The sequence below is a fragment of the Carica papaya genome, chromosome 2 (genome assembly GCF_054855325.1).
Source record: "Carica papaya isolate Zhongbai chromosome 2, ASM5485532v1, whole genome shotgun sequence".
NCBI classification, from domain to species: Eukaryota; Viridiplantae; Streptophyta; class Magnoliopsida; order Brassicales; family Caricaceae; genus Carica; species Carica papaya.
This window is the reverse complement of record NC_142310.1, coordinates 14,250,559-14,322,647: the sequence shown is the minus strand read 5'-3', so window position 1 is coordinate 14,322,647 and position 72,089 is coordinate 14,250,559. Positions and strand designations below refer to the sequence as shown.

The following is a 72,089-nucleotide window of genomic DNA, read 5'->3' as shown; positions in this document are numbered from 1 at the left end:
CTATCTACGGCTTTGCGAATCCGCTCTCGGTAAAGGGAATGCTCATCATTCATAGGGAGCAGTTCGTCAATATTTTCATATTTAGAGACAGATATAAAAAAAATCCCCTTAGAGATAACAACCCAATAGATTTTTAATTCTTTAACCCTTTTTTTGCTTTAAATCAATCATCAATTTGCATATATGGAACTCGTGGGTTCCTTTCACTTACTTCAGCACCAGGCCCATCTTAATATGATTCAGATGAGTACTTAACAGATCAACAAGATGCAATATAATAGTACATCAGTAATATTTGATGTTACATGCTTTTACAATTAATTAATTTATCTAAAAGAGCACTTAGAGGTGTAAGCAGAAATACAAGATCGCTTACCAACACCTGGCGAGTAACCAGGCTTCTAGAAGTGGGATGGAAGGGTACTTTACATCTAGGACTCCCTTTGTGACTTTTATGGGCTTCTTCTTTGCATTCTCTCTCTAGAACTTCACTTTATCTCTCTAGAATTTTACGTTCTCTCTCTAAAAAATAGACATACCAAGAAGGAAACATGGAAGTGGATGAAAAGTGAGGGGAAGGGGCCGTATTTATAGAGTTCGAGAGCCGTTGGAAGCGTGCAATGTGGCACAAATTTAGTCGCCCAAGTGGCAGAAAGGGAGAGGCTGTCAATGGTAGGACCCACGTGGCAAGGAGCATAGGTGCTTACATGAACACTTACGAACACAGTGCTACCGTGCAAGCTCTAATGGGCACACATATGCGCAGTGTCACGCAGGAGCTTATGAGGGTGTAAGAGGGAACAGTGCGCGCGCAGGCACGTTGGCTCGCGGTTGTGAGTTGTTTTCCTACACGTTTGAGGATTTTTCCCCCATCTTTCTTGAAAATACTTCAAAAAATACGACATACATATATCTAAAAAATTTTAAAACACAGGTTAGTTTAAAAAGGAGGCATTATAAGAACATACATAAAAATATTAATAAAAACTTAAATAGTCTTAAGGCCTAAATAGAGTTTTTCAACACCACGTTTAAGTGTAGGGGCCCCGGGATGTGTCACTCTCCCTTGGACTAGCGGTATATCTCTATTTGTAGCTAGGGAACACTCCTTGATCACGTGTTGAGTGTTATCATATTTATAACTGGTATGGTTGAGCTTGTAGCACAACCAGGTACCATGGTTTCTACCACAATGCATGCCTATCAATCTAGGATTTTGGCCATTACCTAGGGGAGGGGCAATAGGGTTCACCCAGAGCCTCTTATTAAAGTGACCTTGATCTGGTTGTCTCCTCTTCATCAAGGATCTTTGAGCCACTGGCCTATCTGAGTCTGGCTATTCGAAGTTCTTTAGCCATCTATGCACTCTCTTGTACCGTAAGGTAAATAGTCTGAACATGGCCACCCAGTCATAAATATCAACTCTTAGACCCCTTAAGAATTTTTGGGCCTTTTTTCCTTCATTGGAGATAGACTCTAGTGCAAAAGAAGATAACTTGATGAACTTGGCTCAGAGACATATTGCCCTAGTGGAGATCTAGAAATTATGCCTCTTTCTTCTCTCTGATGAACTTTGGGTGGAAATTCTGGTGGAAGGCCTCAACAAATTACTCCTAAGTAATAGGAGTATATAGAGTCTCCTTTTTCAACCTCCACGAGTGCTTTGTTTTACCAGTGAACATGAAGGCAACTAAGGATACCTTTTGCTTAGAAATGAGGTCAAAAACAATGAAAATATACTCGATCTACATAATCCAATCTTTTGCAATCATCAGATCATGTCCTCTAGCAAAAGTAAGAGGGCTAAACCTCTTGAACTAAGAGATATTGTTTGTTGCAGCATGGGTACGGTTCACTTGGTCTTCATCCGGACGGGAATGATCCTCATTATGAGCATGGTGTGCCTATTGACCCACAACTACAGTCAATCCCCTGATGGCTCAAAATAACTCAGTAAACTCGACCTGAGATAGGGCATCAGAAGCCTTAGCCTTGTCTACTGGAGGTCTCCTTGTGGCCGTAATTGCCTACAAGTAGGGAAAATAACTACTTATCGAGCAAATAAATTATTTGAAAATTAGGATTTTTAACTTAATTAGAATAATTTTCTTCTAATTATTCTATTTGAAACCTTAAGCCTCAATGTAAGGGATATTCCTAGAAAACTACGTTTTGATACCACTTATGACATCCCGATATCCATGGGGCAATAACGCCAAACAAAACTAACCAAAGCACATTTAAATAAATAAAACACGAAAGCTATTACATCCCTTATAAAATACATCATAGTACAACTGAGGCACTAACATTGACTGTACATTTTAAACTAAAGCCTAGTTGATCTAAAAAATTATAAACAACCTCTTAAAAGTCCTATCTCTATAATGCTTATACTGGCCTTGAAAGAAATCAAACCTGATCCTGGATGCTTGTGAGATTTCAAGTGCTAATTAAGGCAAATGGATATTAGATACAGAAACAGAATAATGAGTGCATGATAAACTTGTATGCAATGAAATAAATTAAAACAAATCTCGTACAAACACATATATATATATATATATGATTCCAATTACATACATATAACTGAGGCCTGAAGTAGCTATAAAATACAAGGCCTGAAGTGGCTATAAAATACAAAAAATCAAAACACAAAAGTATTCTATTTCTTTCACTATGCTATTGCATTCATCAGAGTGCGGAAACAATCATGCACTCTAATTTTGTCGATCCACGGGATCCTCATAGACTTCAAAGGGTAAGTCAGCCTACGGTTCTTCATTTTTTTCCTCATCTTAGGGGGACATGAAAAGAGTGAGTTCCATATTCTCAGTAAGAAAAATAGTATTAAATTAACATCGTAAGGTTTTAAAGGTGAATTATTCTAATTTAAAAGCTTACTGATTGGTAACCTCATAGACCTATCTTACATTTTGAAAATAATTTATTTATTAAAAAAACAGTGTGTTAATATAAAAAATCAAACATACATCATGCTAGATAGTAAACACAATAAAATAAATCATGAAATGCTTAGATTTTCGTGTCATGCTTTGTGAAGTCGTTATAACTTTCATCTCTAAAGGCAGATACAGATTTCCAACTACCCAAGTGGAATGAGCAGATCAGATACAGATACGACAATTTGCTCAGGCATATTTTTGACTGGCCAAACCATGGTATGATCTACGACCACGGTCGTACCAACCACAGTGGCCCTAACAGATATCTACAGTCATGATAGTACTTAGCCAAAGGTGACCTTTAATAGATATTTGCGTTACCACTCTTATCAGAGGGTATACTGTCATCCATTAGGAGCAGTCTTTTTACGTCTTTCCACCCAGATGGGAGAGGGAAAAATAAATACCCCAAAAGGGGCTAGGGAAACAGATACTCCTCAGAGATAAAAAACATAATGAGACACTTGATGCATTATGTATGTCAATACATATACATACATCGAACCATTCATGCTTCATTCCACTTTTTTTTTATTCTTTTTATTTTTTTTATTTTTTTCTGGTAACAATATCGATTTCATATTATTTCTTTTATTACATTCAAATCATCAAGTGTCTATAAATCAAATAACGTGCTTGAAAACAAGAACAATTTGACTTAACTAAACTATAACATAAAAGCACACAAAATAGACAAATTCACAATCATCATGTTTAATAATTTTAGTTTATCTAAAAATACCCCTTAAGATGTCAAAAAAAATACTAAATTCCTTATAAAACCTTGATGTTTTCTCCTTCATCGTTCCTCTTTTCTTTCCCTCCTTCTCTCATTAGAGCACTTTCTCTCTTTTTTTCTCTCTCTAAGTCTTGAAAAATAAAAGAATGGTGGGGAAGAATGGGGTGGGAGGACCTATTTATAGAAATTTAGAACCATCGAATTTGTGTTAAGTGGCAAAATCTGATGAAGAGAGACAAGAAAAAGATGCTCAGCACAAAAAATAAGGGAGGAGGGCCTCCTCCATCGGTGATGGTGATGTGCTGCCCGAGGTACGGTGATGCATCGCCCAATGTGGCAGTGGCCTCGTCGACATGCTGCAGGCTAGCCTGCTGGTGCACAGGCCTCCTACTGTGCGCATAGGGCCTAGGCATGCTGGACACCACGCGCGCAGGCCTACAGCACGCAAGCCCAAGGCGCACAAGGCCTATCCGCGCAGGTTTGTTGCACGGACAGTGCGCACACAATGTGTGGCGACCTTCCACACGCAAGGTGACGCGCAGACGGCCCACCTGCGCACGACACGACTGCGCAAGACTTGGCCCTGGGCTGTGCATGCTGTGTGCATGTCCCGCACCTTATGTGCGCGGTATCCTGCACAGGCGGCTTTGCTTCCCCGTGAGATTTCTTCCTGTTTTGTCATTTTTTTCTAAATTTTCCAAAATTTCTAAATTAAATTAAATAAAATTAAATGCAAATTTGATATAATTAAATAATAATAATTAAAATTAAACAAAATTAAATAAAAATAAAATAATTAAAAATTAATCAGATTCATGAATTAAGATAAATAATATGTGGAGTAAATTAAATGAGTTTAATGGGACTCAAAGCTCGAATAAATAGGATTTTCCAAATTAATTAAGCACAACATTGAGCGGGGTGTTACAATGCTGCTTTGATTCAAAATCTGAGAGGGGAGAATAGATTGGTGCGAGTTCCACAAAATCAGTAAGAACAAGAGTATTACAAAAGTACAAACATCATTTTAAGGTCCATAGTGCAATAATTGAGAAACATAGTTAAACTAATTAAAACAATTAATTCAAGAGACTACTGAAAACTTCATAACAATTTTTCAAACTCAATTTCTTTTGGACAAAATTTCTTTAAATCCTCCATTCTTAACCTACTGTTTGATTTTTTAATTCATTAACTGATATATATTTTCATTTTGTTTACTTTTGCTTTCATTTTTCCCTTTAACACTATTTGAATGTACATTTTTACTTTACACTTGACTGACTTTTTTATTATTTTTCATATTAGGTTTCATTGATTATTGACCTTTGTAGGAAACCACTTATGTCTTATATTCGGGAGGGCAGATGTAGATATATATCCCCAACAATCACTATGAATGGAAATAAATACAAAATTGCCACAGCAATAGTACACCAAAGTGCCAACTAGTTGATACTGTGACATTCAAAATGCTAGTTAAGGAATAGGGGTGCTAGATACAGAAACATATTATGAGTGCATAGTAGATACTTATATGCAACAAAGCAATTTATTAGAAATTCGTTACAAAAAATACGAGTTCCCAATTACATATGTATCTAAGGACAAAAGTGGCAATAAAATATAAAATATCAAAATACAAAAAAGGCCACGTCTATCATTATGTAAAAGGAGTCATTAGAGTGCGGGATAAATTATGCACTCAAAAAAGTTTATGGACCCTTGGGATCTACAAACACTTTACGAGGTAGGCCAAAGATCGGTTCCTCACTATCTTTCTCATATGGAGGGGGCATGAAAAGGGGTGAGTTCCATATACTTAGTAAGAAAAATAATATTTAAATAACATCATAAGATTTTAAAGATAAATTTAAAGATGTCATCAAAGCTTACCATCAGGAGTCATGTCAGGGTCCTTCATCAAATTATGAAAAAAATTTATTTTATTAGTAAAAACATCAAATCCATCATGTCATAGTCATGTCAATCAAATCAATCATGTTGATAGTAGAGAAAATCAAACAAATCATGATATGCACTATTTTTCGTTTTGTTCTTTGTGAAGTTGTTTTGACTTCTATCTATTGAGGGCAATACAGATTTCCAACTACCCATGTGGAATGACCAATTTATTTCATTTATAACATCAATTTATGGCTTTCCAAACCGACAATATATTTATGGCTTGCCACACCATGACATGATATACGACAACGACCGTGTCAACCATAGTGGTCTTGCATGTTAACTATGGACACAACTGTACTTCGCCAATAGTGACCCCTATAATCATATCATGTCACCACTCTTGTCAAAGGGTATGCCGTCATTCATAGGGAGCAGTCCTCTCATGTCTTTTCATACTAGAAGGGGGAGAAATAGAAACTCTTTAGAAATAAAAAGCCTAACGAAATACTTTTTGAATTATGTATGTCAATACCAATACATATTTCTCATGTCTATATATATCATTTCATGCTTAATCATTTTTTCATCGTCAATAGCATCACATATTAACATTTATTTCGAGCGTCAAATTATATAGTTTCAACATACAAATTAACAAGTTCATATATGATTATAAAGCATGCATTATCATGTAAATGACTTTGTTTAGGCATAAAATTCAACCATTGTAAATCATAAATGTAAACATCATTAAATTTTTTGTTTTTGTTCTCGACATTTCCTACACCTTTTCTTCTTCTTCTCCCTCTCTCTTTCTATAAATGACTCCCTCTCTCTCTAAGCTCTTGGAGGATGGAAGAATGAAATGGAAGTAATGAGGAATGGTGAAGGGAGGGTCTCTATTTATAAAAAATGGGGACTGTCAGATTTGCACCAAGTGGCAAAATCTTGTGAGGAGAGATAAGGTCAATGGGAAATGAAGTGATGTGAAGACTGATGGATGTGACCGATGGATGGATGATGTGATGTGACAGTAGCGCAAAAAAAAGAGGCACACCACCCAAATGAGGGTGGCATGTCACCCACACCGGCGGCAGATCAGCACCCAACAGGCGACGCACGGTGCCCAAGGGGGCAGCGGGCACTGCCCGAGGTAGTCGTTTGCTGCGCTAGTCGGTCGCACGCTGCAAGCCTAGCTTGCATACGCACTGACCTAGCCTACCGCGTGCATGACCTACAGCATGCAGACCCATGTGTACAGGCCCATGTGTGCAGGCCTACAGTGCAGATGGTGAGCGCATAGGGCATATGGAGTCGTGCTCGTCTATGCACGTGCAATGGGACAGACACATAGACTGCGCCTCGCGCCTCACGCGGATGGGATGTGCACACAATGCGCACCTCCTATGCTGGCCACGCGCGCCCACGCGTGCACGAGCTATGCCTACGCGGGTGGGATCTTTCCCGCGGGCACTCCCGCTGGATTTTTCTACCCTTTCTCCGTTTTTCCTTAAAATTATTTTAAATAACAACAAAATATAATTTTTTACGACGAAATAAAATAATAAATTTTAAGAATTATTTAATTAAATAAAGATACAAAATTTAAAATACAAAATATGATATTTATCTGAAAATTAAAATCATGAAATATTTAAGGAGTTTAAGCAGCGTTAGAGCCCGAATAAATAGGAGTTTGCATCACAAATTAAGCACAAAGGTTCTTGGGGTATTACAAATATAGATGCCCTTACCTTACTTTGGTCAGATTACTGATAATAATAGAAAACCATTCATAAGGTAGAGTTCACTAATGGACTATGACACAAGCCCTCTGTGATAAAAGGCTAAATGAATTTCTGATAGATAGCTTTGTTGTAGAAGTCTTTTACTCTTAATTTATTTTTTTCTCTTTTTTTTTGTTTTCTTTCCTTTTTCTTCTAATTTTTTAATTTTTTTTTCCTTTACAATTTCCTTTCTTCTTTTATTCCTTAGTTCCTCTAATTTATTCTCAAATCCCCTAAGGTTATTTACTACCTCTTTAAAGTTTTGTTAGTCTTAATTTTTCAATTTGCTTTCTTTCCTTCTTTCTTAAAATACTAACTTTTCCCAATTCCTTTTTTTAATTTATTTATTAAGCACCTCAAATTCATTTTTTAATAATTTTTTTCTTCTTATTTTCCCATTTCCTTTAACAATTGTTCTTTATTTTAAATCCCACAGAACCATCACTCATGGCTGCCGCAAGTAGTAGCAACCTAAAAAAGGGGGCTTTCTTATCCCTTTAAAGCATATGGATAACTCCCGTGCGCGCATGGACAACATTGCTAGTGTCAGCCTTATGCTCTCTCGGTGAAAGGGTGCCTAATAGAGCCAACAAAACACATGTAGGCATGCTACACCATCATTAGTGTGCCAGAAAATCTATCCCAGAGCTTGTGGGCACTCAGGCAACATCCAAAATTTTTTTATAATTCTTTTCTTTTTATTTTCCCATTTCCTTTCCCATGAAACCATCACTCATGGTTGCCACAACTAGTAACGACCTAAAAAAGGGGCTTTCCCGTTCCTTTGAAGCATCTAAATCACTCCCGCACGCGCACGCACATGCACAATATCACTGGTGCCAGCCTTATGCTCTCTTGGCGAATGGGGGCTTGATAGAGCCAAGGAAATACGTGTGGGTGTTTTACACTATCAACAATGTGCCAGGGGACCTATCCCAGATTTTGAAGACACCTAGACAATATCCCATGTGAGCACACACCCAACATAGTTGTTTCTTATACACTTCTCTTGGCCTTTGGCTCTTGGTAATGTAGGCTAAAGGCAATCAGCCTCTGACCTGCCCGTTCCTTCCGTCCCTGTTCATCACCTTTCCCATTTGTTCACATAGGACCATCATTTAAATCATCATTCATAGTAAAATCATTAAACTAACAGAATCTATAATCATCACCCATCGAAATTATGTAGAAAACACACACACAAACATCGTAGTTTATTAAATTCAAAAATTCAAAAAAAAAATATGGACAGAACTATTAACTTATTCATCCAATATAATTTCCTCAAGATCAAGCTTATAGTTTCTTTTTTATGGAACATAAAGGAATTGATAAGAACAATGTCTCCAATTTAAATCACATTTCCTTATGTTTAATAATTTAACTAAAATTAAGATAATACAAATAATATTTCACATGGCTAATAAGTTCTTCTTGTACATACATTAAAATTCAGAAGTTAATTTTAATACACTTTGTGACCATAATTTTAATACAATTTGTGACCACAGAATTAATCAAATTAATCTTTATAATTATTTTGTATAAATTAAATAAGATATTCAAGAAGTATTATAAAATCACCTTCCAAATAATCATAGACTCTTTATTTAAGTTCAAAATTTTCATTTAAAAATCACGTTCGATATATTCATAGACTCTTTATTTAAGTTCAATGATTTCATTTAAAAATCATGTCCTAGATACTCATAGATTCTTCATTTAAGTTAAGGATTTTTTAAGTCATAGTATAAAATAAAGGCTAGGCAATAACTACCCATTAACAACAAAAAACTAATTCTTTTTCATTATTGTTTATCTTTAGGTACAAACACAAAATCTATATATTTGTGTTAATATTTTTAAATGACTAATATCGAGTCATGAGGTTCAAAAGAGGCAACCTTTGAGAAAAGTTATGCTGGAAAAATCTTACGGGACCTAAGACCATATTGTACTTATTTAACTTGCTAAGGCTTTACTCATTGTTATATGATCGTATATAAGATACTTTATCAATTCATTTTATCTGGATTTTAATTTTATTTGTGTTTAATGTGTAAATATATGTGGAATTAGTGATGTATATTTTGCCAATAATATTTGTATTATCCCCCTAGTTTGAAGACACTAAGATTGTGAACCTTTTCACTCAGCTTTTCAATAGTCTGGCTAGCCTTAAGATTTCCTCAATATATATGGAACCAATTAGCATTGAAATGAAGGTACCGAGTTCTATAGCCTAGTTCGCTTTTTTCTCATCATATATAACATATAGATATACACTAAGCAAATATTCCATTAACAATGCCTTATTGATATGATTGATTTTTCCAGTTTAAACAATTTTCAGAAAAAAATGAGAACGTCTTTAAAGTTTTCTTCGCATGACTATCTCTAAGATCAACTTACAGAAATCAAGATGGAAGAAATTTTATATTAAAGTCCTAGTCTTTTAAATCTTTTAACCTTCATCATTTCCTTCCATTTGGTATGTTGATTGTGTTTTAACTGTATCAATTTTGGGTAAATAAATTTTTCTTATAATTTAAAATTCTGAGGTCTTTTTAAACATGATATGTCTCATTCTCTATGGTTTTGGTTATTGTTTTATACAATTTGGTTATTTTATGAAGTTCAAATATCATATTTTAAATATTATTTTAATATAAATTCTATCCCTAAAATTATTTAATTAATTTCATTGTATTTAGATGGGATAGAATGAATATTTTATTATCTTAGAATTAGGTAGAATTTTATCTAGGATATTATTTTATTATTTTATGCAAGAGTTTGTACTCATCTAGATTGTCCCGAGAAATACTATAAATAGGCCTTTACCCATAGATTGTAAACACACCAATTACAATCAATTTGAGAGAGATTATTGAAATTTTAGGCTTTTCTTCTATTAGCATTTTTGCTAACTTAGCTTCTTCAAGTTCTTCAAGGAGCAAGAGTCTACATAAGTCTTGTTGAGCTAAAAAGTGAGAATTGAAATATCGGTAAGTTCGTGGCATTTTTCCTTTCCTTTTTTATTTTCTCTAATCTTTGTTTTTACAATTCTTTTAGGATTGTAGATTCAATTAGTGGGAGGAGTTTATCTAAGCTGTTAAGTTTTGGTATTGCATAATATTGAGTGGGTTATAGAAGTTTATTCGATCCTCCCCATACCCTCCCGTGTTTGTGGTTGTGTGTAGGAAACTATATGTATAGGTTGTGTATATCTATAGTATATATACTTGTGTGTACCACAATGTATATGAAAACATATGTAAGCATATCAGTAGGTATATTTCGAAAATACTACATATGCATTTACATGCATGTTTGTAACTATAAAGTGTACACCATGTTTGCATATATATGGTACTTATAGATATGGTAATGTGTGTATATATATATATATATGCTACTACATGATATGTATACATGTATAACAATATGAGTATGGAGATGTATAAAAAATATGTATGTAGAAAATTTAAGCATGTGTATGTTCTGTGTACATATTTATGTGTTTGGATAAATATATGTGTTTTAGATTTTGCAGCTGTGGAAGTACGTATATATATTTTTTAAATGGTGCATGTATGCATGTGTGCTTTAATGTGCAAGTCTATAATAATTATAAATAAATAAATATGCATATAGAGTGAATTAGTGAGTATATGAACAATGTGTTTGTATATATTGCACATGTATGCATGTAGGTGATTATATATATAGGATTGTATAACGTGTATAATTGTGATGCCTTAATGAAACTATGGATGTCTAAATGGAATAATGTGTTTGTATATTCATAGGTAAACTTATGAATATATTAATATGTGTATAAATATATATAGTGTATTCTTTGGATGCGAGATAAGTATGCGAGTGAATGGGTGCAGCATGTGGTGGTCCTACAGGCACCAAGGGTGCTGGATTCATAGATTTCTAACGTGTGTGACGTCAACAACACCATGTGAGGATAGTGGTGTGGGTGTTTAGAGGTAGCTGGTCAGATTGGGATGTATGACTTAGTCGCAAGTTGGTATGCGTGACAGTGGAGAAAACCAGAGGCCGTAACTTGCATCTCCTTCTATTACCACAAAAGATATGAATACCGGCTCCACTTCCATACGGTGAGCTAAGAGGGTTTCTTTGGAAAACCCTAATATCCATTAATGTAAACTTTAGTTTCTTAGATTTGATTTTAAGTCACAGGACCTTAATAATAATTATTTGTAGATTCGTTAGGTGACATCGATTGCGAATTGCGATTGGGGGTAAATTGTAACACCCTGTCCATCATTGTGCTTAATTAAGTACTCATTTAGATTATACTGTATTATTTATTGTAATTTATAAATTTGGTTGATTTTTAATTATTTTTCTTTTATTTAATTTTAATTTTTATTATTTAATTTGCAATTAATTTTATTTAATGTAATTTTAGAAAATTGAGAAAATTTGGAAAAATGGCAAAACAGGAAGAAATCCCGTGGGGAAGCAGAGCCGCCCGTGCGGATGTCGTGCACTGTGCGCGCAAGCACAACAAACGCAGGAAGCGTGCATAGCGTGCACGCACAGCAAATGCAGGACGTGCGCACAGTGCGCACACCCCATCCGCACATCCAGCACAGAAATTGGTCCTGCACGTGTCACATCGCATGCGGACAGGCGTCGCACACTGTACACGCATTGTCCGTGCAGCAGCCCTGTGTGGAGATATCGTGCGCGCCTCAAGCTTGCCCGCATTAAGCCTGCATGCGCGGCGCCCAGCGCGCCAGTCGGGGCACTACCGCCTCGGGCAGTGCATTGCCGTCGCCGGTGGAGGAGGACCTTCTCCTTTGTTTTTTGTGTTGAACATCTTTTTCTCCTCTCTCTTCACCGAATTTTGTCACTTGACGCTAATATGATGGTTCTAAAATTCTATAAATAGGTCTTCCCATCCCATTCTTCCCCACACTTCCATTCTTCTATTTTTCTAGACTTAGAGAGAGAAAAGGAGAGAGAGAGTAATCTAGTGAGAGACGGAGGAAAAGAAAAAAAAATTGTGAAGGAGAAAGCATCAAGGTTTCAGTAAGGAATTTAGTATTTCTTTCGACGTCTTAAGGGATATTTTCAGATAGAATAAAATTATTAAACATGATGATTGTGATTTTTCCTTCTTGTATGCCTTTGAATTTATAGTTCAGATAAGTTGAATTGTTCTTGTTTTCAAGCATGCTATGTGAATTATAAACACTTGATGATTTGCATGTAATAAAATGTAATATGAAGTCGGTATTATTGCCTGGTAAAAATAAAGAGTAAAAAGAAAAAAAAAAGAAAAAAGTGGAATGAAGCATGAATGGCCTGAAATATATATCTGTATTGAATGCATATTGCATCAAGTGGATGACGATGTATCCTCTGACAAGAGTGGTAATGCGAATATCTGTTAGGGATCACCCTTGGCTAAGTATTCTCGTAACTGTAGATATCTGATATGGTCACTATGGTTGGTACGGTCGTGGTCATAGATCGTACCATGGTTGGCCAGCCGAAAATGGGCCTGAGAAAATTGTCATTTCTGCATCTAATCTAGTCATTCTACTTGGGTAGTTAGAAATCTGTATCTGCCTTCAGAGATGAAAGTTATAACAACTTCATGAAGCATGACACGAAAATCTGAGCATTTCATGATTTATTTGATTTTCTCTATTATCTGGCATGATGTATGTTTGATTTGTTCATATTAATGTATTATTTTCTTAATAAATAAATTGTTTTCATAATGTAAGATTGATCTACGAGGCGGCCAAATGGTAAACTTTTAAGTTAAATTAATTAACCTTTAAAACCTTATGATGTTAATTTAATATTATTTTTCTTACTGAGCATATGAAACTCACTCTTTTCATGCCCCCTAGATGAGGAAGAAAATGAGGAACTGTAAGCTGACCTACTCTAGAAGTCTATGAGGATCTCGTGGATCCACAAAATTTGAGTGCATGATTGTTTCCGCAGTATGATGAGTCCAATAACATAGTAAAAGAAGTGTCATTCTTTTTTGTTTTGTGTTTGTATTTTATAGCCACTTTAGGCCTCAATTATATATATGGAATTGGAACTCATATAAATATTTATAAGGGATTTGTATTAATTATTCCTCTGCATAAAATTTTATCATGCACTCGTTATTTTGAATCTGTATCTGACACCCATTTGCCTTAATTAGCATATAGGATGTCACATAAATTCTCGGATTTAATACAATACCGCACTACGGTTGAGGTAAGAATTGTAGTACTTCCTTGATCACTTTTAGCAAGTTTCCTATATGCATCTAGAAGATGTTTTTTGAACAAAAAAAATAAAAATTGATATGATTTTGAATGAACTTAGGTGTGTGCAGGTTCATGATGTTTTAGTTAAATCAAAGGATGTTTTCTTGATTGATTTTATTATTGATATTATTTCTTCTTACCTAATTTATGTTATATATATGAATTGCGTTGGTTGTCTTATTAAATTGAAATAATTAAATAACTAAAGAATTGAAATGGGAATAGAATGTGTGAATTAAAAAGGGAATACGGTAAATGGATGGTTTGGTGTGCTCAGAGGGATAGGTAAGGTTTTGGAAAGAACATGAGAGGGGGAAATGGGGACAAAATAGTAGAGTTAGCTTGAATTAGGTCTAGGATAGCTTAGGGGTTGTGTCTAAAAAGAAACCGAGTCAAGTGTCTAATAAAACCTAACTCACCAAGTGGTCTTGTAAATCTGCTCCATCTAATTTCCTTAGAGGGGTGTTGGTATTATTATTGGTAGGAACCACTAAGCTATTGGTGCTGGTTATTTGATTCTATGTTAAAATTGTGGTATAGTTTTCCTTGGGAATCTGCACTGATTATTATTCATGTTCTGGGGCCCATGGGCATGAATGATGGTGACCGAAGTGACCTTATGGGATGGCGAATGGAGAGAAAGTGTGATTGCATGATTTTACGGTTAATATATTGTTATTGTTATTGATTATGCACCCATCCATAGCTACTTGGTGTCTATATTGCCCTCATTAGAAGTAGATAATAGTGGATGCACTCATAGGATTGAAAATTAAACCTAAATAAGGATATAAATCATCACTAAAAGACTTAAAAAGAATATGAGTTAGAGTCAGTCCTGAGTGTATGTGTTGGGAGATTGCATGTGATTGATTGAATTTGCAATTTATTATGGTATAATGAAATGTTAAAAGATAAGACATAGTTATTGGGAAACGAAAATAGGTAATGGTATTGAAAATTGTATGGCATTGAGTGATTGTGTTGTTAAATTGTTTTCGTAATGGATTGAATTGCATTATAACTATTTTTCACTGAATGCATTAAAAGGGACTTTTAAAAAGTTAATTGTGGCAAGTTAGTACTGCTATTCTTATTGAGTTGATTAGAACTCACCCCAATTCAGGCTTTCTTTTTAGGTTCGGGAACCTGAATAGGGTTAGTAGCCAGTATGAGGAGAGTTCCTTAGCTTTTGGGTAGAATTGAGGTGGTAGATATTAATGTAAGTTTTTGCTTTAAATTTTTATAGTTTAAATTGTCTTATGTAATATGACTTCACTCGTGATTTCATTTGAAGGGATGTAGTCCATTGCATTTGATAATAATTTCTTGGTTGCTTTGTTGTGATATCAATGGTTGTCGCCTTAATCCTTGGTACTAGGGTCGGGATGTCACACTGGATCACTCTCGAATGCACACGCATAACTCTGTTGGTGCCAGCCTTATGCTCTCTCAGTGCACGGGCACTTGATAGAGCCAATGAAACATGTGCAGATGTGCTGCGCCATCAACAGCATGCTAGGTCATCTATCCTAGCACTTGTGGGTTCCAAGACAACATTTCACGTGCGTACACACCCAACATAGTCGTGTCTACCACACTTCTCTCAGTGCTTTGGCACCTGGTAGTGTAGGTAAGAGAGAGTCAGCCTTTGCCCAGTGTGTTCCTTATTTTTCCTATTTCTTCACACAGGACCATCATTTAAATCATCATCTATAGTAAAACATTAAACTAACATAATCTACAATCATCACCAATCGAAATTATGCAGAAACCGACACACACACACACAAACATTACAGTTTAATCAAATTCCAAAATTGAAAAAAAGATATGGATAGAACTAATAATATGACATCTCCAATGCTAATTAAGGCATAAGGGTGCTAGATACAGAAATAGATTACGAATGCATGATAAAATTATATACAGTAGAGCAAATTATTACAAATCCTTTACTAAAATATATGAGTTTATATGAGTTCTAATTACACATATATATAACTGAGGCCATAAGTGGCAATAAAATACAAAATATCAAAATACAAAAAGGGTCACTTCTTTCACTATGTGAATGGACTCATCAAAGTGTGGGACAAGTCATGCACTTAAGGTCTATGAATTCATAGGATCCTCGTAAACTTCAAGGGGTAGGTCAACGATTGGTTCCTCAACTGGGAGGGACATGGAAAGGAGTGAGTTCCATATATTCAGTAAGGAAAACATATTTAAATAATATCATAAGATTTTTAAAGTGAATAATTATGTTATCAACACTTACCATCGGGTCACGTCAGGATCTTTTCTTACTTTATGAAAATAATTTATTTATTAAAGAAAAACATCAGATCCATCATATCATAGTCATATCAATCAAATCAAATCATGCTTGATAATAGAGAAAATAATATAAATCATGAAATGCTCATATTTTCATGTCACGCTTCGCAAAGTTGTTCTGACTTCCATCTAATGAGGGAAGATATGGATTTCCGACTACCCATATAGAATGACGAGATCAGATATATAATGACAATTTGCTCACGACACATTTTCAGCTTGCCAAACAATGGTACGATGTATAATTATGGTCGTACCAATGACAGTGATCCAATAAGATATTTTATAGCCACGATAATACTTAGCCAAAGGTGACCCCTAACAGATATTTATGTCACCATTCTCATTAGAAGGTATGCCGTCATCCACAGGGAGCAGTCCTCTCATGTCTTTTCAGATCAGATGGGGGAGGAAAAATAGAAACTCCTCAGAGATAAACGCCTAACGAGACACTTGATGCATTATGCATGTCAATACAAATGCATGTTTTTCATACAATTTCAAACTCATTCCCTTTTTTTATATTTCACAAAATTATCACCAAAATCATGTTATTTAATTCACATGCAAATCATCAAGAACAATTCACTTCAATGGATTTAAACATAAATCTTGCCAATCATAAATCTCAAACTTCAAAATTTTGATTTCTAAAAATGTTCCTTAAGATGTTTAAGAAAATACTAAATTCCTTACCAAAACCTTGAAATTTTCCTACACTTTTCTTCTTCTTCTCCTCTCCTTCTCTCTCTAGATCATCCCCTCTCTCTAAACTCTTGGACGATGGAAGAATAAAATGGAAGTGATGAGGAAAATGGAATAAAGGGGTCCCTATTTATAGAAAATGGGGACCATTAGATTTATGCCAAGTGGTAAAATCTGGTGAAGAGAGAGAAAGTTGAGTGATTTGAAACTACATGACGACAGTATAAAAAATGGAGGAGGAATCCTACAACTGGTGTTAGCTCTCCACCCAAAGTGATTGTGGCACACCGTCCAAGGGGTGGTGGTACACTGCTTGAGGAAGCAGTGCGCCTCCCTAAACCTGTCGTGCGCTACAGGCCTAACTTGAAGGCGCCAGCCTATCCTGCTGCGCGCTGCAGGCCTAGCCTGGAGGTGCAAACCTATCTTGCTGTGCGGAGGGCTTATCTGCGCAGGCCTACTTCGTGGACGGTGCGCGTACAAGGTGCATGGCACCTGACCTTGTCCACGCGTGATGTGACACGTGCAGACAGGTCAGTCTGCGTGTGATGTGACACACACAAACTTGTTATCTGTGCCCAATGTGATGCACGAGGACTTGTCTGAGTGTGATGGGACACGCACGCAGACCAGCCTCGCGCCCCGCATGGATGGGACGCGTACATAGGGCGTACATCTTGCGTTGGCTGCGCGCGCACACAACGTGCCACGTGGGCGGGCCTTTCCCGCGGGAATTTTTCCCGCGTGATTTCGCCCCTTTTTCATGTTTTTTTTCTCCTAATTTTTTTTTGAAGAATATAATAAAAATAAAATAAAATAAAATAATAATAATAATAAATAAAAATAAAATAAAATAACGGAATCACAATAAAATTAAATTTACGAATTTAAATAAAGAAATACGAGATAAAACTACAAGACATTGTAAATGAGTTCAAGTGGCTTTAAGGACCGAATGAATAAGGTTTTCAGATACAAATTTAACGCGATGGTGAGCGGGGTGTTATAAATAAATTATTCATTCAATACAATTTCCTCAAGATCAAGTTTGTAGTTTGTTTTTTATGGAGTATAAATGAATTGAAGAGAATAATGTTTGCAATTTAGATCGCATTTCCTTATGTTTAATACTTTAACTAAAATTAAGGTAATACAAATAATATCTCAAACGGCTAATAAGTTCTTCTTGTACATACATTAAAATTCAAAAGTTAATTTCAATACAATTGACGCCCATAGAATTAATCAAATTAATCTTTATAATTATTTTGTATAATCTTTATAATTATTTTGCATAAATTTGGTAAGATATCCAATAAGTGTTATAAAATAACGTTCCAAATAATAATAGATTCTCTATTTAAACTCAAAGATTTCATTTAAAAATCACATCCTAGATACTCATAAATTCTTCATTTAATTTAAGGATTTTTTAAATCATAGTATAAAATAAAGCCTAGGCAATAAATGCTCATTAACAACAATGAACTAATTCTTTTTCATTCTTCTTTTTCTTCAGGTACAAATAAAAAATTTAGATATTTGTGTTAATATTTCTAAACGCTTAATCTCAAGTCATGAGGTTCAAAAGAGGAAACCTTAGAGAAGATCTATGTTGGAAAAAGCTTGCAGGACCCAAGACCATGTTGCACTTGTTTGACTTGGTAAGGCTTTACTCATTATAATGTGATAGTATATAAGATATGTTCTCAATTCATTTTCTCTGTATTTTAGTTCTATTTGTGTTTAATGTAAAAATATTTGTGGAAATAGTGATGCATATTTTGTTAGTAACATTTGTATTATCTCCCTAGTTTAAAGACACTAAGATTGTGAACTCTTTCACTCAGCTTTTCAATAGTCTGGTTAGCCTTAAGACTTTCTCAATATATATGGGACCAATCAACATTAAAATGAAGGTATTGAGTTCTATAGCCTAATTCGCTTTCTTCTCATCATATATAACATATAGATATACACCAAGAAAATATTCTATTACCAATGCATTATTAATATGATTGGTTTTTCTAGTTTAAAGAATTTGCAGAAAAGAATGACAACAAACAAAAGTCTTTAAAATCTTCTTTGCATGTCTGTCTCCAAGATCAACTTACAAAAATCAAGATGGAGGAAATTTTATACTAAAGGCCTAGTCTGTTAAATCTTTTAACCTTCATCATTTCCTTCCATCTGGTATGTTGTTTGTGTTTTAACTGTATCAATGTCAAATCAATAAATTTTTCTTGCAATTTAAACTTATAAGTTTTTTTGAAACATGATATGTCTCATTCTCTATGGTTTTTGTTATTGTTTTATACAATTTGGTTATTTTATGAAGTTCAAAGTTCGCATTGTTCATTATTATATAAAAGATGTAATATAAACTGATGAATATGTATAATAAAAGTAAAATGATGTGATTGATATTACTAACAAAAAAGTTAACAAAAAAGGTGACAAAATTCTCAAAAAAATGAGAAGATTATTTATTCTCTTTTCAATTAAAAAATTATTAATTTGCTAACATATGGCAAGCAGTATATATCTAAGAATGTGAACTTTTATTACCATATTTTATTATGATTACCATTTCTTGACTAATTATCATAAACCTAAAAGTTACTTCTAAACTCGTCAAGAAGCACACTTCATTACATTAATAACGTGCATCTAAAAGTTTTATTTTGAAACGTTACTTATGTCTTCTTCAAAAAGGTATAAGAAAGCAATTTGGACATGTATATTATATGTATATATATATGTACTAATTAAGAAGTCCCCTACAACAACTTGAGGAATCATCTTTTTTAAAGTATCCTCCCTGTAGTGCATCTTACTTGAAATAGTCGATTTAACTATATATATAATAGTTAATTAGGTCCATTAAATTATCTAACAAGACAAAAATAAATATGTGATTCTTTAGGATCTTTTAAGTATCATGGATATAATACATAGATAATTGACAATATATAATATATGAAATACAAAAATGTGAAAATATATAAAGTACAAATTAAATATAATTTATAAATATATTTAATGTGATAGAACGAATGAAGGAACAAACTAAAATTTGCTTGAAATGTTTTCTAAAAGAATTAGAAAATAATAAAACTATTTAAACGTTATAATGATAAAATTCAAAATTACCTAGAAAATAAACCAATATACATAATTTCAATATTGTTTCAAAAATTAGCCACTCAACATATAAAAATTGAGCCTTTAGCAAAAACAATATAACTAATGGGCCTATTCATTATACACTCAGGCAGGTTGATTCCAACTTTTGAAAAATAAATATTGGACAAAGCAAAGTTAACCGACTGGGCCTAACCTTGGGCTTTTTTAGCATTCAGTTAAAAATTAATTTTATTGTTAATTAAAAAATATTTTTGTTTTTTAACATTTACTTAGAATTTTATTATTTAATTAAAAAAAGGTAAAAAAAAAGATGGGAATAAATACATAGTAAATAGAGATTAACTTCTATATCTTAATTTTGAAGCTTTATACATTCATATTTGTAAATTTGGTTTTACAGTTGTATACAACTATTTATATATGGATAGGGAATAGTAATACTAGATAAAATGTATGGTGTAGATTAACTATATTTAAAATATTTTTTTAAAATAAATCATATGCAAATAAGCTTATAATCGTATTAAAGAAAATCAAACAAAAGATCATATATGTGATAACCTAACTCTCCCCTAAGTTTGCCTCGAGTATATGATATGTATGATTGTATACGTGCATGTGATTAGAATTATAATTTAAGTTCACATACCAAGTTTTAAGCCAAACAGAATGAAAACGATGAGATTCAGAGAGCCGAAATCCCTTAAGAAGAATTTTTCTCTTAATAGAAGAAACCGAGTTTTCTAAAGCCAAGAATGCTTCTCAAGACTAGAAAAATATCATAAAAAGCAAAAAAAAATACTTTGGGAGTATAATAAAATAGTTGGGTGAAGAATTGAGAGAGAAATCCCTCATGTGAGGGAGGAAATTATCTAAGAAACTCTAATTGACCCTTTTGGGTTCATTTATATACCGAAACCAAACAACACAACATTTGAGGCTCAAATGTGATTGGGGAATAGCCAAGACATTAAGGAAGAAGTGTGTAGGAAAAGAAAAATGTCCATAGAAGAAACTTTGGGAGAAATGAGGCCAAACCCAAGAGGCATGCATATAGAAGATAGTTTTGACCGTTTAGGATTTATTAGGCCATAGGTGAGTCAAATGGACCTGAATGAAGCCCACAAAAAACCCATGTGATTGAGGCCTTCTTCAGGAACACATGAAGCATACGCTTTCCCAAAAATATTAAGAATTGAGCAAGTTATGGAGTTTTGAAATGAAGGCATGTACATGAACGACAATTTTGGGCCTTATAGGTGTAAGTGGGCCTAAGGCGGTCGAAAATAACTTGAATAAGGCCCAAATCTGGTATAGAAGCTTATAAAAGGAGGATAAGGATGTATGTGGTGTTTGAATAAGGATGGAATACTCTAAAATTACTTAAGGATGAAGGAAGAGGGAAAAAGAGAGAAAAATGGATAAGCTTGAGGGATTGAGGTGGCAACCTCACCATTTGCCACCTAAACCCCACTTGGCCGACCCATTGGGCTTTCCACCCCTATGAATAGAGGTGGAGAGATGGGAAATGCATTCTGGAGTAAAGGAGAGCAAAGTTAGAAAGAGAAAGAAGAGAGAGAGAGAATAGAAGAAAAAGAGAGAAAAAAGAAGCCTACTTAAGAGAAGTGGGGGAATTTGAAGGAATTTGGGAGTTTTTCCTTGAGGAAACTCTGCCTAAATTGTGAGAAGAAGGGAGAGGAAGGAAGAAACCAAAAGAAAAGAGATAAAAAGAGGAAGAAAGCTCATAACCAGCACAAGGGAACCTGCGAGCTTAGGGTAAGTTCTCTCCATCAATTGTATTATATTTCTATTGAACTTTAAAAGTTAGTTTCTACATGTTGTGAGGGATATTTTTTAGGATAGAAATAGCTTAAAACAATACCGGAACTCTGCCAAATTTTTGGGAGAAAAAGGCTCTAAATTAAGCTGGAACTCTGTCGGAGTTAAGGTAACCCCGTTTAAACCTCTTTTTCATATATATTGTATTTATATATATATATACATCAATTTTTTTTCCCATTTGTTATCTATGGTATTAATCTTAACTTCTACAATAATTTTAAATAAACACTTTATTTAATATTTATTAATAATTAATATTCATATTCTATTTGTAATTGATATTTTATAGTGAAAATAATATTTTATTTATAATTAATATTTTATCTGTAATTGATAAAAGATCTGCATTCTGCACTGATGTGTGTTTCCCATCCCCTAATAATGTTTTCTTTTTCTTTCTGTATTTTTCTTTTTTTCCAAGTCTATATGTATTTTCATATAAAATTATATAAGTTAATTAATTCACTTAATATGGTGAAAATAATAATGATTTAAAAAATATTGAAATGGTTTAAAGTGTTTACTAAAAGTTTTTTTTTGTGCTTTAATTATTTTAGAAAACATCGAAATGATCTAGAAAATAACAATTCGTTGAAGGGAATTTAAGCAAAGATGCTCTAGTTTGTTGTTAACAAAATGGTTTGGGCTTCCTCCTCTCGAAAGGGACCTAAATTCGTCATTTTTAGTTGAGTGATTATCATCAATTAAATTTATTGTTATTTTTTTTCTAAATTTGGACAATACTAAAATAGTTTAAGAATTAACTTAATACTTTTTTAAAAAAACGACAAATTAGTAATTATACCCAAATAGCTCAGTTATGAAGGTGAGATTTTAACATTATTAAGATAAGATGGGCTTAGCTTTTAACATTATTTCTCTTTTGCATGTAGATTTCAATTTTGTTTAGGTTTGTGGTATGGATGACAATAAGTAGGATATAGGAAAATTTTTGGAAAACCCAAACCTAACTAAAATTCTATAAATAACAAAACTTATATAAGATCTAATGTAGATTTAATAAATTTGTATTACTTTAACCTATCACTCCAAAATAAAAACTCTAAAAATTTAAAATTATCGTCCATCATATTAAAATTCAAATCAGACACTAAAACATATAATAATCGAAGTAAGAGATTTAAAGTTTAAAATTGTACAAAGTATGAAGGCGTGAGGTACCTACCAAATGGCGTAGACTAAATGAGTAAATTTATTTTGCTTACATATTTATAAATCTCTTTTCTATAGTGTACAAAGTATGAAGGCGTGAGGTACCTACCAAATGGCGTAGACTAAATGAGTAAATTGTACAAAGTATGAAGGCGAGTGGTACCTACCAAATGGCGTAGACTAAATGAGTAAATTTATTTTGCTTACATATTTATCAATCTCTTTTCTATAGTGTAGGTTTGTGATAGTGATCATTTACATTTAATTTTTCATTTATACAAATTTCAAATCAAAGGAGGGAAATGAGGTTTAAGTACATCGAAATAAATATTAAGAAGGAACGTAATTTATAACATATTATCTCATTGTCCTCGAAAACATCTTCCTTTCAACGGTCTCTATTGTAGCTTGTAAAAAGATGATTCTATGAGGTTCAAAAATGATTTATTCGTAACCCACAAACATTTTATTTTTATCATTCTTTTTGAATAGTTTCCTTTGATCAATCTCTCAATCAAGTAAACATGTTACTTCCTTTTTCAAGCTCCACACAATCATCATCATCATGCTATCTAATTAAAAAAATGAACTTGATAAAAATAAGGCCAACACATAAATCCGTATCTCTAAGTTCTTATTTCCATATGGGTTTATTACAAGCACATGAAGATTACACAAACTCATGTGGAAATACTAATGCAAATTTTGTCCATAAGATTTAGAGAATCTATGATTATAAAATAGTGGATATAATAAATTTATCTTTAAGTTTAATTAATTAATAACTCAATGCATAAGAAACATTGACTCCTTGTATGATTTATCTAACTAGGATCTTCAGGAGCACTCAAATTATTGTACATCTTCCCTCTTTGTACCTTCTTTTTGGCTAAAATAAGCAATTTCACTATTTCCACATAATTGTTCCTAAACGCCTTTTGTCCTCTCTTTTACTTCTAATATTTCTAAATGCTCTTTCTTATTTGAATATAAATCATCTTCATTGGTATTCATTTGCTTGAGAAAGGCAAACCAACAAGAAAGGACCTCTCATTATAGAAATTACTCTCCTTAGAAGTTTATATATATACTTGCCTTTTATATATGACCTACATAAGCTTCGTGAGATAGTAAAAAGAATGTTACGCCATTTTAATTACCAAACAAGAATATTTTCAGCCCTAAATTCTTCCAAATTACATTTAATATTTAGTAAATAAATGTTTATAACATGAATGTATTTGTTCTAAGCCGATCAAACGACCCATATCACAAATCGAGCAAACAGTCTAGATCAAACAGAGATATGATCCAATGACAATGATTTCACAAATGTGAAAAGACTAAAATACCTTTAATGAAACCCTAGATCTTATGGCTACGATCCGAGGAATCCAGATTCGACGGCTAAAATTGCATCTTGGACATGAAAAGACGATTTTGCTTCTAAGTTGATCCGACGGTCCAAATCTGTAACACCCCACCCATTGTTGAACTTAATTATTTTGAAAAACCCTACTTATTCGGGCCTTTGGCCACATTAAACTCACTTAATTTACTACGCATATTATTTATCGTAATTCCTAAATCTAGTTGATTTTTAATTATTTTATTTTTATTTTATTTTATTTTATTTTAATTATTATTATTTAATTTTATTTAAAAAATTTGGAAAAATTTAGAAAAACGGCGAAATAGAAGAAATCTTGTGGGGAAGCAGAATTGCCTGCTCGGGATACTGCAGATTGTGCGGGCACGCACGGGTGGATAGCAGGCATGGGACATGCACAGGGCATGGGGCATGGGGCCAGGTCCTGCGCGTGTCTTGTCATGCGCAAGCGGGCCATCCATACATCATCTCATGTGCGGACAGGCACCACACACAATGCGCGCGCCGTCCACACAGCAGGCTTGCGCAGATTGGCCTTGTGTGCCTGGGGCCTACGCGCGCAGCACCTAGTGCGCTTAGGCCCTGCGTACGCAGCAGGAGTCCTGTGCGACAGCAGGCTAGCTTGCAGTGCACCGGCCGGGCCACTGCTGCCTTGGGCAGTGCGCCACCACCACCGGCAGAGGAAGCCCTCCTCCCTCGTTTTTGTGCCAAGCATCTTTTTCTCCTCTCTTCATCAGATTTTTATCACTTGGTGCGAATCCGGTGGTTCTAAATTTCTATAAATAGGTCCTCCCACCCCATTCTTCCCCACACTTCCATTCTTTTATTTTTCAAGACTTAGAGAGAGAGAAAGAGAGAGAAAGTGATCTAGTGGGAGAAGGAGCGAAAGAAAAGAGGAACAGTGAATGAAAAACATCAAGGTTTTTGTAAGGAATTTAGTATTTCTTTTGACATCTTAAGGGATATTTTAAAATAAACTAAAATTATTAAACATGATGATTGTGAATTTGTCTATTTTGTGTGCTTTTGTGTTATAGTTCAGTTAAGTCGAATTGTTCTTGTTTTTAAGCATACTATGTGATTTATAGACACTTGATGATTTGTATGTACTAAAAAATAATATGAAGTTGGTATTGTTACCTTGAAAAATAAAAGAAACAAAAAAAAAAGAAAGTGGAATAAAGCATGAATGGTCTGAAGTATATATATGTAATGACATGCATAATGCTTCAAGTGTCTCATTAAAATTTTTATCTCTGAGAGGTATCTGTTCCCCTAACCCCTTTCGAGGTATCTGTTTCTCCCTCCCCCATCTAGTCTGGAGAGACATAAGAGGGTCGCTCCCAGTGGATGACGACGTACCCTCTGACAAGAGTGGTAATGCGAATATCTGTTAGGGGTCACCCTTGACTAAGTACTGTCGTGACTGTAGATATCTTATAGGACCACTATGGTTGGTATGGCCATGGTCGTAGATTGTACCATGATTTGGTCAACCAAAAATGTGCCTGAGCAAATTACCGTATCTGTATCTGATTTGGTCATTCTACTTGAGTAGTTAGAAATCTGTATCTACCTTCAGAGATGAAAGTTGTAACTAATTCGCGAAGTATGACATGAAAATCTAAGCATTTCATGATTTATTTGATTTTCTCTATATCTGGCATGATGTATGTTTGATTGTTTATATTAACGTACTATTTTCTTTATAAACAAACTATTTTCATAATTTAAGATAGGTCTATGAGATGACCAATCGGTATGCTTTTAAATTAGAATAATTCATCTTTAAAACCTTACTATATTAATTTAATAATGTTTTCTTTACTGAGCATATGGAACTCACTCATTCCATGCCCCTCCCCTCCCAGATGAGGAAGAAAATGAGGAACCGCAGGCTGACCTACCATTGGAAGTCTATGAGGATGCCGTGGATCCACAAAATTTAAATGCATGCTTATTTCCGTACTATGATGAGTCCAATAACATAGTGAAATAAGTGGCATTCCTTTGTGTTTTATTTTTTTTTGTATTTTATGCCACTTCAGGCCTTAGTTATATGTATGTAATTGGAACTCATATATATATTTGTAAGAGATTTGTATTAATTTGTTCCGCTGCATACAATTTTATCATGCACTCATTATTCTGTATCTGTATCTTACACCCATTTGCCTTAATTAGCATTTGGAATGTCACAGATGGTATCATTGCAGAATAATTGTGGATCAAATCCCTTACACTGAGGCCTTAAGTAGAAAAACCCTTTAGAGTACCTAGGAAAAATGAGTCATCTTTTAAAAACTAGACCATCAACTCTTGTCCTCCTTTCTTTTGTAGGAATGACACGAGGAAGACCATCTGTAGAGCATACTAAGTGACCTAAGTTCCGGATCACCCGATCGGGGCTGAATTTATCGAACTCTTTCGAGCTATCCAAGGATTAACTGTAGCAATAGGAAAAAATCAAACCAACCATTTTCCACCTCCTGCCCCCGAATACCAAACCACCAAGAGGTCCTTTTCCCATAACATAGCGGAGTTTAGAAAACTTAACCCCCTATATTTTGAAGGTGGCCTTGATCCCTTAGTAGCCGAAGTCTGTATCTTACAGATAGAGAAACTCTTCTCTATCCTAGACCTGATCGAGGAACAAAAAGTTCCCCTTGCAGCTTTCATGTTAAAGGGTGAAGCAGAACATTGGTGGCGACTTAAAAAAAAAGTCCTACCTACCCCTACCACCTGAGAAGTTTTCATGGATGTATTATTTGAAAACTTATTCCCTGCCTATGTTCAGGAAAAGAAAGAGGAGGAATTTCAAGACCTCCTCCAAGGAGGTCTGACGGTTGCCCAGTATGCAGCCTATTTTGTTTAACTATCTAGATTTTCCCCTTTAATTGTCACCCTTGAAGGTTGAAAAGTTAGGAAGTTTTTAAAGGGTCTTCGTGCTGACATCTATGACTGGATCGTGATAATGAGACCCATATCATATGCGAAGGTGCTTGAACATGCCAGTTGGTCAAAGATCTCATCTCAGCCAAGCACCAATGCATTTCCCGAGTCCGTACCTAACAACAACCCCAACAACTTAGGAGGAGATTGCCTGACCTAGTAAATAGCCACCCTAATAAACGAACTAGAGTTGCCCTTCCTCCTGCCTTGCCTCCACCTATAGTTCAACCTACCTGACTTAACCACTTTATAAATTATGCATGCCAATACCAATACATATTTCTCATGTCTATACATTATTTCATGCTTAATTATTTTTCAACTGTCATTTGCATTGTATATCAATATTTACCTCAAGCATTTAATCGTTTAAATTTCACATGCGAAGATAATCAATTCATAATGTTCATAAAACTTGTAATTAACAACGTAACTCATTTTACTTAAGCATATAAAATAATCATGCAAATTTTTGTTTAACTTTGTTAATTTTGTCTAGAAATGCTCCTTAAGATGTATAAAAGTAAATCCTAAATTCTTTACCGAAACCTCGATATTTTTCCTATGCCTTTTCCTCTTTTCCTCATCTTATTCTCTCTCTAGATCACTCCCGCTCTCTCTAAAGCTCTTGGAGGATGGAAGAATGGAAATGAAAGTGATGAGGAAATGGTGAAGGGAGGGTACTTATTTATAGAAAATGGGGACTGGCAGATTTATGCCAAATGAAAAAATCTGATGAGGAGAGAGAAAGTCAATGGGGAAGGTGAGATGTGATGATTGACGGATGTGACAGATGGACGGATGATGCGATGTGACAATGGCGTAAAAATAGGAGGCATGCCACCCAAATGATAGTGACACGTCTCTCAAGTAACGGCGGTGGTGAGGCGCCCAACTGACTGCGCACACCATCTGAAGACAACATGCGATGCCCAAGGGGGCGGCACGCACTGCCTGAGGCAATGCCCGCTGCCCTAGCCTGCCATACACGCAAGCCTACAACGTGCAAGGCGCTACGTGTTGGCCTATTGTGCACCAACCGCAACTTGCGCGTTGCGTAAACATGTCGTGTGCACAGTACAGTGCTTGCGCAGGCGGGATCCTTCCCCTGGGCATTCTCGTGGGATCTTCCACCTTTTTTCTCTATTTTTCCCTAAAATCTTTTAAATAATAAATAAAATATAATTTTTCCTACGATAAAATAAAATAATTAATTTTAAGAATTATTCAATCAAATAAAATATAAAGTATGATATTTATCCAAAAATAAAAAATACGAAGTATTAAGGAGTTTTAAACAGCCTTAGTGCCTGAATAAATAGGGGTTCACATTACAAGTTAAGCGGAAGGTTTCGGGAGGGTATGGGGAGGATCGAATCTACTCCTGAAACCCACTCTACGTATGCAATATCGAAACTATAACCACTAGAATAACCCCTCCCTCTAATTGAATCTACAATTCCTAAAAGGAGTGCTAAAACAAAGGCTAGGAAAATAAAACAAGGAAAGGAAAAATGCCACAGACTTATCGATAAATTGGTCCCCGCTCCTTGGCTCAACAAGACTTCTGAAGACTCTTGCTTCCTGAAGAACTTAGAAGAAGCTAATTTTAGCAAAAATACTAAAAGAAGAAAAGCCAAAACTCTCAAGAATACTCTCAAAATTATTATCAAAGATTGTGTTTACATCCTACGGGTAAAGGTCTATTTATAGCCTTGGCAATATAGATGAGTACAAATATCTTGAGATAATTAATAAAATAATAACCTAGGTAAAATTCTACCTTAGTCTAGGATAATTACATAATTAAATAATTATTCCATCCCAATAAATTAATTAAATAATTCTAAGGGATAGATTTACATTAAAATATTTATCCATGTGAAATCTATTTAAAACACGTGGAAATTAATTTTAACACATGAGTATTTTGAAAAGTGGGTCCCAAGCCTTTTAAAAAGATTTTAATAAAATAAGTAAATATTAAATAATTTAAAAAGGAAAAAAGGAGGCCGGTCGGTTTGGGCTACCCAGAAGGTCCGCACTGGCTGATCTATGCGGGTTGTGTGGGAGAATGCCTGCGAGAGTCGTGGGCTAGGCTTGGGCCGTTTGGGTCATCCACAAGCTTGTCCTCCTAGGATGGGTGTGTTTGGCCCTTGGGTTTGTTTAGTGATAGCAACAGAAAATACACTATATTTCTCTAGTAAACAATTGATGCATGTCATTACTTGATTCACAATTCCTCTAGGATCTAGATCAAATCTTCGTAACCCATTTGCCATGGTAATTATCTGTAAGAGGAAAATAGTACGACTTTGTAAAGAGTGGTTAAGGTCAAAATGAATCTCCTTATAAGTAAGTACAATAGAACTTCTATTTTTATAAGAGATATTCCTCAACATTCGGTCCTGGTCATCAATACACTCCCCTGTTTTCTCTCTTTGTTTATCTCACAATGGACCATCTTTAGCTGTTTGCTGGGCATCTTTTACACTTAGTGGGCCATTGAATTTCTCTGCAACCTTCTTTCTCTCTTCTATCCTTCTTGAGTATTCATCAAAGGGCTGTTTAATTTTAACCTGATCTTTATGTGCCTCTTTTGGTGATAAAGGTGTAAGGACATGATTCAGACCATCTCTTCGCAATGAATATCCATTGGTGTAGCCGTAATGTTAAACTTGTCTATCAAACTACCAAGGTCTCACAAGTACTAGATGATTGGCATGCATAGGTATGATATCACAACATACATTGTCGTGATATTTTTTAATGGAGAACGGTACTATGACTTTCTCGGTAAATTGGGTTTCACCACACTCATTCAACCACTATAACCGGTAGGGATTTGGATGTTTGATGCATGTCAACCCTGTTCTTTCCATGAATAGAGTGTTTGCCACATTAGCATAGCTACCACTCTCAATGATCATTATAGATACTTTATCATTAACAAGACATTGCGTGTGGAAAATGTTCTCCCTTTGTTCATATTCCTCGTCCTTGACGTGCAAGTTGAAGGCCCTCTACAGAATAAGGTTACTACTCTAGTTGGGAGTTTCTCTGACGAGCTAAAACTACGAAGCACTTGTAAGAAGACGTTAGTGAAGATAAAAACTCTCCCTTATCTTCGCTCGTGTTTACCTCGCAATCCCTTGATTAACAGTTTCATATGTCGAGTTGAGTGTTTGAAATTAGAATCACTTGAATAAAGTCTGAACGTTAGTCTTTATGACACAGCAAGGAACCCTAAAGGATTATGATTTCTTATTTAGCTCAGAAACAAACACACATGAAAAAAAAAGAGTGTGCCTCTTGTGTGTTAAGCAAGTAGTAAAAATTAGTCGCTTAATTATGTAATGGAACAAGCATAAAATAAAGAACGAAACATAGATCACAAAAAATGACAATTCAGACTGATGTGTTGGGATCCAATCAATCCCAATGGATCCCCACTCCTTGGTTCAACGAGACTTTTGAAGACTCTAGCTTCTCAAAGAACTTAAAGAAGCTAATTTTAGCAAAATGGCCAAAAGAAGAAAAGTTGAAGCTCTCAAGAATACTCTCAAATTTATTATCAAAGGGTGTGTTTACATCCTATGGGTAAAGGCCTATTTATAGCATTTCTTGGGCAATTTAGATGTATTAGATTTAATCGAGTGGGTCACTCATGATGAGACCTAACCCGATTGGATTAGTGGTAACTGCTAGTTAAAATTCAAAATAAAAAAGATTGTGGTTAGTTACCATGTGACATCCCAGGTGCTAATTAAGGAAAATGAGTGTCAGATATAGAGTCAGAATAACAAGTGCATGATAATATTTTTGCAGCAAAATCAAACCTTAACAAATCTCTTACAAATATTTATAATGTTCCAAATATATACATCACTGAGGCCAGAAGTGGAAACAAAATATAAAACATAAGGGGCACTTCTTTCACTATGTTATTGGAATTTATCAGAGTGTGGAAACAGTCATGCACTTAGACTTGTGGATCCACGGGATCCTCATAGACTTCCAAGGGTAGGTCTGCCTACAGTTCCTCATTTTCTTCCTCATTTGGGGGGGAGGGATGGAAAGAGTGAGTTCCATATACTCAGTAAGAAAAATAGTATTAAATTAACATTGTAAAATTTCAAAATTTTATTATTTCATCTTACCGTTTAGCTTTCTTGTTTGCCAAACTCATCATTAGGAAAAACCATTTATTTGAATATCAAAATAACATATTAGCACATAAGATAAAATAAATCATGAAATGCACAGATATTTCGTGTCATGTTTCGCAAAGTCATTAAAAACTTCCATCTCTAAGGGTAGATATAGATTTCCAACTACACAAGTTGAATGACCAGATCAGATACAGATACGGCAATTTGCTCAGGCCCACTTCTGGCTGGCTAAATCATAGTATGATTTATGACCACGGTTGTACTAATCAAAGTGGTCCTAATAGAGAATCTATAGTCATGACATTACTTAGCCACGAGTGACCCTTACAGATAGTGTGATACCACTCTCGTTAGAGGGCATGTCGTCATCCACTAGGAGCAGTCCTCTTACATCTTTTCAGATTAGATAGGAGAGGAAAAAATAAATACCCCGAAGGGTAAGGGGAACAGATATCCCTCAGAGATAAAAAGCCTAACGAGACACTTGATGTAATATGCATGTTAATACAGATATACTTCGGACCATAGAGGCTTCATTCCACTTTTATTTTTTTTTCTTTTTACTTTTATTATTACGAACTACATATTACATTTATTACGTGCAAATTCATCAAGTATCGGCAATTCACATAGAATTCTAAAAAATCAGAACAATTCGTCTCATTTAAACATAAAGGCATGCAACATAGAAAAAATAACAATCATATTAAATTTTTTTACCTACAAATACTCCTTAAGACGTCAAAAGTAATATTAGATTTCTTACCAAAATTTTATTGTTTTCTTCTTCATCGTTTTTCTTTTTTTCTCTTATTCTGTCACTATTTTACTATCTTTCTCTCTTTTTCTCTCTCACTAAACCTTTGAAAAATGGAAAAAATAGACATGTGGAGAAGGAAAAGGGAAGGGCACTTTACAGAATTTCAGAACCGTTGGATTTGCGCCAACTGGTGAAATCTGATGCAGAAAAAGATTATTGGCACAAAAAATGAGGGAGGAAAATTTCCTCCACTAGCAGCGGTGGCACGCTGCCCAAGGTAATGGCGGTGCACTACCCGAGGTGGCAGTGCCTGAATGGCACCCTGCAGGCTAGCTTGTAGGCTCACAAGCTTGTTGCTACGTGCGCAGGGGTTAGCCTACATGCACGCGGGGCCTAGCCGTACTGGGCATCGCACGCGCAGGCCTATTGCGCACAGGCCCCAAGGGTACAAGGTCTTTCCACGCAGGCATATTGCACGGATGGTGCACGAACAGTGTGCGGTGCTAGTCTGTTCGTGTCGTGCACACATAAGCGCTATACACTATGTGCGCATTGTCTGTGCAGGCCTGTAGGCCCTATGTGCCTGAGGCCTACGTGCAGTAGGCCAGCTTATGTGGCGCCTAATGCGCCTAGGCCCTACGTGTGCGTAAGCTACCCCCTGCGCACGCGGCAGGAGACCTGTGCACTTGCAGACTAGCCTGTAGTATGCCGGTTGGAGCACTGCAACCTTAAGCAGTGCGCCGCTGCCACCGCTGGCAGAGGAGGCCCTCCTCCCTCGTTTTTTGTACCGAGCATCTTTTTCTCGTCTCTCGTCACCAGATTTTTCCATTTGATGTGAATCCAACGGTTTTAAAATTCTATAAATTGCCCTTCCTCACCACATTTCCATTCTTTTATTTTTTAAAGGTTTAGAGATTTAGAGAGAAAGAGAGAGAGAGAGAGAGAGAGAGAGAGAAAGAGAGAGAGAGAGAGAGAAAGTTAGTAGTCTTGTGAGAGAAGAAGAGAAAAAAAAGAGAACGATGAGGGAGAAAACATCAAAGTTTTGGTAAATAATCTAGTATTTCTTTCAATGTCTTAGGGAGTATTTTTAGACAAACTAATTTAATATAATTGTTAATTTGCCTGTTTTGTATGCCTCAGTGTTCAAATGAGTCAAATTGTTCTTGTTTTCAAGCACACTATGTAAATTTCAGACACTTGATGAATGTGCATGTAATAAATATAATATGTAATCGGTAAGAGTAAAAAGTATAAAAGAAAAAAAAAAAGAGAAAGTGGAATGAAGCCTGTATGGTTCGAAATGTATCTGTATTAATATACATATTACATTAAGTGTCTCGTTAAGTTTTTTATCTCTGAGGGATCTCTGTTTCCCTTGCCCTTCGGGGTATCTATTTGCTCCTCCCCAATCTAGTCTGGAAGGACATAAGAGGACCACTTCTAGTGGATAACGGTGTACCCTCTGACAAGAGTGGTGTTGCACTATCTATAGGGGTCACCCGTGGCTAAGTAATGTCGTGACTGTAGATATCTATTAGGGCCACTATGACTGGTACGACCATGGTCATAGATCGTACCATGGTTTGGCCAACTAAAAATGGGCTTGAACAAATTGCCATATTTGTATCTGACTGTTCAATCCACTTAGGTAGTTGGAAATCTGTATATGCCCTCAAAGATGGAAGTTGTAACGACTTCGCAAAGTGTGACACAAAAATCTAAGCATTTCACTATTTATTGTTTTGTAATGATTTTCTTCTGCTACATAAATTTTATCATGCACTCGTTATTCTGAATCTATATCTAATACTCATTTACCTTAATTAGCACTTAGGATGTCACAGATGGTTTCAGAGTAGAATTTTACAAAACAAATCACTTGCACTGAGACCTAGGGTAGATAAACTTTTTAGAGTACCTAGGGAAGAAATATGCCTTCTTTTCAAAGATTAAACCTCCAACTCGTGTCTTCTTTTCTTTTATAGGAATGACATGGAAAAGACCATCTGTAGAGCGTATTGAATGACATGAAGCCCCGAATCATCCGACCAGGGTTGAATTTGTAGAACTTTTCTTAGCCATTCAAGGATTAACTGCAACCGTAAGACAAAACCAAGCCAACCCTTGTCCACCCCCTACCCCTGAATTCTAAAACACAGATAAGTCTATCTCCCACAATATAGCTTAGTTTAGGAAACTTAACCCCCCACACTTTAAAGGTGCCCCTGATTCTTTAGTAGCTGAATTTTGGATCCTACAAATAGAGAAGCTCTTCTCTCTCCTAGATTTGACTGAAAAACAAAAAGTACTTCTTGCAGGTTTCACGTTAAACGGTAAAATCGAACACTGGTAGCGACTTAAAAAAGAAATCCTACCTACATCTACTACCTGGGAAGTTTTCATGGACGCTTTTTTTTTATAATTTCTTCCTTACTTATGTTCAGAAAAAGAAAGAGGAGGAACTCTAAGACCTCCACCAAGGAAGCCTATCTGTAGCCTAATATGTAGCCCGTTTTGTTCAACTGTCTAGGTTTGCCCCTTTAATGGTCACCCTCGAAAGCTGAAAAGTTAGGAAGTTTCTCAAAGGCCTTCGTGCTGACATTTATGACCAGCTCGTGATGCTAAGACCTAGCTCGTATATGGAGGTGCTTGAATATACCCAGTTGGTCAAAGATCTTATCCGGCCAAGCACCAATGCTTTGGCCGAGTTCGTGCCCAACAATAACCCCAATAGCTTAGAAAAAGATTACCTGACCTAGTAAGTAACCCTCTAGACAAACGAACCAGAATTTTCCTTTCTCCTACCTTGCCCCCACCTACAGCTCCACTTGCTTAAGCTAACCAAACCTGTCAACATTATGGTCGCTCACATGATGACCTGTCCTATTGGCGTATCAATAATGCCTGCTATCAGTGCGGAAGCACCCAACACCTTATAAAAGACTGCCCTCAGTGACTAAAGGATGTTGCCTGACCCATAGCACAAGGTCGAGTGTACACCTTAGATGAATCTGATGTCCTTCCTACTTTTGTCCTCATCGAGGGTATACTTTCTATTCATAATACATTTGCCAAGGCTTTGATCGAAACTGGTGCAACTCACTCTTTTATTTCCTATGCATTTGCTTGTAAACTAAAATTTAGACCAGAAGCTCTAGGAAAAATGCTAGTGGTGGAAATACCCTCTAAAGGACTACTAGAGGCTCATTAGGTATATGAGGATTGTAGGATAAAAATTTCAGGGATAGAGGTATGTGTAAACCTAATTCTTTTAGATTTTATAGGATTTAATATAATATTAGGAATGAATTGGTTGGAACAGTATAGAGCTATAATAGACTGTGAAGATAAAATTATAACTTTATGATCCCCAAAAAAAGAATAAAAGTTGTTATTATCATTTCTCTAACAAATGAATGAACAGAAATATGGATGCTAATCCTGCTGTGTGTACCATACCAATTGTTTGTAATTTTTCTGATGTCTTTCCCATCGAACTTCTTAGTCTATCTCGCCCACATGAGATAGATTTCCTAATCAAATTATTACCTGGGACCCAGCCGATCTTGAAGCCCACATATCACCTGAGTCACACTAAGCTAACAGAGCTAGAAAATAAGCTTTCTGATCTTATCACCCAAAAATTCATTTGTCTTAGCCATTTTCCTTAGGGCACTCCAATGTTATTTGTAAAGAAAAAGGATTGTACCCTTTGAATCTGTGTGGACTATAGGGAACTCAACTGAGTGACTGTTAAAAGTAAATAACTTTTACCCCAGATTGACAATCTCTTTGATTAACTGTAAGGAGCCACGATCTTCTCTAAGATCGATCTCAAAACTAGGTATTACCAGTTGAGAGTTAAAGAAGAAGATATTCTAAAAACTGTCTTTTGATGTAGATATGGATTGTATGAATTCAGGGTGATGTCGTTCGGATTGACTAATGCCCCAGCAGCTTTTATGGACCTAATAAACCAAGTTTTTTGACACGCACTGGATCGGTACGTCATCGTCTTTATTGATGACATTCTAGTGTATTCCAAAAGCCATGAGAAACACATTGTGTATTTGGCTGAAGTGTTAGAGACTCTTTGCTAAAACCAACTGTATGTGAAACTATACAAGTGTTCCCTTTGGTTGGATAAAGTTTTTTTGGCCATGTAATCTCAAGTGAAGGAGTTTCTGTGGACCTGTCTAAGGTAGAATCAGTGATCAACTGGAGTCTGCCCACTAATGTAGCTGAGGTACGTAGTTTTCTTGGCTTAACAGGCTACTATCGATGATTCATTGACAGATTCGCCAAAATTATTGCCCCTATGAATCGACTCACCAGAAAGGAAGTACCCTTCGTTTGGAATTATGAGTGTAGTGAAAGCTTTATAGAACTAAAGCGCTGTCTCATCTTTGTCCCTATGTTAATCTTCCCTAAAAATTAGGGGAGATTCTAAGTTTACTGCAATGCATCTCATATTGGTTTGGGGTATGTCTTGATACAGCATGGCAGAGTAGTTGCCTTTGGATCCCGACAACTCAAAATTCATAAGCAGAACTACCCTACCCACAACTTGGAGTTGGCAGCCATTATCTTTACCTTAAAGATATGGCGGCATTACTTGTATGGTCAGACTTTTAAAATCTACACTGACCATAAGAGTCTCAAATATATCTTTTTACAATAGGAGTTAAACATGGGATAGCTTCCAAGAAGCTCTAGGGTCTGAGTTGTACTTTAGAACCGCTTATCATCCCTAGACGAATGGTCAGTCAGAGCGTACGATCTAGACATTAGAAGACATGTTGCATGCTTGCATTCTCAACTTTGATGATAACTGGTATGAGTATCTTCCTCTTTGTAATTTGCTTATAATAATAACTACCATTCTAGCATCAGTATGGCCCCGTATGAAGCTTTGTAAAGGAGGCCTTGTTGTTCCCGTACTTGTTGGAGTGAACTCAAAAACCAGTGCCACTTAGGACTAGACTTCATTTAGGAGACCATAGAGAAGGTCGCAATCATCCGCAAGAATTTGGCAACTGCCCAAAGCCACCAAAAGAGCTACGTCAATAATCGTAGGAGACCCTTGAAATTTGCTGTGGGAGATAAAGTTTTCTTAAACGTCTACTCCTACAAAGGCAAGATGCAGTTTGGAAAGAGAAGGAAGTTGAGTCCTCGTTATGTGGGACCCGTGGCATACCACCTCACTCTATCCTGAGAGTTTGCAGGTTTGCATGATGTTTTTCATGTCTCGATGCTCAAGAGGTACCACCCTGATCCTTCTCATGTTATTTCTCGTGATGAGGCTAGCTTGCAGCATGTTGACCGGAGCACTACCACCTCAGGCAGTGCTACTGCTATCTTAGGCGGAGCGCCGCTGTCGCTGGTGGAGGAAGCCCTCTTTCCTCGTTTTTTGTGCCAAGAATCTTTTTCTCCTCTCTTTTCACTGGATTTCACCACTTGGCGTGAATCCATCAATTATGAAATTCTATAAATTACCCTCCTCTTCCCTTCCTCTCCACTTCCCTTCCTCTCCACTTCCATTCCTTTTATTTTTCAAAAGTTTAGAGAGAGAGAGAGTAAATTAGTAATAGAAGAAGAGAAAGGTAGGAAAAAGGTGAAGAAGAAAACATCAAGATTTTGGTAAGAAATCTAGTATTACTTTCAACATCATAAGGAGTATTTTTAGATAAGTAAATTTAATGTGATTGTTATTTTGCCTGTTTTGCATGCCTCTATATTAAAATGAGTCGAATTGTTCTCATTTTCAAGCATGTTATGTGAATTTCAGACACTTGATGAATTTGCATGTAGTAAATATAATATATAATCTATAAAAGTAATAAGCATAAAAGAAAAGAGTAAAAAAAGAAAAACGTGGAATAAAGCTTGTATGGTCTAAAGTGTATCTATATTGACATACATATTAAATTAAATGCCTCGTTAGGCTTTTTATATCTGAAGTCTGTTCCTCTTGTCCTTCGGGGTATTTGTTTCCCCTTCACCTATCTAGTCTGGAAAGATTTAAGAGAACTGCTCCTAATAGATGACGGCATGCCCTCTGACGATAGTGGTATCTCACTATCTGTAGGGGTCACCTATGGCTAAGTAATGTTGTGACTATAGATATCTATTAGGGTCACTATGATTGGTAAAACTGTAGTTATAGATTGTACCATGATTTTGCTAGCCGGAAGTGGGCTTGAATAAATTGTCGTAACTGTATCTAATCTGGTCACTCCACATGGGTAGTTAGAAATATGTATCTGCCCTCAGAGATGGAAGTTTATAACGACTTCACGAAGCATGATATAAAAACTTTGTACATTTCATGATTTATTTGATTTTTTATGCTAACGTACCATTTTTGTATTCAAATAAATAGTTTTCATAACTGTGAGTTAGATAAACGAGAAAGCTAAATGGTAAAATAAAATAATAAACTTTTGAAATCTTACGATTTAATTTAATACTGTTTTCCTTACTGAGCATATGAAAATCACTCTTTCATGCCCCCCTCCTCCTCATATGAGGAACAAAATGAGAAATCGCAGGCTGACCTACCCTTGGAATTCTAGGCGGATCCCGTGGATCCATAAGTCTGAGTGCATGATTGTTCTCGCACTCTGATGGATTCAATAGCATAGTAATAGAAGTGGCCATTATATTTTGTATTTTGTAGCCACTTCTGGCCTCAGTTTATATATGTATTTAGAACTTTATATATATTTGTAAGGGATTTGTTATGGTTTGATTCCGCTGCATAAATTTTATTGTGCACTCATTATTTTGAATCTGTATCTGACACCCATTTGCTTAATTAGCACTTGAGATATCCCAAAAATTCCATAGAAAAATCCCGAGTGGAAGAGAGATGACCAAGCGAGCACTTGCGCACTGTGCGCGCGCACGACCCATCTGTGCACGCGGTGCAGGGCAAGACGCTGTGCACATCTTATCGCGCGTAGGCGGGTCACTTCTGCACCCACTGTCCGCATAGCAGGCCTACACAGATAGGCTCCTATGCGCCTAGGGCCTGCGCGCAGTAGGCCTGCTCGCGCTGCAGTGCATTGGGTGGGCCATTGCTGCCTCGAGCAATGCACCACTGTCACCTCAGGCGGTGCACCACAGCTGCCGATGGAGGAGATTCTCCCCTCTCGTTTTTTGTGCCAAACATTTTTTTCTTCTCTCTTCACCGTATTTTTTCACTTGGCACAAATTCGATGGTTCCTAATTTCTATAAATAGGGCCTTCCCTTCCCATTCTTTCCCACACTTTCATTCTTCCATTTTTCATGAATTAGAGAAAGAGAAAGAGAGTGAGAATGATCTAAAGAGAGAATGAAGGAAAGAAAATAAGAATGGTGAAGGAGAAATTATCAAGGTTTCGGTAAGGAATTTAGTATTTCTTTAAACGTTTTAAGGGGTATTTTTAGATAAAAGGAAAAGATTGTTAATTATAATAGTTATGATTTTTCTTATTTTGCATGCTTTTGTGTTTGTTGGTCTAATAGACTGAATTGTTCTTGATTTCAAACATGTTATGTGATCTATAGACACTTGATGATTGAATGTAATAAAAATAATAAAAAGTAGGTATTGTTACCTAGAAAAAAAAAGAAATGTGGAATAAAGCATGAATGGTCCGAAGTATGTATCCGTATTGACATGCATAATGCATCAATTATCTCGTTAGGCTTTTTATCTCTCAAGGATATCTGTTATCCTAACCCCAGCTGGGTTATCTCTTTCCCCCTCCCCCATCTGGGTTATCTCTTTCCCCCTCCCCCATCTAGTCTGGAAAGACGTAAGAGAACAGCTCCTTATGGATTACAGCGTACTCTCTGACCGGAGTGGTGACGTAAATATTTGTTAAGGGTCACCTTTAGGTAAGTACTGTCGTGACTATAAAATATCTAATACGACCACTATAGTCAGTACGGTCGTGGTCGTAGATCATCATGGTTTGGCAAGCTAGAAATGTGCTTGAGCAAATTGTTATTATCTGTATTTGATCTGGTCATCCCACATGGATAGTCGAAAATCTGTATCTACCTTTAGAGATGGAAGTTATAACAATTTTGCGAAGCATGACACAAAAATCTAAATATTTCATGATTTATTTGATTTTCTTTATTATTTGGTAGGCTGTGTGTTTGTTTTAATTATATTAACATGTTGTTTTATCTAATAAGTAAATTATTTTTATAATCTAAGATAGGTCTACGAAGTAGCTAAATGGTTAATATTTATGTTAGAATAATTAACCTTTAAAACTTTATGATATTATTTAAATATTATTTTTCTTACTGAGTATATAGAGTTCACTCTTTCCATGCCCCCCAAATGAGGAAGAAAATGAGGAAGTGCAAGCTGACCTACCTATTGAAATTTATGATGATCCCGTGGATCCACAAAAACTTGAGTGCATGATCGTTCCCACACTCTGATGAGTCCAATAGTATAGTGAAAGAAGTGACCCTCTTTTGTATTTTGACTTTATATTTTATAACCACTTCTGGCCTCAGTTATATGTATGTAATAGGAACTCATATATATTTGTAAGGAATTTGTATTAATTTGTTTCGCTGCATAAAATTTTATCATGCACTCGTAATCCTCTTTCTGTATCTTATACCCAATTGCCTTAATTAGCATTTGGGATGTCATACCTTCTGGACTTGTTTTCTAATTTTTGCTAAGTTTAAAAGGTTTCTTAAGTTTCTAAAATTATCCCAAGTGATTAATATGCAAAATTGGAGGAGGATTTCTACTCAAAAATGGAGACCAAAGAAGATAAAGATCCTTGAATATTTGGATAAAAAAAATATTATTTTAATATTTATCTTAATTATTTTTTATTTATTTATATTAAGTTTAGAATAAGATTTAATTATTTAATTATTTATGTATTTGATTTCTAATTTAAAGTGGAAATAGAAAATAAAAGCCTATATAAAGGCTTAAGTTCAAGCTTTGTAAACAAAATTAGGATTATCAATACAATTAAGATTTGAGTTTTTCTTTAGAATTAGCTTTGTGCTAATTTTTCTTCTTCATGTTCTTCGAAGTTAGAGAGTTTTTCCGAAGTTTTGTTGAGCTGTGGAGTTGGAGTCAATTTATCAGGTAAGTCTATGATGTCTTTCTTTTTCTTATTTAATTTCTCTAGTTCTTGTTTTTGCATGTCATTTAGGTAGTTATAGATTCAAATAGAGAAAGGGGTTAATTAGGCGGTTAAGTTTATGTATTGCATGTGTTGTATTGTGGTTCTGGAAGTCAAAATGATTCTTCCCATACCCTCCTATGTCACCCAAGGCACGGAAGATCTTCTATGTGGATCGGATCCATTGATACCCAAGTGATTGATCTCTGTAACACCTCAACTTCTTGGCAATTAATGAATTTCAAAATTTCGATATTTTAAAATTTTGATATTTCAAACCTTCAACCATGTGAGTTTTTTGTTGAAAATTTGAGTTTATTTTGTTTTATTTAGTTTTCGCAAAAATTGTGTCCTAACTAACAAAAATTTCAAGAGAAAAATAACAAGAAAATCAACAGCATGGGAAATTGGACCTACAAACCACAGTTTGTGACCCACAGATAGCCTGCATGGGCAAGCCTCAAGTGGGCACTGTGCAAGCCCTACACATGACTGTGCACGGCAAAGCTGCGCCTGTGCGAGGCAGGTAGCCTATGCGCACATAGTGTGCAGCATGACTGCTTGTGCGCATACACAGAGGGAAACATGGCGTGCACAACACTGCTGCGCGTTGATAGCCGACATGACGGCTGCTTGTCCTATTGGCCAAGGCCATGCTTAGCCATGTTGATTTTGATTTGTGGCCCCCAAACACACTCTTTCACTCCATCTCATTGATTCTTGCCAAGTGGCGTGAATCCGACCGTTCTTGCCCCTATATAAACTCCTCCCCTCTTTATTTTTTCCTCACCACTTTCCTTTTTCGATTTACCAAGTTTAAAGAGACAAATATTAGAGAGATAAAGAAGCAGGAAAGAAAGGAAGAGATAGGTGTTTCACAAGCTCGTTCAAGGAAAGTTCTAGAAGCTCTTCGTTCACTTCCAAAAGGCTAAGTCAACTCTGTTATGGTAAGGGATTCTTAGTATTTTATTCTACGCTTTAAAGTGTTCTTTTTAGTTAAATCAAATGACGAAAGTAAAGAATATTTTTGATAATTTTTTTGTGATTGCTTTAGTGATCTATCTTGGTCCATGTTTTATCTGATAAATTGTTTAGATGTTTCATACTTTGTTTTTGGAAAAAATGACAAAAATTAGACTTTATGGGTATTGATCCTTTGTCTTACTCTTGGTAAAGGCAAAGAGGGGTATTCTAAGGAGCCCCCACTTCAAGGAATTATCCCAATGGACAAGTTCGGAGAAAATAGACCTTTGGCCAAATGTGTTGAACCCCACCCCCATCGAGTTGCAAACATGAGGCATGATACATGAGAGTATGTTATATGATTATGATGCATTAATTTTTATGAAGATTGACGATTGACATGGTTGAACATATTGGTTTGATGTTTAAATGTCTCTATGGTGATTGATTATTGATTATTATTTAATCATGAAAATATTGAGCATATTACAAGAAAAATGATGATTGAAATTACATGCGGGTTTGGCCCTTTGCCTTACCCTAGTAATGGTGAAGAAGGTTATTCTAGTTGTGACATCTTCAATGCTAATTATAGCATAAGGATGCCAGATACCAATACAAAATATGAGTGCATTTAAATAGAATATATGCAGCAGAAATTTTTTAATTATAAAATCGCTTACAAAATATGAGTTCCAAATTACATATACAACTGAGGCCAAAAGTGGCAACAAAATATAAAATAACAAAACACAAAAGAGAGCCACTTTTATCATTATGTAAATGGACTCATCAGAGTGCAGAACAAGACATGCACTCGTCAATGATCATAGATCCATGGGATCTAGGCAAGCTTCAATGGGTAACTTGGATAACTCATTGCAAACATCCTCTTCGACGTCATTTGGGAGGGCCCAACATAGAAAGGGTGAGTTCCATGAAACTCAGTAAGGCATAAAATATTAAATTGACGTAACTAAGAAATTTTATAAAATTAAAAGCATTTAAGAAAATACCTTTTTTATTTACCATTTCTTGACAATCCATTGATGTAAGAAAAAATTTAATATCAAGATCAAATAACATACAGATAATTCATCAAGTGAGAAAATCATACAATAATTGTTATCAAGTCTTTCACCATACTTCATATGAAGCCTGTTATGACTTTTTATCTACTGGCTTATACAGATCCCGATTATCACTATGGTGACACTAATAACAACTTATGGCTTGCACAATCACAGCAGATTTGCGACTCGCTACACCATAGATGATTTGCGGCTCGCGACACTATAGTTGATTTGTGACTCCCCACACCATAGCAGATTTATAGCTCGCCACACCATAACATGATTTATGACCACGGTCATGCCAAACACTATGGTCCTAAAGACTATGACCACAGTCGTACTTTGCCATAGTGGTTGTAACACCCCACTAACCACCGTACTAAATTGTATTTGGAAATCCTATTTATTCGGGCCTTCAAGCCTTACCGAACTCATTTAAATTCATTCCACATCTTTATATTATAATTTGTAATTTTGATTTATGTAGATTTTGTCTTGATTTTATTTAATTATTATTATTATTATTTTTTTTATTTTTATTTAATTATTATTATTTTTAAAAAAATAATTAAATTCCAGAAGAAAATGGAAAAAAAGGGGGAAAAATCTCACGGGAAAACACCCACGGGAGGGGGTTGCCCCGCAACAAGCACAGCACGTGCGCACAGTGTGCCCATCCCATCTGCACGAGGTGCGGGACCAGACCTGCGCACACATCATTTCGAGCATAGGTATGCTCGTCTGTGTGTGTCACATTGCGCGCTGACAGGGGGCCAGGTGCTACACACTGTGCGCGTGCCATCCACGCAGCACGCTTACACACCTGAGGCCTGCGCTATGAAGGCCCTGCATGTGGCAGGGGAGTCCAGCGCCTATGGGCTAGGCCTGCAACGCGCACAGATCGGGTGAGGGGCAGTGTGCTGTCACCCTTCTTGGGCAGCGTGCTGCCGCTTGGGGTGTGCTGCTGCCCGTGGAGGAAAAAATTTTTCTCTATTTTTCGTGCCGCGTCAAATCAATCTTTCCATTTCAATGCTCTCTCTGTTCACCGAATTTTGCCACTTGGTGCAAATGTGACAGCCCCTATTTTCTATAAATAGGAGCCCTTCCATTTTCTCATCACTTCTATTCTTCCAGATTCCAAGAGTTTGGAGAGAGAGAAGGAGAGGAGAAGAAGAAAAACGATGTAGGAAAAATTTTGAGATTTCAGTAAGGAATCTAGTTTTTCTTTAAATTTCTTAAGGAGTATTTCTAGAAAATTAAAATAATGAATTTGTGATTTTGTGTGATTTACATGTTCTATATCTAGTAATTTTTAATAAAGTGAATTGTTCTTGATTTCAAGCATGCTATGTGTTTTGTAGGCACTTGATAATTTGCATTTAAATAAAATAATATGAAAGCGGTAAAATTATCTAGAAAATAAAAAAAAAAGTGGAATAAAGCTTGAATGGTCTGAAGTACGTATGTATTTGTATTGACATGCATAATGTATCTAGTGTCTTGTTAGGGTTTTTATCTCTTAAGGATATCTGTTTCTCCCTTTCCCATATGGTCTGAAAAGATGTGAGAGGACCATTCCTTGTGGATGATGACATACCCTATAAAGAGAGCAGTGACGTAAATATAGGAGCCACCATTGGCTAAGTACTATCGTGGCTATAGAATATCTTATAGGACCACTATTGTCGGTACGACCGTGGTCATAGTCGTACCATGGTTTGGCGAGCCAGAAATGTGTCTGAGTAAATTGCCATTATCTATATCTAATCTTCTTATTCCACATGGGTAGTCGAAAATCCGTATCTGCCCTCAGAGATGGAAGTCGGAATAATTTCGCGAAGTATGACACGAAAATTTGAGCATTTCATGATTTATTTTATTTTCTCTATTATCAAGTATGATGTTTGATTTGATTGTGGTGACTATGACATAATGTTTTCTTCATAAATGAATTATTTTCATAAGGAAGGATAGAACTTTGACATGACTATATAGTAAGTATTTATGATATAATTATTCACCTTTTAAATCTTATGATGTTATTTAACTACTATTTTCCTTATTGAGCATATGAAACTCACTCTTTCCATGCCCCCCAGATGAGGAAGATAGTGAAGAACTATCCGTTGACCTACCCCTTGAAGTCTATGAGGATCCCGTGGATCTACAAACCTTGATTGCATGATTTGTCCCCGCACTTTGATGAGTCCAATAGTATAATGATAGAAGTTGCCCTTTTTGTATTTGAATATTTTATATTTTATAGCCACTTCTGGCCTCAGTGATATATGTGTATTTGGAATTCATATATTTTGTAAAAAATTTATATTATTTACTCCATTGCATATAATTTCTATCATGCACACATAATCTATTTTTTTTATCTAACATCCTTATGTCTTAAATTGCATTTGAGATATAACAGATGGTATCAGAGCATTTACGCAAACCAAATCCCTTACAACTGAGGCAATAGGTAGAAAGACCCTTAGGATATCTAGGAAAATGAGTCATCTTTTCCAAAAAAATTAGACCACCAACCCTTGTATTCCTTTCTTTTGTAGGAATGACGTGAGGAAGACCTTTCGTAGAATGTACCGAAAGACCCGAGGCCTAGGACCATCCAACCAGGGTCAAGTTTACCGAACTCTTCTGAGCTATCCAAGGATTGACCGCAACTGTAGGACAGAACCAAGTAAACCCCTGTCAACACCTTGCCTCAGAGTACCGAACAGCTGAGAGGTCCATCTCTCACAACATTATGGAGTTTAGGAATCTTAATCCACCACATTTTGAAGGTGGCCCTGACCCCTTAGTAGCCGAAGCCTAGATCCTGCAAATAAAGAATATTTTCTCTATCTTAGACCTAACCGAGGAACAGAAGGTTCTCCTAGAAGCCTTTATGCTGATAGGTGAAGCAGAACACTGGTGGCTACTTAAGAAGGAAGCCCTGCCGACCCCTACAACCTGAAAAGTTTTCATGGATGCATTATTTGATAACTTTTTCCCAACCTATGTCTGAAAAAGAAGGAAGAGGAATTTTAGGACCTCCACTAAGGAAACTTGACGGTTGCCCACCATGCGGTCTGATTTATCCAACTATTTAGGTTTGCCCCTCTTATGGTCACCCCTGAAAGTTGTAAAGCTAGGAAGTTCCTAAAAGGCTTTCGTGCTGATATCTATAATCGGGTTGCGATGCTGAGACCCAGCTCGTATGCTGAGGTGTTAGAACATGCCAAACTAGCCAAAGACCTCATCTCGGTCATTCTCCAATGCATTGCCTGAGTTTGTACCCAACAACAACAACCTAGAAGAAGATTGCCCGACCCAGAAAGTAGCCACCCTGATAAACGAACCCAAATTGCCCCTCCCCCTGCTCTACCTCTACCTTTGGACAACTTGCCTGACCTTCCCAACCATGTCAGCACTGTGGTCGCTCGTATGGCGATCTACCCTGTCGGCATATCAATCCCACCTGCTATTGGCGTGGAAGCACCCAACACCTTATAAAGGACTGCCATCAGTGGCTGAAGGATGTGGCAAAACCTATAGACCAGGGTCGTGTGTACTACCTAAATGAACCCAGTGCCCTCCCCACTCCTGTACATATCCAGGGTATGCTTTCTATTCATGATATTTTTGCCAAGCCTTTGATCAATACATATGCTACTCATTCTTTTATCTCCCGTGCATCTGCTTGTAAATTTGATATTAGGCCTGAATCTCTAAGAAAAATATTGACTATAGAGACTCCCTTTAAGGAATTACTAGAAGCTCACTATGTATATAAAAATTGTAAGATAAAAGCTTCAGAAATAGAAGTATTTGTATACTTAATTCTCTTAGATTTTTCAGGATTTGATGTTATTCTCAGAATGGAGTAGTTAAAAAAATATGGAGCAATTATTGATTATGAAAGTAAAGTTGTAACCTTACGATCCCCAAAAAAGAAATAAAATCTATTTTATTTTTCTCAACAATTGAATAAAAAGGAATATTGATGCTAATCCTACTGTGTATTCTATTTTGGTTATTTGTAACTTTCTAGAAGTTTTTCCCATTGAACTACCTAGTCTACCTCCTCGCGAGAGGTAGAATTTTTAATCGAACTGATACCCGGAACTAAACCAATTTTGAGACCTACCTATCGCATGAGTTGTGCTGAGCTTACAAAACTAGAAAACCAGCTTTCTGAGCTAGTAGGCCAAAGTTTATTTGCCCTAGTCATTCCCCTTGGGGCGCTCTGATATTATTTGTGAAAAAGAAGGATGGCTCCTTCAGACTATGCATGGATTACCGAGAACTTAACTGAGTAACAGTAAAAAATAAGTACCCCTTACTTTGAATCGACGATCTTTTCGACCAATTACAAGGAGCCACAGTTTTCTCCAAGATTGACCTCAGATCAGGATATTACCAACTGAGAGTAAAAAAAGAGGACATTCCAAAAACTACTTTTTGGTGTAGATACGGCCTGTACGAGTTCAGGGTTATGTCATTCGAGTTAACTAATGCCCCTGCTACCTTCATAGACCTCATGAACAAGTTTTTGGCATGCACTGGAGCAGTACATCATTGTATTCATTGATGATATCTTAGTGTACTCCAAGATCCCAAAAGAACATGCAGTCCACCTGTCTGAAGTGTTGGGGACACTTCACTGGAACCAGCTGTATGTTAAACTTAACAAATGCTCCTTTTGGTTAGATAGAGTTTTCTTTCTTGGCCATGTGATTTAGAGTGAAGGAGTTTCTGTGGATCCGGCTAAGTTTGAAACAATGATCAACTAGAATCCACCCACCAATGTGATTGAGGTACGTAGTTTTCTTAGCTTGATAGGTTACTATCGGTGATTCATTGACGGATTTTCTAAGATTGCTGCTCCGTTGATTCAACTCACTCGAAAGGGTGTACTGTTTATATGAAATTACGAATGTAATGAGATATTTATAGAATTAAAGCGTCATCTTACATTTGCTCTGGTGTTGATCCTCCCTAATAACACTAGAAGATTTCAAGTCTACTATGACGCATCTCATATTGGCTTGGGATGCATTTTGATATAACATGGTAGAGTAGTTGCTTATGAATCCCAACAGTTGAAATCTCATGAGTGAAACTACCTTACTCACAATATGGAGTTGGCCGCCATCATTTTTGCCTTGAAGATATGGTGTCATTATCTATTTGGTCAGACCTTTGAGATTTACACTAACCACAAAAGCTTGAAATACATTTTGTCACATAAGAAGCTAAACATGAGACAAAAATGCTAGATGGATCTCCTGAAGGACTATGACTACAAGATCATCTACCATCCTGGTAGAGGAAATGTAGTTGCTAATGCACTGAGCCAAAAGGAGTCCGTAGTGTTGGCTCAAACCATGGCCTCCAGTTGGAAGTTAGTAGAAGCTATGCAGTAACTCCACCTCAGCTATTATGGCAACGATACCTATCTTGCTCAAATATGAGCCTTGCTTAATTTTTCATGAAGATTTGGGAAGCTTAATCCACAGACCTAAAAATACCAAAACTTTGAGGAAGTTCTCGTCTTACTGTTATTTTAGGATCTCAGACGATGGGTTGTTTAGGTTTTAGAATTAAATTTGGGTTCCCATCACTGTCAGGATGGATGTTCTCAAGGTTATCCATGCCTCCAAATATTCCATCCATCCCGGGAGCACTAAAATGCACCAGGATTTGAATCGCCAGTATTGGTGGCTGAGAATGAAGAAGGATATTGTCGACTATGTCTCCCAACGCCTTACTTGCCAGAGGATTAAGGCAAAACACCAGAGACCCGACAGTTTGCTACAGGGCCTCCCGATTGTATAATAGAAGTAGGAGTATGTAAACATAGATTTTGTCACCGGACTACACAGGATTTGTTCTGGTAGTAATGCTATTTGGGTCATTGTTGATAGACTAACCAAGGCAGACAATTTCTTGCCTATCAGGACTATTGACTCTACCAGCAAATTAGCCCCGCTTTATGTTGATGAAATTATTCAACTCCATGGTGTTTCTTCATCCATTGTGTCCGATTGAGATCCTAGATTCATGTCCCACTTTTGGGACAACTTTCAATAAGCTCTTGGGTCTGGATTGTACTTCAGCACTGCATGTCATCCTGAAACTGATGGTCAGTCAGAGCATACTATCTAGACATTGGAAGACATGTTGCGTGCTTACGTCCTTAACTTTAGCGATAACTGGTATGAGTATCTTTCCCTGTGTAAATTCGCTTATAATAACAATTAGTATTCTAGCATCGGCATGGCTCCATATGAAGCCATGTACGGTAGGCCCTACCAATCTCCCATTTTTTGGAGCGAAGTTGGAAACCAATGTCATTTGGGACCAGACTTCGTCTAATAGGCTATTGAGAAGGTCGCAATCATCTATAAAAACTTGGCTACTGCTCAGAGCCAAGTTTTTATAATAACAATTAGTATTCTAGCATCGACATGGCTCCATATGAAGCCATGTACGGTAGGCCCTACCAATCTCCCATTTTTTGGAGCGAAGTTGGAAACCAATGTCATTTGGGACCAGACTTCGTCCAATAGGCTATTGAGAAGGTCGCAATCATCTATAAAAACTTGGCTACTGCTCAGAGCCACTAGAAAAGTTACACTAATAATCGTAGGAGACCCTTGAAATTTGCCGTTGGAGATAAAGTCTTCTTTAAGGTTTTCCCCTATAAGGGAAAAATGCAGTTCGACAAAAGAGGGAAGTTGAGCCCTCGTTATGTGGGACCTTTTCAGATCGTGAAGTGCATTGGACTCGTAGCGTACTACCTTACTCTACCTCAAGTGTTTGTAGGTCTGCATGATGTTTTCTACGTCTCTATGCTCAAAAGGTACTACCCTGACCCTTCTCATATCTTTCCTCATGATGAGATGCAGGTACAAACCGATATGACCTACGAGAAACTCCCCATGGAGATTCTTGATTGGACAAACAAAGTTTTACACAATAAGACCATCCCCATGGTAAAGGTGCAGTGGCAGCACCATACTCTGAAAGAGGTGATGTGGGAGTTAGAAAGCAAGATGAAGAAAAAGTTTTTAGACCTGTTTGAGACAAATTTAGGGACCAAATTTTTTTAAGGTGGGGTTGATATAACAACCCCCTCACCACCATGCTAAATTTTATTTAAAAATTCTATTTATTTGGGCTTTCAAGCTACACTAAACTCATTTAAATTCATTTCGTAACTTTATATCATAATTCATAATTTCGATTTATATCGATTTTGTCTTGATTTTATTCAATTATTATTATTATTATTATTATTTTGATTTAATTACTATTATTTATTTTTTAAAAATAATTAATTTTCAGGAGAAAATAGAAAAAATGGAGAAAAATCCCGCGAAAAAACTGTGATATCTCATTTGTTAATTAAGGCATGTGAGTGTCAGATACAAAAACATATTACGAGTGCATGATAAAAATTATATGCAGCGGAGCAAATTAATACAAATCCTTTATAAATATATGAGTTCCAATTATATATATATAACTTAGGCCAGAAGTGGTTACAAAATACAATATCAAAATATAAAAGAGGGTCACTTTTTTCTTTATATTATTGGACTCATCAGAGTATGGAGACGATCATGCACTCAAGGTTTGCGGATCCACGGGATCCTCATAAACTTCAATGGGTAGGTCAGTTGACGGTTTCTCATTATCTTCCTCATCTGGGGGGTATGAAAAGAGTGAGTTCCATATGCTCAGTAAGAAAAACAGTATTTAGATAATATCGTAAGGTTTTAAAAGGTGAATAATTTTAACATAAACACTTACCATTTGGATACATCGTTAAATCTTGTATTTATATTTGCATTTGACCCTCTTAATTTCTTACATTCCTTTTTGTTTTCTTGCCTTATGATTGTGAGTTTGGAAGGTTTCAATTTGAATTTGTTGCGTGAATTTTCAAATTTTAATATATTCTTAATCTCTTAAATTTCTTCTTTAACTAATTTATCTCTCTCATCATAAACTTCTAATATTCTTGTTTTTTTTAGTTGTATTTTGAAATCAAAGTTTAAGCGTTTATCTTTGTTATATATGTTAATTTAATTTTTCTATTTTTGGCATTTAATATATTAATTACCACACTTGTAATTTATGTATTTTTTAATTTGGATTCATTTGTGAAAATTTGTTTATCTTTTATTCCATATGTAATTTAATTTATTTAATTTTGTTGTCAAATTTTATTAAATTACTAAACTTTATCTCAATTAATTTTAGGATTTAATTACTCAATCCAATAAGTTTTGTTTCTTCATTACTGTTACTAATCCATTCCCATTAAATTAATTTACCCTTTTAAGTCTAAATTTACTAATGTTTCCAATTAATATTTTTCTTGTAAAAAAAATTTAAATTTTTGGGTTTCAATTTATTTTATTTTATTTTATTATTGTTATCATTACCTTTACAATAATTTTTGTGATTATTCTATTTACTTTTTATTATCTCATTACTCTATTATTTTTAATTTCTTTTTTTGTACAATTTGAATTTGTATCTTTGCTATTTAATAATTCACTTTAAGTTGATTCATCAGCCCAAATCACTTCAAAAAATGCTAATTTAGTTAGAAAAGCGATTTGAATCCATTCCCAAGTACTCATTTTATCGTAACTAAATCATGCAATCAATAATAATTTCTAACTCAAACAACCATCAGTCATCAATGGCAAATTCAAACAAAGAAAACACATGCAAAATAATCCATCAAGCAACATACAAATGTTAAAAAATTGATAAAATGCAATCCTGATTGAATTTCAGAGCTTTCCGAGCTATTTTTAGCATGATTACCAACCTGTGTTTAACTTATTTCAATTCAAATGGTGCTAGTTTTTTATTTTAAAATATGCAAATGAAACTTAGAGATCACTACTATGTATACTTACAAACTCTTAGGTAAGAGAGATCGATTTTGGGCTCTAAATTTGGCTCAAAAAATGCCTCAGGATCTATCAAAATTTTCCAAGTCTCTCGGTCAGTGATAAACTCGAGACTTTGAGTGGTTTTAATTGATTGAATCGATAGTTTTTCGATAAATCTTTGGTTTTAACATGTTCTATGGCATTTAAACTATATTTTGGTTCAAACGTCAGCTTAAAATCGAACGAGAATTGAAAGAAATCTAAAAGGAAAATAAGGGGTCTGGTCATGATACCAGCATAATCAGGTTGACGGGTCACTCAGAATTTTGTCATGTTTATTGATAATTTTTGAAACCTGAACATGCTTAGATGTGTTATTTTGTTAGAAGAATCGAAATGAGTGCTTAATTTTGGGTTTCTAATGAAGAATCCAACCAAATTTTATAGTCAAGTCGTGTGTGACCCAGTCAGACACCATCGGGACATGAGCTTTTTCTGACTTCCCTATGCTACACGACCACCAGTGGTCATGTTTTCCAGGGCTACTTGCAGCGACCCGGTGATTTCCCTCACAATTTTCCCTTTTTCTCCCTTCCACCGATGAGCCTTTCTTTCTCTACTGTAATTTCTTCCTTTGGTCGACCGAAAAAAGAAGTAGAAGAAAGAGCGAAATTTCAAAAGGGGCGAGGATCTTGGGAAGATTGAAGCCATCCATTTACATGCAGCAAATCTAGGCTGTATGATTCGTTTAAAAGGGAGGGGTAGTATGGTAATTTCATGTGTTTTTGAATCCTGAGCGTTAGATTAAAGTTCAACACAATCTGGGTCATTGAACTTGCATACTCACAAAAATCCCACGCGACTTTGGACTGTCGGATCGCTGACATGTGCAATCTGAGCCATCTAAAGTGCGTTTTTCAAATATCCCCTGGGTGAATCCTGGCTGTGGGTCGCTGACATCCGCGATCTAGGTCGTCAAAGGTGCGCGCCTCACACGCGTGTGGATAAATCCTAGTCATTCAATCGATCCATTGCGTGGACATCGCTTTATTGCAGTTGTCCATCCCTTATCCTCTCTCTGCTTCCTGCCCACGTGGCCTTTGCATGGCACGCAGTGGTTTGGTGGCACAGGCATAACGGAATGCTGTGTTTTGGCTTCCAGAAATCTTGTTCGGCCCGCCAAACACACGGGTTGTTTTCAATTCATCCCTATTTTAATTTTTTAAATCAAAAATAGCCCTAATTTCCTAATTCCTTTTAACTTTTCAACCCCTACATTTCTAAAACTTATATTTTTGGAAGGAAAATTTTAATTATTTATTTTTCTTAAGGTTAGAATAATTTTTTTAATTGCATATATATTAAATTAACAAAAGAAATTTAAACTAAACTAATTGCATTTAATTTAATTTAACTATAGAGCATTACACAGTATGGCTGAAGCTCAATGGTGGGTGAGCCCTACCTTTGGGTGGATAAAAGCCCTTCTATACATGGTTGGGATGCATGTCTTTGTTTGGGTCACCTAGCTAAGTAATATTGTGAACAGTCATGTATGATCATTGTGTCCTTGCCGATGAGGTAATGGGGATCTAAATCCTAATATGTTACTTATTCTGTTAGTCATCACATTTGTAATTAGGAATCAATAATTGATGAAGTTAAGTAAAAAAGAATAGTAGGAAAACAGAAAACTACAGCAGCATCAAATAAAACTATAGAGAATGTAAACTCTAGGATTATAGATTAGGGTGTAAAACCTAATTGTTTCAAACTCATGGTTTTCTTAGAAGATAAGATCAGTCTTTTATGTATGTTTGATTGTATGTTGTATGTTGCATGCTTAGGGCGTAGTCTACTAAGTGTACTTACTAAACCTATTTTTTTACTCATTCCATTATATTATCATCTTTTTTATATCAATAAAATGTTAGTTGTATATGAATCAAGATTCTGTTTTCTACTTTGCTTCAAGTAAGTTGCATTTTAATTTTTGACTCTGGACATTTTTGTTACCTCATGTTGTATAATTTTATTATTACAATTGTTACAAGGCATAATTAGTTATGTGCCCACATTATATTATGCTGTCATTGGCTAGTTCTCTGAATTAATCGGTGTCGATGATCGTAGTTCCTCGATGGGACTGCGAGCCATCACATAGGCTCTCAATATGTCCTCTAGTGTCTGAATGGTTCTATCAGATTGGCCATTAGTCTGCAGATGAAAATAGTGCCGAAAGACAACTCAATACTAAGAGCATCCTAAAAATTAGTCCAAAATTTAGAGGTAAAATGTAGGTCTTTATCTGATACTATTGAGACCAGAATACCATAAAGTCTTACAACTTCTTGCACTTACAACAATGCAAGTTTGGCTACTGAGTAAGTAGTTCTCATGGTTAGGAAGTGAGCTGATTTAGTCAACGGGTCAATAATTATCCAGATAGCATCATGACCTAAACTAGTCTTGGGCAAGCCCATTATGAAATACATCGCGACATGTTCCCGCTTCAAGTTCTGATGCATTTTGGTTCTTTCAAGGTGAATGGCCTTCTCTTAGTAAAGAGTACCAGGGCACCCCAAGGAGAAGTACTTGGCCTGATGAAACCTTCGTTTGAGAGTGCTTGTAAGTGGTCATTCAATGCCTTGAGTTCAGTGCGACCCATATATTGAGGACCCTTGGAAATTGAGGAGTTCCTGGTAGTATTGAGAATTCAATCTTTCTCTCCGGAGGCATACTAGGAAGCTCGTCAGGGAACACATCTAAAAATTCCCTTACCACAGGTATTTTACCTGAAGGGTGTTCTCTGTATTCATTTTACCTAATTAATGGAATTAGTAACAATAGATTAGGAATGAAATTAAACTCTACTTAATTAAGATATTATTGTTGTATTTAGAAAAGAAAAAAAGATTTCTAGGAGCACAAACTAAAACATTTTATTAAGATATTTATACAAGTCCTTGCCTCTCAAAGTGTGAATGGTCTTTTATTGAGAATATGAAAGGTCACCATTTTGCGATAACAATCTAACTTGGCATGGTAATTTGTTAGCCAATCCATGCCAAGGATTACATCAAAAACTTGAAAATCTAAGAGTAGGAGGTCTACTGCTAGTTGTCTATCAGCTACCTTGATAATGCACGACTTATACACTGCATCCGAGATTAATGTGACATTTGCAAATGTTGTTATTACTAAAATATGGTAGAAGGGTACAGGTTTTACACTTAGCATCTAACAAATTTGTGAGACACAAACGAATGCGTGGAACTAGAGTTAATTAATGCACGACCTACAGATTTAGAACTAAAGAGCATACCTTGAACGACGGTCATTGTTGCCTCAGTGACTGATTTGTCGAGGCATAGACTCTATGTAATATCCCAGATACCTGGTGGGGTATAAGGGTGCCTCATAACAGATACGAGTGCAATAGAAAAATATATGTAATAGAAAATTAGAAATCCCTTATAAACAAAATATAGGATAAGTGTTTATACAACCAAGGGGTCATCGAATAACTATATATACATAAAAGTTACTTAATTACAAAAATATTTTTCATCAGAGTGCAGACAAAATAAGCACTCATAAACACTATAGGAATCCAAGGAAGGATCGAGGTAAGCTTCAAGGGATAACACTGCGAGCAACTCATCACTATCATCATTTGGGAGGTCCTAACATAGAAATCAATTCCATGAAACTCAGTAAGAGAAACAATATTTAAACTACACTGCTAAGGTTTAAAGAGTTAATAACATTAAAGTGAACATTCTTATCCAATTGAATGATATACCTCGGAGATCTGTAGCAAAGTGAGGTAGACTTAAATATTTAGAAAACATTTATTCTTTAAGAAAATCTTTTAAAGATATCAAATAGTGCAATAAACCACAGAGATAAGAAAATTCATGTTTTCAGATAGAAAGTAGTTAAACCAATAGTGTAAGTGACGAAGAAACACAATATACGAAATAGCCACATGTTTATGTCTTTTACCATTCTTAGCGTGAAACTATTCCAACATATATCTATTGAAGGCAAAGGGAATTCCCAACTATCACTGTGAATGACATCATTTCATTTCATATCAGCACGTTACGGTATGCTAAACCTCAGCACGTTATGGTGTGCCACACCTCAGCACATTACAGTGTGTCATGCCATTATATGGGTGGGTTCTATGGCCATGACCGTACTTTACCACTGTGACCCCTACCTACAGCTCCTCGAATCTTCTCTCGTTAGAGGGAATGCTCATCATTCACAGGGAGCAATTTACCAATATTTTCATATTTAGAGACATAAATAGAAATAAAAATCCTCAGAGATAATAGTGTAACAAAGGTTTAATCCTTTAACGCTTTTTTTCACTTCAAATCAATCCTCAATTCGCATAAACCGAACCTGTGGGTTCCTTTCACTTACTTCGGCAGAAGGCCATCTTAATACTATTCAGATGAGTACTTAACAGATCAACACGATGTAACGCAATAGTACATCAATCATATTTGATGTCACATGCTTTTACAATCAAGTAAAATAGCAAACAATGTCATGCATCATAACAACCAGTTAATTTATTTAAAAGGAGAACTTAGAGGTGTAAGCAGAAATACAAGATCCCTTACCAACATTTGGCGAGTAACCAGGCTTCTAGAAGTGGGATGGAAGGATACATTGCATCTAGGACTCCCTCAGTGACTCTTATGGGCTTCTTCCTTGCGTTCTCTCTCTAGAACTTCACTTTTTCTCTCCAGAATTTTAATTTCTCTCTAAAAAATGGGCATATGAAGAGAAAAAATTGAAGTGGATAAAAAGTGAGAGGAGTCCATATTTATAGAGTTAGAGAGATATTAGATGCATGCCACATGGCACAAATCTGATTGCCCACGTGGCAGCAAGAGAGAGGTTGCTAATGGTGGGCCCCGTATAGCAATGAGGGTTATGCCTTGCTGGCGCGTAGTGCATGAGCACATTGCGCACTGGCATGTATGTTCCATGATCTTAGAAGGTCTAATGTAATGAGGACTTAGCTTTCCTTTCTTCCTGAACCACATTTTTTCCTTGTACAGAAGGACTTTTAGGAAGACATGGTCACTAACAGCAAACTCCATAGGTCTTCTCTATACATAAGCATAACTCTTTTAGTTACTTTGGGTAGTGACGTGATTCTTTCGGATTATAGTAACCTTGTCAAAAGTTTTCTGGAAGTAGTCTGCCACAGGGAGATGCTTGTTCCCAAGTTTGTTCCAACAAGTTAGGGATGACCAAGGCCTACCATAAACGTCTTCAAATGGAGCTATGCTAATATTGGAGTTGTAACTGTTGTTATAAGTAAATTCACAAAGGGGAGATGCATATTCCAGTGGCCCAAAGTCTAGTACATAGGCGTGCAACATATCCTCCAGCATCTAGATAATGCGCTAAGATTGCCCATCAAGTTTTGGGTGATAAACATTACTAAAGTAGAGGTAGAGCCAAGGGCTTCTTGGAAGCTATCCCAGAAGTGAGAGGTGAAATGAGGGTCCCTATCTGACACCACGAAAATGGGAACACCATGAGTCAGACAATCTCCTCAATGTGTAACCGAGCCAACTTAGTGGTTGAGTCAGTAGTCTTAATTGTAAGAAAGTGGGCAAACTTAATTAGTCTGTCCACAATGACCTATACGGCATCACGATTGGAGTTAGTTCTGGGCAAATTAGTGATGAAATCTATGGTCATGTGCTCCCATTTCCACTCGGGGATGGGGAGACCTTTCAAAAGACCACCAGGATATCATCAATGAAGATAATGACATACTAGTCCAATGCGGGCTTGAAGACGTGATTCATAAGATCCATGAAAAAAGTAAGGGCATTAGTCAAACGTAATGGCATGACCCAAAACTTAAATTGGCCATAACAACAGCGAACCACCATCTTGTGGATATCCTCAGGTTTACTCATAACTAGTGATAGCCCAGCCTAAGATCAATCTTTGAAAAGATGAACGCACCCTGTAATTGGTCAAATAGGTCATTAATACGAGGTAGGGGATACTTACTTTTAATGGTAACTAAGTTGATCTCCTGATAAACGATGTAGAGTTAGAGCATTCCATCCTTCTTCCTTGCGAACAAGACTGGAGCACCCCATAGGGAATGACTGGGTCGGATAAATGTCTTTCGCCGTAGTGCTATAATTTGGTGCTTAAGTTCCATGAGTTCTATTTGGCTCATCTAGTAGGCAGGCTTCGAAATAGGTTGGGTTCCAGGTATAAGGTTAATGGAGAACTCGATCTCTTACCAAGGAGGCAAACCAAGCAAATATGCTGAAAAAAAATCTGAGAAATTGCTGGCCGCTAGGATTTTCTATAATAATGGCTCAGAGTTCATGTTCCTAGGCATCAACAAGTAAAAAAATTTTAAATAGCCCTTTTTCATGCATTCATAAGTCATCTAAAAATCTCTACAGATATATTTTTCAAAAATCATCCATTTACAGAACAAATCTTCTTGTGATCTTACGGTTGTTTTCATTTCAGTGAGTACAGAGTTATAACCTTACTATAACAATCTATGATAACATAATAGTTTTCTAACCAATCCATCCCTAAGATTATGTCAAATCCTAGTAAGTCTATGAATATGAGGTCTATAGCTAACTCCTTGCCTGAAACGCTCACTTTATAGTTTTTAAAGATTACACGAGCTTCTAAGAGTCCTTTAGAAGGAGTCACTACCATCAAAATTTATTCCAAAGGTTTTGGTTTTATTCCTAAATTACCAGTAAATCTACAAGATATAAAAGAATGGGTAGCATTTGTATCTATCAAGGCATGGGCAATAGAATTATAAATGGAAAGTGTAGCCTGAATAATAGCCAGTGTGGCTACCGCATTAGGCTCGTCGAGGTGATAAACTCGGCCTTTGGTGAGAGGTCGGAAAATGTCTTAAGGCTATTGGGAAAAATCCCACATGAAATGTTGAGTGCTCTCGCACTTGTAGTAAGAGCTATTAAGATGACGACATGGGCAATCACCATGATTTTTCATATAGTGACGACAAGATTGGGTAAACTGGACAGGATTACCAGGAGGTGCGTGAGGGGCATGAACAAGTATAACACGGGGTCTCTTTTCAGCACAGTCAGAGCTAGGGTCAGTCATCTTCTCTGTTGCTGCTGCTACTACTGAGTATGGAAATGGGAGAGGCACTAGTGCTGGGCCGCAATAAGTCCTTCGGTTGGCTAGGCGTGCTTAAGTGCTTCCACATAAATGTTGGGCTTCAAGATCACGATGCGATCAAAGATTTCTAGTTTGAGACCTTTTAGGAACTTTTGAGCCTTCTAGCTCTCTATGGAAACCATCATGGGAACAAACTAGAATAACTGAACAAACCTGGTAGTGTACTAGTTGACGGTCAGGTTCCTTGACGCAGGTCTTAAAACTCCTCCTCCTTATTCTCCCAAATATATACCAGGAAAAGTTCTCCAGAAAAGTGGTCATGAAGTGGGTCCAAGTGGTAGAGGTTTGCAAGACATCTTTCTTCACTTGCCACCAGTGCTCGGCTTCACTTGTGAACATAAAGTTGACAAAAGGGACCTTTTGTTCCACAGAGAGGTCCAAGACAAAAAAGAGCTTTTTGATTTGTAGAATCTAAGCTTCTGCAGCTAATGGATTGGGTCTACATCAAAATGAGGAGCTTTTAACCTTTAGAACTCGAAAATGTTTTGAGAATTTGTCCTATCTAGGGGGCGATAATTATGGGCAAGAAAGGTCTGATCACATTGGGCCTGATTATGACCCACTGCGGCAGTTAAGCTTTGAATAACTCGAAAGAGCTCTATGAATAACTCAGTTGTGGCGTCTTGGACCTTAATGCAGTCTATGAATGGCCTCCCATGAGTCATTTAGTCTACACACAAGAAAAAACAAGTAGTTGACAAGAAAAGTTATTCCTAACTCTAAAAATTTTCTAAGAATTTTAATTCTAAGTATACACTCTAATGTAAGGGATTTTCTGAGAATCATACTTTGATACCAATTGTAATATTCCAGATACCTGGTGAGGTATAAGGGTGCCTGATAACAAAAACAAATACAAGTGCAATAGAAAAATATGTGCAATAGAAAATTAGAAATCCCTTATAACCAAAATATAGGATAAGTGTTTATACAACCAAGACCAACAAGAGGTCATTGAATAAGTATATATACACAAAAATTACTTAATTAAAAAAATATTTTTCATCAGAGTGCAGACAAAATAAGCACCCATAAATACTCTAGTAATCCAAAGAAGGGTCGAGGTAAGCTTCAAGGGGCAACACTGCGAATGACTCATCACTATCATCACCTGGGAGGTCCCAACATAGAAAGGGTGAGTTCCATGAAACTCAGTAAGGGAAATAGTAGTTAAACTACACTATTAAGGCTTAAAGAGTTAATAGCCTTAAAGTGAACATTCTTACCCAATCGAATGACATAATTTGGAGCTTTAAACATTCTTATCCAATTGAATGACATAATTTGGAGATCCATAGGAAAGTGATGTAGACTTAAATATTTAGAAAATATTTATTCTTTAAGAAAATATTTTAAACATATCAAATAGTGTAATAAACCATAGAGATAGGCAAAATCATGTTTTCAAATAGAAACTAGTTAAACCAACCATCGATGAAAAAACACAACATATGAAATAGCCATATATTTATGTCTTTTACCATTCTTCGCACGAAGCCGTTTTGACATATATCTACTGAGGGTAGAGGGAATTTCCTTCAAGTGCAGAAGCTTTAGGTATTACACTCTCTCTTGGACTAGCGGTCTATCTCTCTTTAGAGCTAGGGGACACTTCTTGATCAAGTGTTGAGTGCTCGCACATTTATAATAGGCATGGTTAAGCTTGTAGCATAGCCTAGTACCATGGTTTCTACCACAATGCCTACATATCAGTCTAGGGTTTTGACCATTAGTTGGGGGAGGGGCAGTAGGTTCACCCGGAGCCTCTTGTTAAAGTGACCTTGATATGGTTGTCTTCTCTTCATGGCCTCAAGGATCCTAGAGCCACTGGCCTATCTAAGTTTGGCTATTAATAGTTCTTCAGCCATCTATGCACTCTTTAGTACTGTAGGATAAATAGTTTGAACATGGCCACTTTATCTTAAATATCAGCTCTTAGACCTCTTAAGAATTTTTGAGCCTTTTTACCTTCATTGAAGATGGACTTTGGTGCAAAACAAGATAACTTGATGAACTTGGCTGCATAGTTACTCACATACATACTGCCCTAGTGGAGATATAGAAAATATGCCTCTTTCTTCTCTCTGATGAACTCCAAGAAAAAATTCTGGTGGAAGTCCTCAACAAATTACTCCAAAGTAATAGGAGTAGGTAGAGTCTCTTTTCGCAACCTCCATGAGTGTTCTACTTCAGTAGTGAACATGAAGGCAACTAAGGATACCTTTTACTTGAACATGAGGTCAAGAACAGTAAAAATATGCTTGATCTGTATAACCCTCTTTTACAATCATTAGATCATGTCCTCTAGCAAAAGTAGGAGGTTCAACCTCTAGAACTTAAAGATATTGCTGGCTACAACATAGGTACGGTTCACTTGGTCTTCATCAGGAAAGGAATGATCCTTGTTGTGAGCATGGTGTACCTGTTGACCCATAATTGCAATTAATCCCTTGATGGCTCAAAACAACTCAGTAAACTCAACCCGAGATAGGCCATCAGAAGCCTTAGGCCTGTTAACTGGGGTTTTTTCGCGTGTCATAATTGCCTACAAGTAAGGAAAACAACTACTTAGCAAGCAAAGAAACTATTTGAAAATTAGGGTTTTCGACATAATTGGAATAATTTTCTCTTGAAAATTAGGGTTTTCAAGATAAATGGAATAATTTTCTCCTAATTATTCTATTTGAAACCATAAGCCTCAATGTAAGGGATATTCCTAGAAAACTATGCTATGATACCACTTGTAACATCCTGATACCCATGGGGCAATGACGCCGAAGAAAACTAACCAAAGTGCATTTAAATAAATAAAACATGAAAGCTATTACATCCATCACAAAATGCATTAGAATATAACTAAGGCACTAAGATCGACCAGTACATTTTAAACTACAATCTAGTTGATCTACAAAATTATAAACAACCTCTCAAAAGTCCTCTCTTTATAATACTTCTACTGGCCCTAAACGGAATACAGACATGATCTTAAATGTTGCTCTAATTCAAAATCTAAGAGGGGGGAATGGATTGGTGTGAGTTCCACAAACTCAGTAAGAACAAGAGTATTATAAAAGTAATAAACAATGTTTTAAGGTCCTTAATGCAATAATTAAGAAATAGAGTTAAACTGATTGAAAAAATTAATTCAAGAGACTAGTGAAAACTTTATAACAAATTTTCAACTCAATTTCTTTTAAATAAATATTTTTTAAATCCTCCATTCTTAACTTAACATTTTATTATTTAATTCATTAATTGATATGTATTTTCATTTCTTTCACTTTTGCTTTCATTTTTCCAACATTATTCGAATGTACTTTTGTACTTTACACTTGACTGACTTTTTTATTATTTTTTATATTAGGTTTCATTGATTACTAACTTTTGTACAAAACCACTTATGTCCTATATTAGGGAAGGCAGATACAAATATGTATCCCCATCTATCACTATGAATGGGAACAAATACGAAATTGCCATAACAGTAATTCACCAAAGTGGCCACTAGTTGATACAGATGCCCTTACCTTACTTTGGTTGGATTACTGATAACAATATAAAACCAATCACAGGATAGGGTTCATTGACAGATTATGACACAATCCCTCTATGATAAAAGGTTAAATGATTTTCTGACAGATAGCTTTGTTGTAGAAGTTTTTTACTTTTTCTTAATTTATTTTTTCTTCTTTTTCTTAATTTATTTTTTATTTATTTTTTTTGTTTTCTTTCATTTTTCTTCTAATGTCTTAATTTATCTTTCCCTACAATTTCCTTTTTCTTTTATTCCTTATTTCCTCTAATTTATTCTCAAATCCCCTAAAGTTATTACTCCCTTTTTAATTGAACTTACTACCTTTTTAAAGTTTTGTTAGTCTTAATTTTCCAATTTGCTTTCTTTCCGTCTTTCTTAAAATGCTAATTTTTCCCAATTCCTTTTCTTTAATTTACTTATTAAGCACTTCAAATTCATTTTTTAATAATTATTTTCTTTTTATTTTCCCATTTCCTTTAGCAATTTTTCTTTATTTTAAATCCCATAGAACCATCACTCATGGCTGCCACAAGTAATAGCGACCTAAAAAAAAGGGCTTTCTCGTCCCTTTGAAGCATCTATATCACTCCCACACATACATGCACAACATCGTTGTTGCCAACCTTATGCTCTCTCGATGAATGGCCGTTTGATAGGGCCAATAAAACACGTGCAAGTGTGTTGCACCATCAGTAACATGCCAGGGGATCTATCCTGAAGCTTGTGGGTGCCTAAAAAACATCCCAACAATTTTTAATCATTCTTTTCTTTCAATTTTCCTGTTTTCTTTAATAATTTTTCTTTATTTTAAATCCCACAAAATCATCACTCATGGCTACCATAAGTAGTTGCAACCTAAAAAAGGGGGCTTTCCTGTCTCTTTGAAGAATCTGGATCACTCCCGTGCGCACATGCACAACATCACCGATGTTAGGCTTATGCTCTCTTAGCGAATGGGCACTTGATAGAACTAGCAAAACATGTGCACGCGTGCTGTGCCATAAACAGCGTGCCAGGGGATCTATCTCAGAGCTTGTGGGTGGCCAGACAACATCCCATGCAAGCACATGCCCAGCATAGCTGTGTCTTCTACATTTCTCTTGATGTTTTGGCTCCTGGTAGTGCAGGCCAAAGGTAGTCGGCCTCTGACCAACGCATTCCTTCCGTCTTTGTTCATCATCTTTCCCATTTCTTCATATTAGAAACATTAAACTAACATAATCTACAATCATCACCCACAAAATTATGCAGAAAACACACACATGAACATCACAGTTTATCAGATTCCAAAATTAAAAATACATACATATATATAGACAGAATTATTAACTTATTCATCCAATATAATTTCCTCAAGATCAAGCTTGTAGTTTTTGTAACACCTTGACCATCACTGTACTAAAATGATTTGGAAACTCTATTAATTCAGGCATTTGACCGTTTTAAACTTAATTAATTTATCATATTTAATATTTTTCGTGATTCATAATTTTGATTTATTTTTATTTTTATTTGAATTTTATTTTATCTTAAATTATTTTATGTATTTTAAATTATTTTAAATTAAAAGAAAAAATTTAGAAAAAAATTAAAAAACGGCAAAATAGGAAAAATGCACGTGGGAAAAATCTTGTGACATGGTGGTTTGCCCGTGCGGGTGCTGGGCACTTACGCACGCATGCACGCACAGTGGTCACACTCTGCACGCCAGCACACACGTCCCCTTCGCACGCACGCATGCACGTCCCTTTCACGCGCACGACAGGGGGTCAGGACTTGCGCGCACATCCTGTCGTGGGCAGGTGGGTTGTCCGCGCGTCACCTTGCAAGCGGACATGCACCGCACACTGTGCGTATGCCATCCATGAAGCAAGCCTGTGCAGATAATCCCTGCGCACCTGGGCCTACGCGCGGGGTAGTAGGCTTGTATGCCTGCAGGCTAGCCTGCAACACGTCGGCCGAGCACTGATACTTCGGGTAGTGCGCTGCTGCTGCCTTGTGCAATGTGCCATCACCTCCATGGGCAGAGGAGGTTCTCCTCCCTCATTTTTCATGTCGAACATCTTTTTTCTCCTCTCTTTTCATCAGATTTCACCACTTGTCGCAGATCCAACAATTCAAAAATTTATAAATTGCCCTCCCCCTTCCCTTCCTCTCCATACTTCCATTTCTTCCATTTTTTCAAAGGTTTAAAAAGAGAGAGAGAGAGGGGGAGAGATAGTAGATTGGTGAGAGAATAAAAGAAAGAAAGGAAAATGGTAAAGAAGAAATCATCGAGGATTCAATAAGAAATTTAGTATTACTTTTAACATCTTAAGGAATATTTTTAGATAAACAAATTTAATATGTTTGTTATTTTACCTGTTCTGTATGGCTCTGTATTCAGATGAGTCAAATTGTTCTGGTTTTTAAGCATACTATGTGAATTACAGACATTTGATGAATCTGCATATAATAAATATAATATGTAATCGGTAACAGTAAAAAGTATAAAAAAAAAGAAAAAGAGAAAAGTGGGATAAAGACTGTATGGTCCAAAGTGTATTTGTATTGACATGCATATTGCATCAAATGTCTCGTTAGGCTTTTTATCTCTAAGGGGGTATTGTTTTCCTTGCCCTTCAAGGTATTTATTTTTTCCTCGCCTATCTGGTCTGGAAAGACGTAAGAGGACCGCTTCTAGTGGATGACGGCGTGCCTTCTGATGAGAGTGGTATCACACTATCTGTAGGGGTCACCAGTGGCTTGGCAATGTCGTTACTATAGATATCTATTAGGGCCATTATTATTGGTACGACTGTGGTCATAGATCATACCATAGATTGGCCAGCTAGAAATGGGCCTAAACAAATTGTCATATCTGTATCTGATTTGGTTATTCCACTTAGGTAGTTGGAAATTTGTATTTGCCATCAGAAATAAAAGTTTGTAACGACTTCGTGAAGTATGACACGAAAAATCATCGTATTTTATGATTTATTCAATTTTCTCTATTATCTAGCATGATGTACATTTGATTTTCTGTGCTAACATGACATTTTCTTAATAAATAAATAGTTTTCATAATGGTGAGATAGGTAAACAAGGAAGTTAAACGGTAAGATAAAAAATAAACTTTTGAAATCTTACGATGTTAATTTAATAGTATTTTTCTTACTGAGCATATGAAACTCACTCTTTCCATGCCCCTCCCCAAAGAGGAAGAAAATGAGGAACCGCAGGCAGACCTACCATTGGAAGTCTATGAGGATCTCATGGATCCACAAGTCTGAGTGCATGACGGTTTCTGCACTCTGATGAATCCAATAGCATAGTGAAAGAAGTGGCCCTTATGCTTTGTATTTTGTAGCCACTTTTGGCCTTAGTTTATGTATATATTTAGAACATTATATATATTTGTAAGGGATTTGTTATGGTTTGACTCTGCTGCATAAAGTTTATCATGCACTCGTTATTCTGAATCTGTATCTGACACCCATTTGCCTTAATTAGCACTTGGGATGTCACAGTTTCTTTTTTATGGAACATAAAGGAATTGATAAGAACAATGTCTCCAATTTAAATTGCATTTCCTTATGTTTTATAATTTAACTAAAATTAAGATAATACAAATAATATTTCAAATGGCTAATAAGTTCTTCTTGTAAATACATTAAAATTTAAAAGTTAATTAATACAATTTGCGATCACAAAATTAATCAAATTAATCTTTATAATTATTTTGTATAAATTAAGATATCTAATAAATATTGTAAAATCACATTCCAGATAATCATAGATTCTTTATTTAAATTCAATGATTTCATTTAAAAATCATGTCCTAGATACTCATAGACTTAATGATTTTTTAAGTCATTGTATAAAATAAAGGCTAGGCAATAACTGTCCATTAATAGCAAAAACTAATTCTTTTTCATTCTTGTTTATCTTCAGGTACAAAAACAAAATTTAGATATTTGTGTTAATATTTCTAAATGCCTAATCTCGAGTCATGAGGTTGAAAAGAGGCAACCTTGGAGAAAAGCTATACTGAAAAAATCTTGTAGGACCCAAGACCATGTTGCACTTGTTTAACTTGGTAAGGCTTTACTCATTGTTATGTGATGGTATATAAGATACTTTATCAATTCATTTTATCTGCATGTTAATTCTATTTGTGTTTAGCGTGTAAATATATATGGAAATAGTGATGCATATTTTGTCAATAATATTTGTATTATCCCCTTAGTTTGAAGACACTAAGATTGTGAACTCTTTCACTCAGTTTTTTAATAGTCTTGCTAGCCTTAAGATTTTCTCAATATATATGGGATCAATCAGCATTGAAATGAAGGTACCAAGTTCTATAGCCAAATTCGCTTTCTTCTCATCATATATAACATATAGACATACACCAAAAAAATATTCCATTAACAATGCCTTATTGATATGATTGGGCTTTCCAGTTTAAAAAATTTGCAGAAAGGAATGAAAATAACTAGAATTCTTTAAAGTCTACTTCCCCTGATTGTCTCCAAGATCAACATACAGAAATCAAGATAAAGGAAATTTTATACTAAAGGCCTAGTCTTTTAAATCTTTTAACCTTCATCCATTCCCTCCATCTGGTATATTGATTGTGTTTTAATTGTATCAATGTCAGATCAATAAATTTTACTTGTAATTTGAACTTATAAGTTTTTTTAAAAACATGATATGTCTCATTCTCTATGGTTTTTTATATTGTTTTATATAATTTGGTTGTATTGTTCATCATTATATAAAGATGTAATAAATTGATGAACATGTATAATAAAAGTAAAATGATGTAATTGATATTACTAACAAAAAGTTGACGAAAAAGGTTACAAAATCCTCAAAAATTAGGAAGCTTATTTATTCTCTTTTCAAGAGAAAAAAATTTATTAATTTGCTAACATGTGGTAAGCAATATATATCTAAGAATATGAAATTTTATTAACATATTTTTTATGATTACCGTTTCTTGACTAATTATCATAAACCAAAAAGTAAATTACTTCTCAACTCGTCAAGAAGCACATTTATTTATATTAATAAAGTGCATCTAAAAGTTCTATTTTAAAACGCGACTTATGTCTTCTTCAAAAAGGTATAACTTGTAAAAGAAATCAATGTGGACATGTATATTATATATACATATATATGTATATATATATATATATTAATTAAGAAGTGCCCTTCAATAACTTGTTAGAGTCATCTTTTTGAAAGTATCCTCCCTGTAGTACACCTTACTTGAAATAGTTGATTTAACTATATGTATAATAGTTAATTAGGTCCATGTAATTATCTTACAAGATGAAAAGAAATATGTGATTTTTTATGATCCTTTAAGTATCATGGATATAATATATAAATAATTGATTGTAACCACTTGCCTTCTCATCTAAAAAAATAGTGTTATCACACATAGGATTTGATAAATAGTGCAACAATATGCAAAATTTAAACTAAATCATAGATCCCTTGTACAGAGTTACAAATCATGAGGCTAACAAAATATTTAATAATGTTTCTACAGTAAATCTTATATCCACTTTACAAAAAAAATTTTCGAAATCATATAAACGATGCTTTCAAGTCTTCATTCGACATTTGAACTTGTTATTGATTTTCCTACCCTGTAAATGATAAAAGTTGGTAAGCCACCAAATGCTCAGTAAAAATAATTTAAGACTCCAATCCAAAGACTAGAGATAATATACTAATTTGACTCACTACCTTTACTTCACACTTACCACACCCTTTTCACCCATCTAATTTCTACACTCGAACTACAACTACATCGAGTTATTAATCATAATCTTTCACTTCTAGTATGCCTCACTTCATTCAAAAGATGTCCACAAGTGGATAACTTGCAATTCTATAATTACTTTGATTCATTCTCAAATCTCATAAACATCATATCGTAATCACATTGATTACACAAGTCCACACATACTTTCTCAAACATTCACACAAGGAATAACCTTCCTTAAACACGTATTCACACATAGTATACACTTTTTTAAACACATATTCACATAATAATAAACTCTCATCATTCACTAAACATGACTAATACACCTACGTAAATCTGTATTGCTTCATATGATAGCATTTAGTCACAATTACTGGAGGAAATGATGGCTCATATGAAGCATTTAGTCACAATCATAGAACTGCAAGCGCAGATGCTGGGAACAGTGCAGGCGCACACGCGCACACAGCAGTCACGGGACATGCGCACAGCGCACACATTCCATTCACATGCATGCACGCACGGAACATGCGCACAGCACGCATGTTCCATTCACACGCATGCACCACGGGTGTGCACGTCCCACCCGTGCGCAAGACAGGGGGATAGGTCCTGTGAACATCCTATCGTGTGTAGGTGGGTCATCCGTGCACCACCTTGCATGCGAACAAGTGCCGCACACTGTGCGTGCACCGTCCGCACAACATACCTGCACGGATAGGCCCTGCGTGCCTGGGGCCTATGTGCGGTAGGCCTACGCATGTAGCAAGAGGCCTATGCGCTTGTAGGCCAGCCTACAGCACGCTGTCATCGCCGCTGCCCGTGGAGGAGACCCTACTCCCTCATTTTTTATGTCGAGCATCGTTTTATCCTCTCTCTTCACCAGATATTGCCACTTGGTGTGAATCCGACGGTTTTAAAATTCTATAAATTAATATTTCCCTTTCCATTCCTCCCTACACTTCTATTCTTCTATTTTTCAAGATTTAGAGAGAGAGAAAGATAATAGTCTAGTTAGAGAAGGAGGGAAAGAATGGAGAACGTGAAGGAGAAAACATCAAGGTTTCAGTAAGAATCTAGTATTTCTCTCGATGTCTTAATGAGTATTTTTAGATAAATTAATATTATTAAATACAATGATTGTGATTTTGCCTATTTTGTATGCCTTTATGTTCATAGTTTAGATAAGTCGAATTATTCTTGTTTTCAAGCATGCTATGTAAATTATAGACAGTTGATGAATTTCATGTAATAAATATAATATGTAATCAGTAAAAAAATAAAGAGCGCAAAAAAAAAGAGAAATGTGGAATGAAGCATGATTGGTATGAAGTATATCTGTATTGACATGCATATTGTATCAAGTGTCTCGTTAGACTTTTTATCACTGATCGGTATCTATTCCCCTCGCCCTTCGAGGTATCTATTTCCCCCTCCAATATCTGGTATGGAAAGAGGTAAGAGGATCGCTCCTAGTAGATGACAGTGTACACTCTGACGAGAGTGGTAATGCGAATATCTGTAAGGGTCACTATAGTTGGTGCGACCGTAGTTGTAGATCGTGCCATGGTTTGGTCAGCCGATAATGGGCCTGAGCAAATTTTCGTATCTGTATCTGATCTGGTCATTCTACTTAGGTAGTTGAAAATCTGTATTTGCCTTCAGAGATGGAAGTTGTAACTATTTCACAAAGTATGACATGAAAATCTGAGCATTTTATGATTTATTTGATTTTCTCTATTATCTGGCGTGATATATGTTTGATTTGTTCATATTAATGTACTGTATTTTTAATAAATAAATTATTTTCATAATATAAGATCGGTTTATGAAGTGACAAAATGGTAAGCTTGTAAGTTAAAATCATTCACCTTCAAAACTTTACGATGTTAATTTAATATTGTTTTCCTTACTGAGCATATGAAACTCACTCTTTCCATCCTCTCTCCCCAAATGAGGAAGAAAATGAGGAACTGCAAGCTAACATACCCTTGGAAGTCTATAAGGAAACCCTGGATCCACAAAATTTGAGTGCATGATTGTTCATGCACTCTGATGAGTCCAATAGAATAGTAAAAGAAGTGGCCTTCTTTTGTGCTTTGTTTCTTTTATAGCCACTTCAGGCCTCAGTTATATATATGTAATTGGAACTCATATATATATTTGTAAGGGATTTGTAATAAGTTTTTTCTGCTGCATAAAATTTATTGTGCACTGATTCTTCTGAATCTGTATCTGACATCCATTTGCCTTAATTAACATAAGAGATGTCACACCCCCAGATGAGGAAGAGAATGAGGAACCGCTAACCGACCTATCCATTGAATTTTATGAGGATCCCATGGATCTGCAAAAGTTGAGTGCATGATCGTCCCCACTCTAATGAGTCCAATAGTATAATGATAGAAGTGGTCCTCTTTTATATTTTTACATTGTATTTTGTAGCCACTTTTGGCCTCAGTTATATATGTGTAATTGAAACTCATATATTTGTAAGGAATTTGTATTAATTTGCTCCACTGTATAAAATTTTATCATATACTCGTAATCGATTTTTGTATTTGACACCCATATGCCTTAATTAGCATTTGGGATGCCACAAGAAGGATCTAGGTGATACTTATGCAACCTAGATGAATGAAATACATTGTGAATTCTAGCCAACTCAGGTGGCAAGGCTAGTTGGTATATAGAGGTACCAATCCTTTTTAAGATCTCCAAAGGTACGATGAAGCGCGAACTCAATTTCCTTTTCTTTTTAAATCTCATAATGCCCTTGAGTGGTGATATTTTGAGAAATACACAGTCACCAACCTCAAATTCAAGAGCTATTCTACAGTGGTCAGCGTAGCTTTTCTGTCTGCTCTGAGTTGTCTGAAGATTCTTCTTAATTAAAGCACTCTGGAATTAGTTTCCTCAATTAAATTATGATCTTTAACTTCATCCTAACACATTGGAGATCTGCAGTGGAACCATACTATACTATACTAATAACTGTTGTTGCAGGCAAACTCTAGAAGTGGCATGTGTTCATCCCAACTACCTCCTAATTCTAAGATTCAAGCCTAAAACATATCTTCCAAATTTTGGATGGTTCTTTCTATCTATCCCTCCATTTGGGGATGAAATGTTGTACTAAAGGAGAAATCACTAATACATGAATGACATGCAGTCTAATTACTTCTCTGATAAATAACTTGACAAGCTTCTCTAGTGGAGTGGTAGTCTTCATGGGAA

At 35.7% G+C, this 72,089-nt stretch overlaps 1 protein-coding gene and 1 long non-coding RNA gene across 3 annotated transcripts; both read left to right on the top strand.

Annotated features, from left to right (window-relative positions):
• Positions 1–21,315: 21,315 nt before the first annotated feature.
• LOC148268791 (uncharacterized) lies at positions 21,316–26,452 on the top strand. 2 transcript variants are annotated; one of them, XR_015816719.1, is made up of 3 exons: positions 21,316–21,691; positions 21,774–21,863; positions 26,192–26,452. It is a non-coding gene; the product is annotated as an uncharacterized LOC148268791 (long non-coding RNA). The 2 variants fall into 2 exon arrangements; XR_015816718.1 differs by lacking the exon at positions 21,774–21,863.
• A 22,223-nt stretch (positions 26,453–48,675) lies between these two features.
• LOC148268790 (uncharacterized) lies at positions 48,676–50,511 on the top strand. The gene is made up of 3 exons (XM_088212090.1): positions 48,676–48,818; positions 49,027–49,228; positions 50,092–50,511. Exons 1-3 carry the CDS (start codon positions 48,676–48,678, stop codon positions 50,509–50,511), a joined length of 765 nt encoding a protein of 254 aa, XP_088068216.1.
• The last annotated feature ends 21,578 nt before the right edge of the window (positions 50,512–72,089 follow it).

Bases quoted from the DNA above. Each gene is read 5' to 3' on its own strand.
- LOC148268790 (XM_088212090.1), top strand. From the start codon at position 48,676: ATGGATCTCCTGAAGGACTATGACTACAAGATCATCTACCATCCTGGT. The intron at 48,819-49,026 runs GTAACTCCACCT...CATCACTGTCAG, and splicing joins AAGTTAGTAGAAGCTATGCA to GATGGATGTTCTCAAGGTTA. The intron at 49,229-50,091 runs GTATAATAGAAG...GTCTTCTTTAAG, and splicing joins TGCTACAGGGCCTCCCGATT to GTTTTCCCCTATAAGGGAAA.